Here is a 63,913-nt window from a genome sequence, read left to right as displayed (position 1 = left end):
TGGGTCTGCATCTTTAGTGGTTTTCATCATCTTCTGGCTTGTCATTTTCCCGTTAATGTGAGTTACGTTTTAATGTTCTCTGAACATGGGTGTTACGCGCTATTCGAGCTTCTGGAGAGATGACCCTCCATGCTGAGGGGAGGAAAGGCAGGGAAAAGGACACTACAGGTAGGCTCAAAGATTAATCCAAGTGGAACTGAGGAACCCAAGAAAAAACCCGCAGGGTTTTAACTATATTAATTAATTAACTGTATTAATCTAGAGCCACAGCCTCTGCCCATCTATTCCCACACACTCACTGCCTCTCCTAGGCAGGGACTGTCTCCCACCTGGAGCGCTCTCATGCTGTGATGACATGCTTACATGCAGCCACAGCAGCTGACTTCTCATGAGCTATTGTGGCATTGGAAATGTTTTAGGACTGTCTTTCTCCATCCTCTTAATGCCATCCCCACCACAGTCTGAGGGTAATCCTTCTTCTCCTCTACTCCTGCTCAAGACCTGGTGTGACTCTTCCAGTGTGTAAAAAGTGGCCTCCTTCTGTTGCAAACACTGGGTCCTACAAGAGAATGCAGGTGCAAACTGTACTGGTTAGAATTTCCCAAGATTTTCTTAGCAGACTAAGAAAGGCCTGCTTATAACTCTGTTAAGATAAAATTAATATAGAAAGAATGGCGTAGTAATTTAAGGTGACCCACCATCTATTTGAAATAAAACAAGAAAATCATGAGTACAAGCTAAGGATTCAGAAGGTAGGATACTCAACGTGCTGGAGAGTATCAGCAATGATACCTCCAGAAGCCATGCAGAGGCACTAGTCTTGAAGAAGGGCTTTTGCCTCCACACACCTGACCACACTCCCAGCCCTTTAATTATGATGAAATTGTTCCCTTTTTTTTACCACTGCCAAGTCGCCTGGAAAAGCTGATCCTAGTTAACTTCCCAGAAACTCATTCCACAACACTTGCATTATAGTCTAAGGTTTCTGTTTTCTTTCAAAACCAAACAATTCGTTTATTAAACCCAGAATTTTTAAAATTTGACATGTTATACACACACAGGGACAAGTCTGCATTGCTGTCCTCTGTTCCTGCCCTGGCTCCCTACCACCACTAAAGATGCTGAGTGTTGAATTTTGGTCCTGCTGCCTTTTAGTTTGGATGCCTGTGAGGCTGACTTTGCATAGCAAGTCCCAGATTCTGGTAGTGAAATGGCTCCCTTAGAGAGAAAAGCAATAAAAGCTTGAGGCACCTTTCCTGAGAAAGAAACTAGAATAACCATGACTTCAGTTGTCTCCACTGCAAAAAGTCAAGCCCCAACATCTCAGCCTGGTGTATCATAACATAAGGACAAAGAAGATAACAGATGTCCCAGGTCAGCAGGCGTCCATCTAGATCAGCACCTGTCTGCATCAGCAGCAAGAAGCAGATGTCTAGGAAGGCAAGAGCAGAGCAAATACACACTACATCCCACAGTGTTTCCTAGCTTCCAATATGTCTTAGATTTCATGTCTTAGATAAGTTGCAGAGGAGGACACATACTAGTGTTCATCATTTCTCTCCTGCGCTGAACTGCTCTCTGTTCTGTCTGCTCTCCGTTTCCAAACCAGTGCTTTCCTCCTTTCTGTCCCCGTAACTGATAAGAGATTTCTGTGACTTCTGCCAAAAATAATGCCCTGCCCAACTGCTTATCTGTACAATCAACTCTCCCCTAACTTCAGTTAAAAAATTCATTTATAATCTTATCTAAGTGCCAGTGGGCAGGTCCCCTTATGGTTTAATTTTTGTCCATTGCTTCTCTCCAGACTTATTTTAGGAGAAATGTTGTTAGTTCCTGCTTCTTCTGGGAAGCATTGCAGGTTGCTGATAACCAATCTGTCTGCGAAGACTATTGCATTGTTGCTGATTTTAATACAGAGTTTCTGCAGGTCCTCTGGGACCTGGGACATTCTTTGCGAGAGCTGGGCAGAGTGTGAAGCCTGACGGTGCAGACCTAGCACCGCTCAGCTCTGCCCCGGGGACACATGAGCCAATTAGCTGCCCAGAAAGACACTTGATCCTTCTAAGTCTGAAGATACTTGGCCTCCTTTAGTCTTGTGTCTGCTGATTTGTCTCTCCCTGTCTCTTTCCCACAGCACATACTATTGCTTTGTGACAAAATTTCAGTTTTTCCTCTGGGCCACCACTACTTGAGAGACCATGAGCTCCCTGGTGACTCCTGCATGGCTGCAGGGAAGGGGTTGGAGAACTAGGACTGCCCAACAAACAGCCTGAGCTCTTCTGAAGTCACACATTGGGAGTTGTGTGGACACCTTTGCTCACACAGATCAGAGCAGCAGCTCACTTCTAGTTTGCAGCTGTGTTCTAGTGACATGGGACTATCCACGGTCCTTTCTCCTCACTTCCTAACAGTTTCTCAGTATGCAGTTTGGGAGAATAGGAACCTGTTGGTATGTCCAAAGTGGAGTACGGAAGGAGCAATCAGCTAAGCCTGGTAGATAGCACGCTGCATATTTGCACCTCTCAGTTTTGGGTGCATTCCAAAGGCTTTTGATGCATGCCAGAGTTTGTATAGGGATCATTGGAAGAAACCTTGTCATGAGAGATGCCAGTTCCCTGGCTTGCCTTGCTAACTTAAGCAGATGGCATCTTGGTAGCCTCTGAGCAGATTTGTGAAGGCTTTGGGGATCTGTGGCCAGAAAAAAACCCACAACAGTGTTGGTGTTACGTCTTCAGCTTACCTTGAACTACCCCTTCACTGAAGCTAAATTAAAAGAAAAAACAGGTTTTCTGGAGGAAATGATGGAGCAGACTCTCATCAAGCGTGTAGATGATTGAAAATGAGGAGATCAGTCAATATGCTCACTGGACAAATACGTGCTGACTTTCAGAGCTTCGACAGTAATAAACTGCACAGGAAAATATGCAGAATAACTATATAATAATTAGAATAAATACTAACTAATTTTCAGAAGGTCACATTACAAAAACATTATTAGGGTGACAAAAAAAGGCATTCAAAAGTTAGGTGAAACTGTAACAAAGTCAACCTCTGGCAGTTTACATCAACCTCTCAATAATGCAGGGCCAATTTCAACACTGGATTTAAGGACATGATCACACCTGTTATTTTATTTTAGCTGTCAGGTTAACACACCAGTGCTGTGCAAGAAAACAGGACTAGTCCCCTCTAATATATACCATGATATAGGTTTTACAGCTCATTTAAATTGTATGTCTTTCCTACAGAAAATAAAAGATGCCAGAAGCGACACCGAGGAAAGTGACAGGAGTGAAGCAGAGGATCTGGCAAAACAAAGAGTAATGCAGGTCTTGCTGCAAAACACCAAGAGCTGGGCAGATTCTTAAAAGCAGGGAGGCTGAATGGGACCCTGGGGGGAGAGGCCAGACAGGGTGACAGATGGCTTCACAGTGGTCTGCCTGAGGCATCATCCAATGTCTGGATGGAAGTAATTTCATTATAGTGTTTACAGGCAGTTAAGTCACTTCAGGAGATGTTTTCTTCCCTTCTCCCATTTCGACCATTCTTTTACTACTACTCTATGATTTATCCAGGAAAAAAAAAAAGGCCTGCCAGCCAAAGTCTCACTGTAAACAGGAGAAGAGGGGTTGAACAAGCTGCTGAAGTTATGACACCTAACTGTGGTTATCTCAAAACCTTCCCAAAGGTTCATGAGATAATAAATTACAACTGCTGAAGATTTAACTGACTTGCAGTTTCAGAAGATACTGGCAGTCATTGCCAGCCATGTCATGAAAGGGCTTGAACGTGAAAGATACTAGCTTAAGTAAGCGGCAAATAAGTTTTCAGTTGTATAGTATAAAATGGTCAGGCTTTGGGGAAGGATAAACCATTTCTACAAATAAGTCCTGGCCAACTGATACAGGCTGTGTTTGCTGTATAAATTATACAAAATAGCTCCTGTGTCTAAAAGATTTTGCTAACTGAATGTCTACTCCGGGAGAAGGCTCCTAAAATTGAAAGCAACTGAAATGCTTTCGAATGCACACTTTTCCACCAGAAATTATAATTTAGTCTAAACGGAAACTTCCCATGGGGATATATTCATTTTGTTGAGGTTTCATTTTCAAAATCAGAAAATAAGAGTGTTACAATACTAACATTTTAATGGGATAGTTTAGGGGTTGGGTGACTTTTCACCTTGTAATATATTGTATCTGATGTCATTTTCAGAATTTATAGTAGAACATAAAATTTAAAGTTGATGTGAAAATGGATTACACCTAAACCAAAGAGTCTGTTTCACCTAGATTTCGCATGATACCAAAGTTCTTTAGAATATCAGGTCTTATGTCAGTAAAAAAATCTTCTTAGAAACTTGCTGGAAGTCTGACATCACTGCCAACTCAAAAGCTCAGAAAATGCAGACAGACAAATCTACATGTATTTATGTCTGTAAACAATACACAGAAACCTGAAAACACTGTCTTTAAAACACCTTTTCTACTCAGGCTTTGAGTATGCTTCCAAGGGATCTGACACATTTTACACAAATACTAGGGGAAACTGTTTCTGAAAAATGCAAAGAGGTGGAGAATGAAGGATGGTGCAACTATAAGACACTGCTGTGAAGTACCGTGGTCCATCTCCCACATCTGACCTATGCAAGGCAAAATATAGAAAAAGGCAGGAAAGACGTGCGACAGAAAGGCAGAAGGAACTGAGCCAGCATTCCCTTGAAGGACTTTGACATTCAGATCTGCAGGAAGCAATGCTGAAAGGCAGCCAGCAACCTATCTCTGTGGGACGCCAGCCTTGAGGAGGATTGCCTGTTGCCTAGCTCCGACTAGTTGTACTTTGCTGGGAGTGCAAGACCCTTCATTAGGATACCTGGTGTAAGGGTTTGCCCATGAATTATTTCACCCTGTCCCTGAGGGATGATGCTTTCTTTTAAAGCCCCAAATCATACAGGAGAATCTCAGCTTTTAAAAGATTTATAGAGCCTCCAGGGCACAAGAGTACAAGTGGCCATCAGACTCAAAGAACAGGCCCAGCTTTTCATTGCTGCCAGCTCCATCACAGGGGAAGCACCAATTCTGCTCTCAGCTCATGGAGCTGGCAATGCCGCAGCCTGGCTGGAGTCTGACAGATGGACTAGAGCCGAGCCAGCCTGGATTGAGAGGGCTACACATTTGCAGGCCTAGAGTAGCTCCTGGCACCCTGACGTAGTTCTCAGTGGTAGGATTGCTTTTAACCAACACCTTTGGGTTTTTAAGGCCTCTCCCATTCTCTGGAGATGATAATCATTCAGCTCAGGAACTCTCTTAAGTACATTTTCCTTTCCGTGTTGCTGCATCACATCGAAGAACCAAGAGGTGACAGTAATGCTTGTAGTGCAGCCTCCCAGGTCGCTGCTGTTGCACTCTCCCCCTCTTGTCCAGTCAAGCAGACTCGTGTGGCAGCCATTCTCTCAGCTGCTCCATCCTTGGGAGGCCTGAGCTCCCTTGGAGATCTATCTATCCCCTCCTGCAGCGCTCAGTCCCTAGTCCTGCCCATCAAACCCTCTTCCTCATACGCAGTCTTTAATTAAGGCTACATGCAAGTCCCTGCTCCTTGCACCCTCATTTCAGTGCTTTGGGATGGGGATTTTTATTCTGGGTCCTTACAGCAATGAACCCAAAGGGGACTAGGGAAACTGAAGCAAGACTCAAGTAAGTGCCCCAGTTTGCAAATGGTTATCATCATATTCCTGAATACATAAATCCAGAACAGCCTCTCTCCTTCTGTGGTGTTCTCCAGCCTGGAATAAAGGTAATTTTAGGCATAATTACATAACCTGGGAAACTTGCTTATTTCAGGGTAAAACGATACTGATACTGGGTATGGCTTGACCGCAGTGGTTGGTTGTTGGGTGTTTTTTTTTGCTCTGTCCTACAGCACTAAGAGCTCATACATCTTGCTGAAGATTCCCTTGACACAGATTTATTATTTTACTCCTACAATTTTTCTAACACTGATGCAATGACTTTCCTGCCTCTCCCAGCTGTTCAAAGGACAGAGAGACACAGAGGTTAAAGGTCAGAGCAGCCCTTTATTTAGCATCGACCCCGAGGAGTTTATGTACCATAACAATGCTGACCACTATTTCCAATAACGACCTGCAACCTTTGTGTAGACATAAAGGTTTCACTGGCTTTTGCTTCAAGTTCAGTTGCCAGGTAGAAAAAAAAGACAAAGTTATGAAGGAACAGATCTATTTTCAAAATTAAAAAATTTCACAGACCAAACTTGATGCAATCTAATTCCCATCAGCTGTAAAGCATATGACTTTTTGGATATGCTGGATCTGGCATCGCTCATGCCTATGTATCAAATCTTCGCACAGACACACATCCATGAATAGGAAGGGGGCAAGGGAGTTTGTTATCTATAACCTGGCACATATCAATGTAGGGATCAAAGAGGACTACAATGGGGAGGGCACCGTTCCCCTTCCTCTGTCCAAGGAGATAAATTCGTCCATTCACGGTGCTGCATCCCATGAAGAACTTCTGGGTCAAGCATTCCTCATCCACCTGGGTCCATTCATCTGTCTCCACATCAAATCGAAAAGCTCCCCCTCCTATGGTGTACAGAGCACCATTCAGTGATGTGATGCAGAGGTCATACCTAGGAGGGAAGAAACCCTTGATCAGAATCAATGGCCACTGAAATATTCAGTGTGACCTTGGTCCTCATATCAAGAGTCCCATTTAAACAGAGAATCACAGAAATGTTGCTGGACAGGACTTCTGGATTTCTCCAGTCCAACCTCTTCTTGGAGCAAGACCAAAGCTGTAGAACCTTTCTTCTCCTGCTAGATCCCAGAAGATTATTTCTTACCTTGGAAGCGGGGAGAATGAGATGACATCCCAGCTGTCCGTCTCCGTGTTCAGCCTTTGCACTCCATCATATACATGTCCATTTTCATCCAGGCCACAGACCACATAGATCCTGGTTCCCACACTGACCGCATCTCCTCTCTCCACAGGTTGAGCCATAGGACTCATGCTTTCCCACTCTGACTCCGTCAGAGCCATGCGCTCCACTGCTGGGATTATCCCTTCATCTGTGCTCCCTCCAAGTACATACAGGTAGAGCCCTGCTCCTACTGCACAATGGCTATTGCGGGACTTCTTCATGGCAGGCCCTTCCAGCCAGCTATTGTCCAAGCAATTGTAGATAAGCACCCAATCCACACTATACCACACAAACTCATCTCGGAAATACCCTCCTGTCACAAAAAGGAAGCTCCCTGGAAAGACAGCAGAGAAAGTATCAGTTACATGAAGGCTGAAAATTGCTCCTGCCCCATTTCTTCCTGGGCTGTACCAATGAGGTGCAAGATGAGCAGAGAAAATTACTGCTCTTTGTATCAGTTTGCAGTATTTGATTCCTCATCTACACAGATATGCTGTGTCTACAGGATGCAGTAAGTCCTTCCAAGTCTGCTCCCACTCTTGAACAGAATTATGGAAACTGTTTGGAAAGAACCTCTGGGGATCTCACATCCAAACTCCCACTTGAAATGGGACTATCACCAACACTAAATAAGGGAAGCCATGGTACTGAGCCGTCTTGAAAGTCTCCAAGCATGAAGATTTCACAACATCCATGGGTAAGTTTAACTTAATGGGAACTATAAATCAGAAGTCAACATCTGTCAAAACCACCATGGAAGAGAAGGCCAAAAAAATACACTGCCTACAGTGAAGTCATTAGACTCACTCCACATAGAGCTAATGTAAGGAGTTCAATAGTTTCTGCTGTATGAAAAGAAATATTCAGCGTTGTCTAACATTCTCCCAAGACTAAGGAAAACAAAATCACTCTTTGAACAAATACGAGCACAAATATGAATGAGGTTTTGGCAATGCTGAACAACGCAGTTTTACAGGAGAAGCAGCTGAACTCCCTGCATTTGGGTCTCTCAGCCTCAACTTCTGTTTGCATTTGCTCAGTCCCACTTCTCTGTAAGTTACCTACTGCTGCCACTGCATATTGGGTGAGGTTCCTGCGCTGCAGTGGAGAACAAGCCTGCCAGGTCCCCGTTTTAGGTTGAAAGAGAAATAATTCTTGCTGTTCCTTGTCATGCTTTCCTCCCAGGACATATAAGGTGTCATAGCTCCGACCAGCGTAAGGACACAGTTCTGTATTTTGCCAGCTGGGTGGAGGACAGCTGTCTAACTTCTTTATTATTCTGGAAAAGGTATCCATCTCTCCAGGGTACTTGCTGCGTTTCACCAAGGCATCAAGGAAGGACAAACTCAGGAAAGTGACCCTGACTTCACCCACCAAATCCAGAAAGTCTTCTTCCCTCGTTGCTGGGTCCTCCATTATCCACCTCATAATACTGTCAAAAACCACATCTTCTCGTGAAACAAAGAGGTCATCGCTTTTTATGAGCTGCATCAGCATTTCTTTGGGTAGTGCCTTAAATTCTTCCTGGCACATCACATCCCCCCAGTGAGTGAGAGCCACATTCATAGCAGATGCATACAGCTCCATAAAGGCAAATTGCTGCGAGTAGGTCATCAGGCCCAGGCAGTTGGAAACATCCAGCTCTCTCTCCAGAAATTTCTCACACAACAGTTTCACCCTGTCAAACTGAAAAAAATCAGCTGTTTCCAGTAAGCTGGTCACATTTTCTTGACCTATAAGCACTTGGGCTGTGTGAGTGAACTCAAGCAGTGCCTGAAAAGGCACTGCATCAATCCCTCTTATCACTATGTGGTGTTCACAGCTCTCTCTCGCTCCCCCAAAAAACATGGCTTCAAAATAACGACTGTGTACTGAAAGCACCCTACGGCTGACCTGAAAGAGTCTCTCTCCAACCTCAAGAACTGTGTCTGCAATCATTTCTGTCTGAGGTCCCAGCTCCTCTGGTTCTTGTGCAGGCTCCATGCTTGTTGACTGCCAGGCAGTTAAAATTAACTCAATCCTTATGCAGCCTTTACTCATGTGAGGTCTCTGGAAACATTATCCCCCTAGGTAGTATAAATACAAGATAAGCCAATCTTGTCCTAAAAATAGAGTATGTTTTCTACCCTCCCGCTTTGCTCCTCAGTCTTTCCTGCTGCTTTCACAGCAGCAATAGCAGGAGAGCTGTATAACCAAAAAAACCGCAGATTTAATTGGCATCTACCTTAGCCAGGTAAGATGATAGTGAATTAGCAGAGCTGTTAGCCAAGCAAAGAGCCTGGACTATGAGGAAGAAAGAGGAAAAACAACAACAATCTTCCTAAGCACTGACTAAATATCAAGAAGTTGTAGAAGAACATTGAACCCATTTGGAAAAAAGTATCCATTACAATACTTTACACTTCTGCAGATCAAAAACAGAGGAAAGCTCGACTTCTGGGAAAAACAACTGATTTCCCCAAAGCCACATCCTTCATCAGTTCAAGTTTAGTATCAAATTCCAGATTGCTTGCTGTATTTAGTATATATTTAACTTTATACTTTAGTAAGAGATGGGGGAAGGAATGAGCCCCCATTCAAACCCAGATGGCTGTCACATATTTGGTCATCCTTAATCTCAATGCACTGAACAGATATAGTCATAGTACAAGCAACAGCTCACTGATTCCACACAGTGAATTCCTCAAAGTGTTTAGACCAAGCTATTAGGTGGAGAGATTTGCATAGTGACCTTGAACTAGGGCCCCTTATCCCAAAGAGCCCATCCCAGCAAGACTCAGTCCCATTTCTTGGTGGAGTTCAGCAAGCAGAATAGTGCTATCTGAGCACCTTTTTTCCCTGGAGGTTCTCCCCTGCATTTCTGGAAGAGGCTTCTGCAAAACTGCTGTTACAAATGGATTTATAAACAGTCACATTTAAGAATTAATCCAATAGAAAAGCATATACACATTTAAAATTCAGCTATAGAATCACAGAATGGTTCAGGTTGGAAGGGACCTTTATAGGTCTAGTCCAACCCCCCTACAATGAACAGGGACACCTTCAACTAGATCAGGTTGCCCAGAGCCACATCCAACCTGACCTTGAACATTTCCAGGGATGGGGCATCTATCACCTCTCTGGTCAACCACCCTCATTGTAAAAAAATTTCTTCCTTACATCTAGCCTGAATCTACCCTCTTTTAGTTTAAGAGCATTACCCATTGTCCTACCACAACAGGCCCTGCTAAAAAGTTTGTCCCCCATCATTTTTATATTCTTATTTTCAGGTACTTGACTCCCAAATATAACCCAGAAGTCTGCACTACAGAAAAGGACAGCCATGTATCTTGCAATGAAGACTGAGCAACCTATTAACTGAGCAGGAAATGCTGGAAACATGCCCATTGCCAGAGTTTATGCACTTGACACATGACTTTAGGCAGATCTCTGTACCCTCTGCATCTAGAGCCTGCAATCTACTGAAGAGAGCTTCAGCAGGTCTGTTTCTGACACTACACTCAGAAAACAAGAGAGTGCAGAGATGGTACAGCATGTTATTGGTATCAACCACCAGCAATCTCTCTCCCACCTAAGGGATGGTTCAAGACTCTACTCGGGCTGATGGTGAGCAAATTCTGCTCCAAACACTCTAAATAAGGAGACTCTTTTGAATTGTGCAATTGCATGAAGAACAAGCTTTGTGGTGTTAGAAAAAAAGTTATGTTGGAAGGAGCATGACTCTACAGACAGCTCTGTGAAGCACTCAAAGAGTGAGCTCCTAGGACATTAAAATCCAGAAGCACTGAAGTTTACACAGGCAATATGCCACACAAGACAATTAGTTCCTAGTTTCATAGCCTCCTGGAGAAGTCCGACACACTGAACTGGAATTCCCATCCATTTCAGAGCTGACGCAGGAAAGGTTATGAATGGGAGTATGGTGCTGTTGCCAAGATGAACAGCCAACACAACCTGTCCTTGGCATGTTTTCTTGACAACCTCTAGGAACAAGACTGCTGCTGCCACCAAAACAATTTACTCTGCCACATCCTCCTCATAAAGGGTCCTCAGGAAAAAACAGGTGGCAGAAGCAGGTTACATACAGCTTACAGGCACATAACCTCTACTAGACAGTCTTTAAAATGCCTAACAGAAAAGCACAAGTCCTCAAAAAAGGGACCAGATGCTCTTAATTTCTCATTGATTTCCTGTCTTAGAGTGGAGCACAGCTTCTGATCTGGTCCTTCCCAATTTTGCTGTGTTTACATACCTCCTGAACAAATTTCATTTAGATTTACAGCTGTGGAGAACTGCAATGTCAGCTGTAGAGCACTTTTTCCAGACTAAAAAAAACCCAGACATTCAGGAACAGATTAATTTGTATTTATTCACTCAAAACTCCTCAAATCTTGCTGTTTCTGCAGTATAAAAGAAATAAAAATGTTTACTTACAAATCAAGTTATAACAAGCAGAACCACAAGTAGATAGCTACAATATAAAAATATGCAGTATTTCCAGATACTGCCTACAATTGAACATTAGGATCTTAAATATTCTTCCCCTAAAATTCCAACTATCAAAGAGATACTTCTGTAAGGTTCATGTCACTGAGCCAAGAATCATCCTAGAAGTTAGTCCAGTCCTTCGGTAGAAATATGTGAACCTTCTGATACACAGATCACAGCCCACAAGATCTGAAATAAGTGCTAGAAAAGATCTTAGCAACACAGCTTGTAAAGGTGATGACAAGGTACTATACAAGGAAAGTAGTTTTCCTGCATGCGCTGGAGCAAGCAGGCAAAAGAGACTGAACTCAACAGCGGGGAAGACTACAACACAATGCTTCCCAGCTGAGTACTCACATATCTAAGAGGAAGAAAAACATGTTCTAATGTATTTAGGCTTTAGATTAATTTAGATTAAGTACATTTTTAATGTATTTTAAAATGTAAATAATATAACCAATATTCAGGGCATTCTTTACTAATTTTATGTGGTTGTTTGAAAACTCATAAGATCAAGAGGGTCTCAGACAATAACATGACAATATATTCTCTCCTGTCAGCTCTAAACAATGTAGTTACACACTTATTTGCAGGAGGGGAAAAAAAAAAATCAGAACTTACTTCTTACACACCATGCCCCATCCTCTCATCATTTATGGAAAGCCACAAAAATAAAAGTTGACTGTTCTTTCACACTAACAAATACACATTCAAACTCCTCCCCCAAAACAGGAAGCTTCTCACACACTGATAGTTTTCTCCAATGATTTGCACCCTTGAAGTCTTCAGAGACAATCCAAAGAAAGCATTAGCCATCTTGCTGCTGAATGAAAGGGTTTGGAATAGCTTCCATTCCATCCTGTGGACAAATAAGAACTACAGAAGTCCCTCTGCAGACCACAAGTCCCAGCTGACGTGTGTCTTCTGTTAATTTGTATTGATCATCTGGATCTGAAAAACAGACCAACAGTTACAATGGCAACATAAGGAATAGAAGCCAAATTCCATCAACTTCAAAAGGCACAGACATACGGGTTTTTTCCAGGCATCTCTGCACTGTTTTATTGAACACATGGACTATAAAAGTGATGCAGCAGTAATACATGATGTCTTCCAAGACATTACTGATTTACTAATTTTCAAAAGTAGCACATGCTACAGTGAGCAACAAAGAACTTCGCTTTGTATGCAAAGCAGAACACATGTCTTCTAAAGAATTCAAAGGTCCTTTCATTCATCTAACCAAAAGCATACATACAAGTGATTAAAAAAGCTCCTGACCCTATTTCAAATGCCATTATAGACAAACATTTTGGGATCAATGCAAATCAGAAAAAGACCCTGACTTCAGAATGCACTGGTCTATTCCCAGACCAAGCCAAACAAGGCTGTGGATGGGGACAGAGAAACACTTAACAATAGCCAATTCTACCCTCCTCGAGAAGTCAATATATTTGACAATCATCTTTTAAAGCTACCTTCTGAGAACAAAATTAAAGCTTCAGATGCTTCCTTGTAAGCAGGCAAGAGAATACTCTTCAAAAACACTGACCTATCATATGATAAGTTTTGTTTCAGAGAGAAGAAAGGGAAATGGGAATATTTATCCTTGGATGGGAAAAAGAAAAAAATAATAAGAAAAAAAGCCCTACGGCTCTATTAGATCTAAGAAGCTATAGAAGGCTTTAGTTCCACAGAAATGCAAAGAGTGCATTTAAAGTAGTGTTTAAGACAGTAAGATACTAGTTCTTGCTGAGATGCTTTTCCTCCTTTGAGCAAAACAGCAACCCTCCAGCAGTATAAATAAAGGCAAAGGCAACTGCCTTATCTGAAGGGAGACACACTACTTTATTCAAGCTTTAGAGGACAAAAGCAGCAAATGAGTTATAGAGGAGCTCAAGCAAGGACTACCAAGAATGTTCCAATACAGTGAATATGCTTAATCTAACTTCTGTTATCCCTTTCTTTACAACTTATCATGAATGTGTCTCAGTTTGATGTCAACCCGCAGTTTATGGTTATTCACTCACAGAGCTGTAAGATTTCTGTTAAGAAAATTATTCAGCGGGGGGGAGGGGGGGGTGCAAGCAGAAAAAAGGCTTTACACAGATAGCATATTACTTACCTCGCATATATTCAATGGTACCATCTAGCACAAGGTTCAGAAGAGGGTCAAATCCTTTCAAGACACCACTTGCTATTGAAGACCACACACAAAACAATTATTAGAGACCAAAACCAGGTATACAGCAACACAAGACTTCATGAAGGTCAAGTTCAGTTCTCCAGCTCTGTTCCCTCCTTCAAGCAAGGCTATCAAGCAAATGAGACCAGAGAGATTAAACAGTGCCTTCTTTATCAAAGTGCAAATGCACAAGAACCCCATTTGCTTTGTACCAATTGAAACTTACAAGTTTTTCAAGCAATTCTTCAAAATGCTCTTCAAGACACTAACATTTTTGTTTTCAGGCAATTTCAGAGGCATTTTAAGAAGACTTCAGCATAACAAATAAATACAAGCCACATGACCAAAAAAAAAAGCCACACGACCAAAAAAACAACCCCAAAACCAAATAAATACCCTTAGCAAAGGGATATGGCAAAAAATGAGGCAAGATAAAATTCTGAAGTGTTTTCCTCACAAAACCCATCTTCCGGGTGCCCTCCTAGAATATAATCCCTTTAGCATAAGCACTGCCTTCATAGGAATGCACTGCAGACAGACAAGCACTTTGTCCCAAAAGAGTACAATTCCACAAGACTGGGCACTAAATAAATCACAAGACTACACAGAATGATCTCCCAAGTTGAAAAATACTTGTTGATTACCAGCATTACTATCATTGCTAACAGCCCAAATCAATGAAGAGACTCTTACAATCCCAGGTGTTCTATGAAGATCAGAAAGGAACTTGGCATGAATTTTTTGAGAAGAAAATCTAAACCAATAGATTCAATGGAATTGTCAACTGCCCCAAAACTACAAAAAACCCCAAACCCCCCCAAAACCCACACTTATCAGTAAGGCATCCAAGTAACTTCCAAAACCTCGCAAGCAGCAGGTCCCAGTGGAGTTTTAAAAGACATTTTTAAAAGCAAACCAAGTTTTCTTTGCAAAAGCTTCTGCCGAGCATCTTCCATGCAGCATGCTGTTAACTTTCAGACAAACAAGTAGTCTGCAGGTGGCGCTATCAGCTGCACTGGGATGGATAGCTGTAGATACGGTGAGGGAGCAAGTAAGGGGGAGCAGGGAACAACGATGCAAAACCCTCGAAAGTGATGAAAAGACATGGTGAAATATGTTGAAACAATCAATGAACTCCAGGCACATTTAGTATGTTAAGAGATGAAAGGGATGACAGGTGTACTAATCGTAATGTAGTCAAATGTTATGGCCTAACTGTGGTGATACACCTCAGTTTAGGGTTAAACATGATGCATTGTCCTTTAAGGAGGACCATTACGCAGTAGTTTCACTGTGTAGGCCTGGTTACTTTGTATAAACGATGCAGGCTTTGCCAGCAAGTATACCCTTGAAGAAGGAACTAAACGCTGATGAAAAGGAAACATCCTGCTCCAGAAGGCACCGAAGGCCAGATGATTGCCAAACCAGCATGAACTAGGGGAAAAGTAAAGGCAGCAGGTGGAAGATCAAGACCACCAACTCAACTCAAGACCTAAAAAACTTACCTCCACCCCACCTCCTTGAGCATGTGCTGTAGAATAAAAGAACACTGTACTTTTAACTTGAAGCAGAGAAAAACCTTAGCCCAATAGAAATGGTGGCAGATAAGCAACTACCAATAATGATTTGGGGGAAGGACTTTGGAAACTAAGTGGGTGAATCTAAAACTGTATAAATTGCTTGCTTAACTGCAGGGTATGCTAGCTTTGTGGAATTACCACATAGCACCCATCTTTGCACAAATATTAAATAAATAATGTCTCTCCCGAGTGTGTGATTACTGGCTCATCACACACCAGGTGACAAATCTGCTTTTCGGACAACAGTAACACCCATAAACGTTTCTTTGCTGCTTTAAGTGCACCCTTGCAATGTGAAAAAACAGCCAGAAGAAACAAGACAGTTGAAGACAACTAATAAAAGAAGATGAAAAAAAGGTGCACGGATGAAACAAAGATAAAACTGCAGCCAGGGGATTAATGGAAAAGTTAAAGGAAATAAGCGTCACACCTGTAACTGCAAACAGGAACAAATAAAAGCACCTGCTACTCATCATCTTTCCTTGAAAGCAAGCAACACAGGAGACGAAAGCTGACAAGCAAAGACCGAGTCAAAACACCAAAACGCAAAGTAAGCTTCATGCTGCAGAGGCACATGCCTCATCCCCGGTCCGGGGCCGACCGCCAGCTTACCTTCTCTCCCACCTTGGAATTTCACTCGGATCGTTTTGTCGATGTACTTGGAGAGGTCCAAAATACTCTCCTTCTTCTTCTTCTCCTTGTCCTAAAGGCGAGGAGCAAAGACAATCTGAATTAGAAAGAACCCTCCCCTGCCCCACCCTTCCCCCCGGTTACATATATCCTCCATAACGTTTCTTTTTATTGCGCTGTTTGTAACACGGCCACGGAAACCGCCCCAAGACAGAGCTCCACGCGAAAGAAGAGCATGAGGACAGGCCGACTGGCACGGCAGCGGGCCGGCAGCACAGGACGGCCGGGCCTCTACGGCACCGCCGCGGACACACGCGGCCATAAATCCCCCCCCAGGGGCCGGGCCGGGCCCACCCCTGGGCCGCCAACGATCAGCGAGAGACGCTCCGGGCCCCGCTCGCCTCCTCACATAAGGCCGCGCACCCGCAGAAACCCCGCTTCTCACCGCCATCTTGCCCGCGCCGCCGCCACCTCCGCCGACGCTCGCCATTTCATTCGCCGCTGCCAGAAGTGACGTTCGACCTCGGCGAAGCCCATTAGCAGCTCACGGGCGCGGGGCGGGACTTCCGGGGCGGAGTTGCTAGGTTACCCGGTGCGGAAGGGGTCCGACCCGGCCCCGCTCGGAAACAAAGCGGGCGGCGGCGCAGCTGGACCGGGATGGCGGCGCGGCGGGCCTGGCTCCGCGCCTGGCTGCTCTTATGTTTTCTGCTGCAGGTGAGGGGCTGCACCGGCCCTGGGAGCTCCTTGGGCCCCGCGCCCTGGCGGGGAGCCCTGCCGGGATGGGGGGCAGCAGCCGGGCAGAGAGCGGTGACGGGCAAAGCTGGTCCGAGGGCCCTGGCGGGGTCCGTGATGCTGGTGGCCTCGCCTGGTCGGACGGTGTTTCTCGGTCTGAGAGTCGCCTTTCGTGGCTAGTAGCGGCCCAGAGCAGAACCTGGGCTGCCCGGCAGCTGGAGGAGGGTGCCGCAGCCCTCCCTGGCAGAGTGTTAATGACCAAGTTGCGGCCCGCTTTTTCTGGAGGAAAGAAGACGGCATCATTCGTACCCCAGGCCGCCTCCCCACGTCTATGTTGTGTGTCCTTAGTGATTTAGCAGTATTTATGTATGTTTGGGTTTGTTTGGGGTTTGCGGTCGTTTATTTTTCTTCTTTTTGTAGTTAACAGTGTATTCCCCGCAGTTGGGTCTCTGTCGGGCCAGCAGCCTTCTCCAGGCAGCCCTTCGGGAAGGGTGTGCAGGCCAACAGTTGGGGTTGGGGCTGGGATCTTCACAACAGGGATGGCTCTTGGCTTTGGGTTCATCCAGACTGACAAAAGTCACTCTGAGAAAGCAGTTAGCAGGAAAGAAAGGGGATTTGTGCTGAACCTGACCCCATAGCCTGTCTTGAGTCTTGCATTCTCATTACTTAGAGTAGTAATAAGTTTTGTGGGATACATTTTTAAGGGTGCGACAAACTAGGCATGTATTCCTGATACGGGAGGGAGTGGATTTTTAGGTATTGCATTGCATGGTACATAGCTTTTGTATTTTAAGTTCAGGTGTTTTGTGTTCTGAAAATGTTGAAGTGTCATTTGAAGTTCTTAATGGTTTGTTAGGTAACTTGGAGGGTACTATGTCTTCTTGGGTATTATTGATGTAACGTTTTAATGCGACAGTCTAATTTTTCACTTTTCCCATATCTGTCTCCTTACTGATTCCTTGCCAGTGATCTTCAGTTACAGAATGCTCTGGCTGCCAGTTCTTTTTTATTTCTGCATCATCCCCTTTTTTCTTTTCCTCCATCATATTTTCCTGCATCATCCCTTCTTTATCTCACACATGCCCTGTGCATTTTGGCATCTCTGTTAATGCTTCAAGTGGACTGGTAGTGCCAGTGTAGGCCCCACAAATTAATAAGATATAAGAATGGGTCAAGAACTAGCATGGAGTCAGTTTGAACCATTAGTTGAGAAATGGTGAGCACATCACAGTGTGAAAGGACAGCAGGTGAGATAGTCTGAGTAAGTGGATACTTGGGAGATCTTGGCTTCAGCTCCATGCATCGCAGCATACTTCCCTTGTGTAAGCAAGTCATTTAATATGTCTGTGCAGTGGAACAGTGCTAACACGCTTGAGCAAGCTTTGAACAGGCTGGCCAGAGTGCTGAAACAGTCCTTCTGCTGCAGCAAAAAGTGAATTTACTGTATGCTGTTAATATGTTTCTGTTAGCCAAGCTGGCTCATTTAAAATTTGTTTGGATACCTCGTATTTTGCAATACTTTTACATTTCTTGTACTTGCATTTGTCGGTATGGTACATCATCCTCATCTTGAGGCAGAGAGGAGTGCTCTGATGCACTTGTACTACCGTGTTACACCAGTGACTGATGGATGGGGTTATTCTGGGGAACAAAGCTGGCAGCTCTCATAATGAGCTGTTGTGTGCATTTGCTGTGCACCAGCTGTACTCATTATCAGTGACTTACTCTTGTCCTAGTGCTGTTGGGCTTATTTGGAATATATTTTTATCTCCCTCCTTGAGATAGGATAATAGGATATTCCCCCCGCCCTGGGCAGGGGGAGGTAGTGTCCACATTTGCTTCTAAACTCTGATTTATATAGGGAGAAGGAACAGCTTGGTGTCCTGATTTCAGCTGGGATAGAGTTAATTGTCTTCCTAGTAGCTGGTATAGTGCTATGTTTTTGAGTTAGATATGAGAAGAATATTGATAACACACTGATGTTTTCAGTTGCAGCTAAGTAATGTTTAATCTAAAGTCAAGGATTTTTCAGCTTCTGATGCCCAGCCAGCAAGAAGGCTGGAGGGGTGCAAGAAGTTGGGAGGGCACACAGCCAGGGCAGCTGACCCAAAGTGGCCAATGGGGTATTCCATACCATGTGATGTAACATCTAGTATATAAACTGGGGGCAGTGGGGATCACCACTCGGGGACTAACTGGGCATCGATCGGTGGGTGGTGAGCAATTGCACTGTGCATCATTTGTATATTCCAATCCTTTTATTATTACTGTTGTCATTTTATTAGTATTATCATTATTAGTTTCTTCTTTTCTGTTTTGTTAAACTGTTCTTATCTCAACCCATGAGTTTTACTCCTTTTCCTGATTTTCTCCCTCATCCTGCTGGGTGGGGGGGAAGTGAGTAGGCGGCTGCATGGTGCTTAGTTGCTGGCTGGGGTTAAACCATGACACTTGGCTAGTGAAGTATGGCTCTCCCAAATCTGGGCCCTCATCTGGGAACACCTAAAGAGGGGTGTGTTCTTATAGATCCAAGTACAATCTGCACTTAGACCTTGCTTTGGTATCTGAGTCCTCACTTTTCATTTAACTTCCCTCTCATTCTAACCATTCCTTCATAGCATTGCTACCTCTCAGTTGTCCTTTAACAATAGCAGATATACATGAGCCTTTGTCTAATGAAGAATATAGTAACATGATCTGCAGTGAGCATGTTGGATCTAGCTGGTCTTCACTATACTAGCTTTCAGCAGAATATTGAATTGAGGTGGTACAGAAACTGTATTTAAAATCAGAGTGCTCTATGGTGTAGGTCTGAAGAGTTGAAAAGACTGTCTGAAATCTGGATTAAGGTAGTGGTTGACAATTTAGTCTCATGGAATTGTTGCATTGTGAATATGAAACTCTCTCCACTGTACGGTGCTTGCTGAAGGGATGTTTTCTTTGTGTGCAGTTTTGCTGTCTGCTGTTGATGGTCTCCAAATTGATTGGTGCAGTGCATGGGAAAGAGCATACTCCAGCTCTTGGGAACTCCGCTATGTGTCTTGCATGATATGTGCTGTAAGAGTAGGCATAGCTCATTCATTCCTTCTTCAAGGAACACAGCTCCTGGTGTCTGATAAATCTCCCTGAGATTCAGGTGACCAAATCAGCTGATAGAGCTAATGAAACTGGAAAAAGTGTATGGGGCATCCAGGTGAGTTTTGGGACAGAGGCAGGGAGGAACAAACAAGAATGAGCCACTAGGTTGGCTCAATCACTCACACTGCAGTTTCTTGAAACACAGGTGAGCTGAATTCCTCCTCTCCACCTTCTTTCATCATTTAACTTGCAGGCCCCAGTGCTTGGCTCTAAGCTGCATCAATTCACCAGCACAACAAAAAAAACTCACTTAGCAAAAAAATGGGGAGTGTTCTGTTCTTTTAATGCATTAAATAAACCATGGGTCTGATGAGGTTCAGAGCAAACAAGCATGTTCTTCTAATGCCACAATTAGATTGGCTCAGTTGCCTGTTAAGTTGTACTGCCAGACTTTATGCTTCTGTTGTGTGAAAACCTTTTCCTTGTTTTGCAGCTTTATATAAAACACTTTGCTTTGTGTTAATTGTACAACAGTCTTCATAAAGCTGTGATTCTAGCAGATTTCCAGCTTTGCAGAGGTCTTGCTTGTGACCTGGCACTGTTGTTGAATATGGATGCCTGACTGGTAACAATATTTAAATACAAATACTCTCTCCTTATTCGTATAGGGAAAATAGATAATTCCCTACTGAGCTGGGAGAAGCTACTTCTGCTTTTTGAGGCCTGGAAGCCCATTCCTATTGAAGCTTGTTGTAGTGCTTTCTAAATCTTATGTACTCTAAGAAGCAAGTACCAGAAAACACTTATTGTCACAACAGCTGTTGTTTTTCTGTCAGTGTTTGAAAAAGGCTGGGCTTGATACCCAAACACTTGGAAAACAGCCCTTGGGGATTGTAGCAGCATTGTATAGGATCTGCACAGGAGATTGCATTTTCTCATGGGTTAATCTAGGATATGGAGTGATCTCTAGGAAGTAAGAACCATCATAAATGTTGGCACCATCCCAGTGTATCAGCTGCACTGCTTTGAACTTACTTCTGTTGACATAAAAACAAAACTGGGAGCATCAAAGCCTTATAGTACTGAAACAAGAAACTCTGATGCCTATGGCTCTACTTAGGTGGGAGGATAAGAACAAACTTGTAATGGCTGTTAACAGACTTCAGAACTATGCTTTGATGCTAAGTGATAATTGCTTTGTAAAAATGTTTGTTAATCCACATTCTGTATGTACTTTCTAAAACTCTGTACACCCTCTTTTGCTTTTAGCCCTGCTCATGTTCCATTTAATTCCTCTCATCCTAGATTTTTTACTTGGCTTTTAGCACAAAAACACACATAGCTTCTAAAATGTTTTGAGCACTTCGCATTAGGAACCTTTTACTCCCTTAATATTTCTTTAAAGAACATCTATTAAGTTGCTCAGAAAGCATAATTGTGTATTACTGTCTTCAGTGTGCCATTGGGGATTATTACTGAGTTCCAGTAATGGTTATCTAAATGGAAATGTAGCAATACACCCTATACTTATTCTCTTGTTTTAAAGGTGTATAGAATATATTTTATAAATGTAAAACTTTTAACTGTAGAGGTTGATTGTTTCTCAAATGCGTAAAGCTGTTCAATTACAGGTAGCTAGCTCCTGCAAAACTGCCTGAAGATTTTGGAGGCAGTTGTACACATAATATTCAAAACTGCGCTACTAAATTTTTTTCTTTTAAGCCCAGTCAGATCCTATAACAATAAGCAGGAAACACTTTTGTACTGGTCTTTTTGTCTGTGTTTGGATCTCTGTGGCTTGTTACTCTTGAGAGTAAAATTTAACGTAATAATAATGGATTATTTTTCAATACTTCTTCCTTTTGTTGAAAGGGTTTTAGGTGCTATGGTTGGATAGCTGAGATATGAGTTAAAGTCCACCATGACAAATAGTTGGGGTTTTTGCTAAACACATTTTTTCCTCACCACATATGCACAATAGTGTCTCCCTTCCTCCACAAATAGCTGTCTCTTGTAAACTTGCACTTTGCTGAAGATGCTTTAATCTGCACTGAAATAAACAGTGTAACCTGCCATGCCCAGCACACTTCAGGACAAATGTAATAGATTTTAGAGCACTTAATGAACACTGATGTTATTAAAAAAAAAAAGTAAAAAGTTGCTGCATGAGTTATTGAAGACCAATTATATACAAAAGGGCTGAAAATAAAAATCTCTACCTCCTGTGTATTTTTAGGATGATGTTTCTTTACTGCTTTGCTGACATCTTGCAGTAATATGGCATCATTTATCCTCCAAGTGTGGAGATTGTTTATGTTTAAAGGACGATTCTTTGAAGTGTTCCAAAAAGCATTTTTTTACCCTGAGTGTCTCTTGGGGGTGCAGGGTAACTACTGTGTAGTGGGGTTTGAAGTAAAGAGGGAGAAATGAGAATGATGGATTCTTTTAGTGGATTTTTGAACAAACATGTTAAGACACAACTTCGCTGCTGCCTCCAGTCATCTTTAGCATCTTGTTTCTCAGCTGCTACCTGGAGAAACAAATGTGTAAGATGTATTTGTAAGAGTGTAACTGTATAATTATCAAATCATTTGTCTGTTTAGCTTATGAATGTTAAGCTAGATGTACAGGTCAGTCTGTCACAACTTTCTGTCTAATTCAGTAGCAGTGATGGTTAGGGATATTACCTTGTGTTTCTCGCCAGAGCAAGGTTTCACCAGTTCTGGTAGGCACGAAGTGATTTGCTTGGGGAAGACTAAATCTGAGCAATAGAGCAATTAAACATGTCTTCAGTCAATGCCTTCAGTTTTGTTTAAGAGTGCTGGACAGGAGAAAGAGACAACGAAGAATGGGAAGGAAGGGGTTGGGTCTGTGGGTAGAGGACAGTAAGGGGGATGGTAGAAAGATAAGATAGTTGGGGGTGGTGGTGGTGTTTGGGGGTGGGGGACGGCTATTTGGTTTTTTTTCTGAACCTGCTGCTGTTGGTGGTGCTGAACTGATGGTGTCTGCTCATCCTGTGTCCTGGGGTCACTAATGAATGGGCAGTGTTCCACCAGAAACAAAATATGTGACTAAAGGTGAGAGCCAGGTCAGTTATTGTACGTGTTTCAGATTTTTTTTTTTAAAACAAAGTGCTAAGTGTTAGTAAGGGTTATTGAGAGTTCTCATTAAAATGCCAATAGAATGGAGAAACTTCCCCTTACAATATGAAGCAAATGCTCTTGGAACACAGAAGTGATAATAGGAAGAATCCAGTTACATTAACAATATTTAGTATTCCTAAGCACTGGATTTCCAAATCACTGGGCTAAAATAGCGTTTTGAGAATGCTACATTTAATATGTGGTCAATTTTTTCCTGACTGTCTAATAGCTCATATGAAGCCAAAGTACAGATATAATAAGCATTGTCTTTTTATAGTCTATTAACAGACAGCATGACTGGAGCACAAGTCTTATGAAGAGTGGCTGAGGGAACTGGGGCTGTTTAGTCTAGAAAAGAGGAGGCTGAGGGGAGACCTTATCGCTCTCTACAGCTACCTGAAAGGGGGTTGTAGTGAGGTGGGTGTTGGTCTCTTCTGTCAGGTGGCTGGAGAGAGGACAAGAGGAAATGGCCTCAAGTTGAGCCAAGGGAGATTTAGGTTAGATATTAGGAAAAAATTTTTTACTGAGAGGGTTGTCAAACATTGGAGTGGGCTGCCCAGGGAAGTGGTTGAGTCACCATCCCTGGAGATATTCAAAAAGCAAGTGGACAGGGTACTTCAGGACATGGTTTAGTGGGCATGGTTAATGGTTGGAGTCGATGATCTTGAAGGTCTTTTCCAACCTAAATGATTCTATGATTGAAGTTGCTCTGTAAGAGGACTGTGAGGCTCTGAAGTGATCAGAGCTCTAAAGATCAGAAAGACTCTCCTTTTTCAAAAAAAGCCTTGATCTGGACTTGTATAATTGAATTTGAAGAGGGGGGGAAAAAACCCCCCAAACCAAAACAACCTCAAAAGTTATTTTTTGTCCTGCTTTCTGAGCATTTCTTTTGTATCTGGATTTTTTTTTTATCTGAAGCATTTAAAGCTTTCTGCAGCAGCTGTGCAATGGTCAGATCTTAATCTTAATTGAATAATTGAATTCTTAACGTGGTGGTATTCAAACTTGATCAGATGGGTCACAGAATGCATGTGATCAGGCTTGGTACCGGAGCTGATGTTCAGTATTTTGCATGAAGGAAAGGGTTCTTAAACTTACACTTTTACAACTAGTGGAGATGGTGCCTGACACTACTCCCAAGACAGTGCCTGCAACCCCATTGTTGCTGCCCTGAAGAGCATAGAAGTGTCCCATAGAACTTAATGGTGACTTGGATGATGTTAAAACTAAATTCTGCATGCCTTCTCGTTCTAGCAAGGCAAAGACCGTATTGTTAGAGAGTGAAGCAACACGAGGTACCTATTTGCCACTTAGAAATGGGAAGGAGGATTTGTATCAGAGCCTTTAGACTGCAAGAACAGTAACAGTTTATGATATACTTTGTGTTTCTTCAATCATTTCTGAGGGTGGGGAGGATTTACAGTTATTTTGGTTCAGTTAATATGAGAATTAATTAATTAACTAATTAAAGTTAAATAAAACCACCACTAGTGGTAGGGAAGTTGCCTATACTTCCGCAGTTGCTTTGTTTGTCATCCTGATTTCTGGTTGCCTGGGTGAATATCTACTAGGACTTGGTGTACAAGCAGAAAAGTGCATCAACTCCACAAAAATAGTTACTTTTGCAGGATCTGCGTGTGGTCTTATAGGTGGTTTTGGTCTGGCTTTTTGGGTGGAAGATGAGGATTGTATCTGGTACTCACAAAATTGTGTCGCTATACGCAGAGAAGGAGGGGAAGAAACGTTTAGAAGAACAGAGGTCATAGTGAAGAATAAGAAGATGGGTCAATAACTCTGTAGTAAGGAAGTGTTTGCTAGTATCTGCTTGTGATGACCAGTCACCCTATGTTAGCCCCTAGGTCTTTCAATTTAGCTGGAGGATAGCCTGATAACATCTGACATAACCAAAACAGTGAGGAAATTACTATGTTTGCTATGTAATATTTTGCAGGGATGGGAAGCTGAAAATATTTGTGTTAAAAGGAGCACTTTTTGCAGTTAGATGTGGTTAGAATGCTTAGCTGAATAAACAGACTACTTACAGTGTATCACAATTGAGAAGATGCCTTAAACTGGGGTATTTGGTGCATGTTACTGTGTTTACTTTTCTCTGCAGTCCTTGTTCTCTTTCTCCAAATTCCTACAGTATCTGGCTTGTTACTCCAGTTTCCTGGAGTTCTTCAGGAGAATTGTGATGTTTCCATGATTAAGCCAACTACGATTATTCTTGCCACCATGGGCTGCTCCCAGTGGCAGCTCCCGTAAAAGCTGATGTAGCTCCAAACTGAAGCCAGGCTGCATGTCAACTGGAAATAACTTCTACCACAAGCATGCCTTGATTAGGTGAAGACTTGAGCTTCATGTGGAGTCTATGGGGGTTTTTTTGCACCTTTTGAAGCTTTGAGGAATTAGTAATAGTTTTGAGAGCTTTGAGTGAAGAATGGTAGGCCAGGTTACGTTTGAAAACTTGCCTGTGACTAACTGTGCATGAGGTGCACTCAGAGCTTTGAGTGTAGTGTTCCTAGTTCTTCAGCTCAGGACTGTAGGTAGCCTGGGCTGTACTTGGGTGTAGAATTCAGATGGTCCTTCCACTGCAACTCAGCTCTGTTCCAGAGGCTGACCATCAAGTTAAAGGTGGCCAAAGCTCATGATTCATTATTCAAGTTAAGGGATTTTACCTATAAGCAACTGGAGTGAAACTGTCATGTTCTGCCTCTATGACCTTGTGGGTTAACCCTGGTAGGCAGCTAAGCACTACACAGCTGCTCACTCACTTCCCCTCCCACCCTCAGTGAGACAGGAAAGAAGAAAGGAAGAGTAAAAGCCAGAAAACTTGTGGCTTGGGATAAAAATTGTTTAATAGGCAAATGAGAAGTAGAAGAAGAAAGAAAACAAGACAAGTGATGCAAAAGCAATCACTCACCACCTCCCGCAGGTAGACCAATGCCCAGCCAGCTCCTGAGCAAAAGATGGCTAACCTCCTTAAAAAAACCCCCTCTTTTCACTTGTTGTTGCTGAGCATAGCATTATATGGCATGGAATATCTCTTTGTTTAGTCATCTGCCTGGTTGTGTCCCAACCTCTTGTGCACCCCCCAGTGTGTTCACTGGAGGCACAGAGTGAGAAACAGAGAAAGCCTTGATACCTGCAAACACTGTTCAGCAATAGTTAAAACATTTGTTTTTCAGCATTGTTTTGGTCACAGATCTAAAACACAGCACCATGCCAGCTGCTATGAAGAAAATTAACTGCATCCTAGCCAGACCCAGTACAGGCCTGTCATTATGACTCTTAGATATGTAATCTTCACTACTTGTAGCAAATATAGTTGGGAGTTTTGACAGCAAATATAGTTGTGAGTTTCGACTGCTAGTCACTGAAGCAGTGAAAAGTATATGCAGTATATAGTCTTCAAAAATCTACATGTGCTACCTAGGACATAAAAAGAGAGCTGATGATGCTGTGGGGTCGTGTCAGTTCTACAGCAAAGGTGTCCAAGGCTGAGTTTTGGAGCAGTGTGAATCTGGAATTGATCATTGCTTCAGGCTGTACTTTCAGGAGGTGGTAGGGGCCAGGCCTCTTATTCTAGCTCTCTTATCTGTTCTGCAGTAGTCCAGCTTCTTTCTATTGCTCTGGTTATATACATATATGCACCATTCTACCTGTGTTGTTTGGGGTCGTTGTTGTTCATTTTTTTAAAACACATCCAATAACATTTAGTGAGGCTTCATTTGATTCTTTGACCAGTTGCTGTGTAGGAGGGAATCTGCCTAATGCATCTGAAGCCTCTGTCTGAAGTATGATGGAAATAATAACAAATTCCACTGTACTCCCTGCACAGATACTGAAACTTTGTAGAATCTTTTCTTTTTCTTTAAAAGACAAAGGAGGCTAGTCAACAGCAAGTTATGCCCATCACTTCTGCTATTTCATGTGACCTAAAATTCTCGTAGTGAAATTTTTCTTATGTTTTCAGGTGTATTGTGAGTATGGGATGGTACATGTCCTGTCAGAGAAGGGGAGCAGCAAAGGAAAAGACTACTGTATCCTCTTCAACTCTCAGTGGGCTCATTTGCCACATGATCTGGGTAAAGCTGTAAGTACCTAGCCAAGCAATGACAGAAGAATGTATTCAAAAATGCCTTTGTTACAGGGAAACTTTTAATTTCTAACTTGGATTAGTAGAATTTGAAGCAACTACCTTGCTCTACTTAGAAAATATTTTCTATCTTTTAAGATTACCCTAGGCAGTGCTATGATGGCAATATTCTTTTCCAGGCAGCATGTAGAGGTAATGACTATTTCTGGTTCAAAACAAAAATCTTCCATTTGCGCAACATGATCAATTAAATGAAAATGGCACTCACCTGTGTTTGTAAAGGAGTTTTTGTATGTCAGTATGATACAAAAAGATACCATGTGGCCTTGCTGATATACTGAACTGTGATCTTTAGTGCTTTCTCAGTGGTTCACAGTTCTGTCAAGTGTAAGAATAAGTAGTCACAAACTGTGTCGAGCTTTTGCTGCATTATCCAAAGCTGTATGAGCTGACAGTTGAGTCAATTCTTCACTCTATTCTGTGAGAAAAAGTTACTGTCACTGAACGATGAAATCAGCAAGTACTCTTTGAACGAGCTACTGATAGGGGAAGATGTGGAGTAGCTGACTGATATTCTGTTCATTTTATTCATTGTATTCCTTAATGTACCAGTTGACTGCTGCACAGAATTATTAATGTTCCTTATCAATGTATAATCAACTTTTAATAACCCATGGTAGGTTTATCACAACTGCCGATTGCTCCCTAGATACATAAATAGCTCAGATGCTGCAGCTGCCTTTGCCTTGTGTAGCCCCAGCTAACAAACTCTTGCACTTGACCTGACTCTGTGTAAGGTGAAGTCAGCACATGTACACACTGTATCCCTTTGCTTCAACAGCAGAAGAGAGAACACAGAAGTGCATGAAGCTGGTTTGAGAGGCTTAGGGTCTTGTTTGACTGGATCCAGGCAGGCTTCCCACGGAGTCTCTAGCATTCTAGACTCTAGGATTTGTGAGAGTTGGGGACTGTACTATAGACATCTTGTTTCAACCAGTCTCATAAAAATTCACTGGAGACATATTTCAGTAGCTTTGCAGGAGCTAATGTAATCCAGAAGAGCTTGCTCTGAACTGAAACTAAAGCATTGAACAGGTTCTGATCCGTTTCCCACAGAGCACTTGGGTTGCCCATGCTATGTCCCTTGCCTATCCCTGTTTCCTTCCTCAGATCTCCCTCTGCCTTTCCCTTCTTTCACATTCTCCCTCCTCCTCCTCCTCCCCTCCAGTACTCCAGCAGCACACGATTTATTAACTGAGGTGATGCAGTCCACCAGCCTGAGCTCACTCTGATTGTGTTGTGCTCTGATAGAGCTGATAAGCTTTCCTGAAACCTGGACAACCAGGAAGTGTGTGTAGAGACATTTTACTATCTCTGTAGTAGGAGCCAGGTTGGAGAGGGCACTTTTCTGAATAAGCTCTGAGCTACTGACAGTTTGACCCTTAGCTTTCCCTCCTAAAACAGTAGAGTCAGTTATACAGGTTTCTGATATTGTATCATGTACCTGTGGATTTCTAATACAAAGTGTTAACTTGTGTCAGCTTTTCAGGTTAAAACTTTACCATAACAATTCTCAAACCTAACAGCTCAACTCCTAGCAAGACTGGGGCTGTGACCTGCTTCTGTTAGCACAGTTCACACCAAGAATCAGTTATTTGGTAGGTAATTGCATTTTTCAGGTGACTTGCAAATAAAACTGGGCAAAGATGCTCATTGCTGTTTAGGTTTTGCAAGGAACAATTTGTGATGGTGTTATTTCTAAAACCTTGAAGTGTCTTTGGGCTGTTCATGTGTAAACATACCAGAGTAGGTGTCTTTGGGTCTGAGGAGGGCCAAAACTAAGGAGTTGAGGCAGGCCTGCAACATCTCTGAATTGCAAGCAGTGAGAGAAGCAGCTTAGAATCCAGTATCCAGGTGCTTAGGATCCAAAATCTCAGCTAACTGCATGTGCTTGGTTTCAAAATGGAGTTTATTTTTGTTGCCTGTGCTTTTGTACTTTACCTTAGCCTGTGTTTGTGTTTCTAGCTGTTCATACCCTACATAATCTCAGCCTGCCACTCTGTACCACCCTAGCAATTATAAGACTTTGCTGTACTCTTCCTACATCTTGGATACGTGCATCAGAATAGCAACAGTGCTGAAGAAAACACTGCAAGTGCAGATCATAACCCAAATTTTATTACCAGCAGAATTTTGTACTAAAAGGTGAGGCAAGGCAGGACTCTACGTAATAGAGTGATGCGCTGTTCCAGCTTTCAGGTTTCTCTGAGAATATCACTCCATTACTTGAAAGTTCTCAATTACCCTTTAGATACTCTGTGGTTTCTGCTCTTGACTTCTTTTATAATTTTATTTTATATATATGTATTTAACTATTTTCTTTCTTTTCAGTCACTCTTGCAACTGCAGGATCAGACAGCATCTGTTTTGTGTTCTCCTTCTGATGTACCTGATGGGGGATTTAATAACCAAATCCCCATGGTGATGCGAGGGAATTGCACTTTCTATGAGAAAGTGAGGCTTGCTCAGATAAATGGAGCTCGTGGGCTGCTGATCGTTAGTAGAGAGAGACTGGTAAGTCTTTCTGTCTTTCTGTCTTTCTATATTCCTCTGATGTTAGATATTGTCTTGTCTTCAGTGCTCATTGCTGTTGACTGATGCTCCTCTTTAAAATAAATAATATATATGTGTGTGTGTGTGTTCATGCGTATATGTACATTGCATAGCGGTGTGTGGAAATAATAAATCTGAAGGAAGGATTAATGAAACAGGAGGAAGTGCTCATTTAAGTAGGAAGAGTGCTGTGTAAAGCCCATGTAACTTTCAAGTCAAGGGCTCAGAATTATCCTTATGTCATATGAAATAATGGAATCAAAGAAGGAGGTTAGTTTCTTGACTCATACTACTACCTTCAATGAGATTTAGAGCACAGTTATCTAGTGCTTTAGATTCAGCTGGAGCATCACCAGTGTATGTTTTGTAAAATTAGCAGTTTTGAATACTGTAGTCAATACTAGAGGCACACATCAGTCATAAAACCATGACCCTGATGTGCAAAAGATACTGCTTGAAGTTTGGTTGCTGCATTTTGCTGTTACAGTCTTTAATGACTTATATTTTACTGGAAACAGGCATACATTTTGACTTTGAGTTTTTGCTGTCATTATGTTCCTTTCTAGAATATTTTCTAGAATATTGCAACTTCAACCCTTTTGAAGTAGTAGAAGTATTTGCAGAAATGGATATTCTTACCTGGTCTGAACTGTCTTTCAGGTTCCTCCTGGGGGTAACAGGAGTCAATATGAAGAGATTGATATTCCTGTGGCTCTGCTCAGCTATACTGATATGTTAGATATTGGCAAGGTAAACTTGATACTAAATGCTCCAATTTATATTATCTCCTTTAAATGAGTCACTGCTCAACAGTATTTGAAGTCCATCTTAAGAGCTTTGAATCTGTAGAGAGTTGTATTCATGAAGATTGCATTATTATGTTTTGAAAAAAAAAAAGTGAATCTCTTGGGAGGTTATTTCTCATTTTCAGAATAAAATCAAAATGGAGTCTGGGGCTGGAAATAAATATCACTGATAGTAGAGCCAATAGATGTCTCTTAAGTATTTATAATAAAGTTGGATTCTGAGGTTGCTTAGGGTAAACTAAATAACTGAACCATTGCTAAGATAGCTTTTTGGAAGTTCTTCATAACTTGTACTTACCTCCGCAGAGTTTCGGCAGCTCAGTGAAAGGGGCAATGTATGCACCAAATGAGCCTGTGCTAGACTATAACATGGTGATTATATTTGTCATGGCGGTGGGGACTGTTGCAATTGGAGGCTACTGGGCAGGAAGCAGAGATGTGAAAAAGTGAGTAACTGGAATGCAGTATGTCAGTTTTCTTGTATTTCTCACAGGAAAAAAAAAAATGGTATTTATCTAAAGATCACCTGGTAGCTGTCCTAATGAGATTTAGAGACTGTCTATATAACCAGAATGGAAAAAAGCTGATGTGACATTTGAAAGGCCCTGAGCCTGGTATTGGTTTTGTCACTGTATGAAATTATTAGAGTGTAATTTGCATGTAGCAGTTTAGTGTTTTGCTTTGTCAAAAAGCCAAACATTTGAAAAGTTCAGAAGGAAAATTGGATAGTAATAGGCTTCCTATTTGTGCTTTTGCAAAAATCCACCATAAAAATATATATATAAAAAAAAAGATGTTTTTACTAGTATAGTGCAAATAAACTGAGTAGGTGGCTAACATATACTATGTTTATTATGAATCTTTTATTGAAATGTTATGGTTACTTTTTTGCCAGTAGGTGGAGCTGGGCAGAGGAGGTTGTCTGTGCCACACTTATTTTTAACATTTACTTTACATATACAACCTGACTTTAGGATTTCTTTGGAAGTCAGCAAATTACTCTGCAGTAATTTTCAGGATTCTGTTGGGTTCCTAGTGAATGAAGAATAGTACTCTTGATAAACTAATGCAGTAGTTATTGTTTTATGCATTGTGTTATGTCTGATGTTCATACATCCATGCGAAATGTGGAGTTCCACTGACTTGAGTGGAAATCAATGCAGGCATTGGTGGTGTCATGTTTTCCAACCCCATGTAGTTCTCCCTGAAGATTCAGTGCCCTTTATATACTTTGTTGCAGAAGGAATGGACTGATTATAGCCATGTTACTCTTTCAGGAGGTACATGAAGCACAAACGTGACGATGGGGCAGAGAAACATGATGATGAAACGGTTGATGTGACTCCAATAATGATCTGTGTATTTGTAGTGATGTGCTGCTCAATGCTGGTCCTCCTTTATTTCTTCTATGACCACTTAGGTACTCTTAAAGTTGTATTTGTATTGATACATCTTCAATATCACAAGGCTGCCATAGTTTAAAGAACATTTTTACTGTGAAAATAATTATGAAATGGCTGTATGCTGCCATGTTTCTTCATCCCAACATGATTCAAAGCCCTGTAAGAAAACCCACCAAGTAGATTTCTATACCTGCTTCTAGTGAGGTTGGATTAGGCGATCATAGAGCTTTTCAAATGTTAAAGCCTATTAAGTAGATACAGACTTAATGTCTTCCACCTTTTATTTTTTGTCAAAGGTGTTCTCAAACCTATATTTGTCTTTCTATTATTGTTCAATTTGAAGTTAAGTTATGGGATCCAGGATCAATTTTTTTATCTTTATAAAGTTTATAAGTTTCTACTGATCACTTATCAAATTGATTGACAGAAGAACATGAAAGCCTAATGCACTGGAACTTCAGTCCTCATATTTCTGAGGAAGTTATGAAAGATGCATCCCATCTGTATTAATTCATTTTTGCTGCTAAGTGAGTTCCCTTATAATGCTTATGTATACTCTTAATGAGAAGATAAACACTTCACCATAAATTGCCTTTTTAGGCTTGTGATTTAATGATTTTTAAAATATTAGCACAGAGGTTTTGATTTGTTGAAGAAGCTATTGCATAAAGTACACCTCACTAAAATGAGCTAGAATTAGATACTTAAAGAGCATAAATTTAATTAACAGTCATTTGAAGTCTCCGAATTTAACGTTTACTGGTGAAATGTAAGCCTTGTTTCTCATTCAGGTTTTTTGATTGCCTGTTCTTTATTCAGCCAGGATATGAAAAAAAGCATCTCTTAACTTATCCTACTTGGACTTACTACTTTTTCTTTCTCAGTCTATGTTATCATAGGAATATTCTGCCTGGCTGCCTCAATTGGTCTTTACAGTTGTCTGTCTCCCTTTGTAAGAAGATTCCCTTTGGGAAAGTGTAGGTACGTGGCAAGTTCTAAATCTTTAATAGGCAAAATTAAGTTTTTATAATGTTGGGTAGGTGTGGGATTTACAAGGTGATTTCATACTTAAAAACATTTATAAAGGAGGAGTGTAACTACATAGACAACAGTAGCTTTGTTGTTTTTCATTTTCAGAATCCCAGACAACAACTTGCCTTATTTTCACAAGCGTCCACAGGTCCGGATGTTGCTATTGGCAATATTTTGTATCTCTGTCAGCATAGTCTGGGGAATCTTCAGAAATGAAGATCAGTAAGTGTATGCTTTATTTTCTGTGCTAGAAATGTAATATGCTTTATAGTACAAATAACTGACATCTGTAGAAGCCTAAACTTATCCTGAATTTACAAGTGACAGGAAAGAAACTAGAGACTTGGGCAGAAGTTGTTCCTTATGTACTTCATCTTAGTCTTGTTGGTTTAAGTTACAGAAAACTGTCTCTTGTCAAGCTTGAATTTCTGAGTCCCAGTCCATATTCTGATCTTTGGCTTAAGACAGCTTTTTCAGAAGTGGTATAGAAAGTTGGACACAAGTTGTCTAACTTACTACGTCATGGTCTGCATGTGTGTTTTCTCAGAGAGAGTAAGAGCTGTGAAGCTTGTCAGATCTTTAGTTTCTCTCAGCTGACTGGTATGAGTAAATAATTCCATGTCCAGTATTGCTGCAGTACCTAATTATAGCATGTTCTTATCACTTTAGTTTTTTGTTGTGGTGGTTTGTTTTTGTTTGGGTTTTTTACCACTTACCTCACTCCCAGATGCTCAGGTTTCCCCATGTATGTACATGTGTTCATCTTCTTAGTCCCTCTGTCAAGGATTCTGTGTTGGAACTGAAATGCTGGCTTGTGTTTCTGCTGATGGTACCAAAGATGTCTTGCTTGTGCTTTGGGTGCCTGTTACTGCCTTTGTGGGGTCAGTTTTCTGTGTTAAGTTTGTGGATCATTCACTGGCAGAACTCATAAATCCAGGAAGCATCAACTTTGAAACCTTTTAGAGAAATAAGTGTCAGACTGAGGAGTACAGAAGTACTATAGAGCTATTCCAACCTGGGATATTTAGGAGTAGGAAATCCATTTTCTACCTCAAAGATGGAGTGGACCTGAGCGTCTCCTGCACAAAGCTCCATCAACAAGCGCTCAGGTATTGATCACAACAGCATAATCTCTCATCTGCATCTACACTTCAGCGATTTTGGGGAAGCCTTAGTGTTTCGTATCTCAAATCCTACTACTTTGATCCTAGCAATCGAGAATAAAGCAAAGAGCATTGGTGCTTCTATACCTAACTTGAAAAACACAATCAAGAAATAGCCCCAACTGTAGGCTTCCCTCAGCACACAAGGGTGTACACATACACACAGGCTAAAGGACCCCAGCACTTCCTATTTTGGTACCCACTGACCTCATTCAGCCAGTTTTCAATCCACCTCAGTGTCTGCTTATCTGGCCTACACTTCCTCAGTTTCTCTATGAGGATCTTGTGGAATATTCTCAGTGGGAAAGCCTTACTGAAGTCTAGATAGACAATGTTCCCACTGCTCTTCCCTCATCTACCAAACCAGTCATTTCATTGTAGGAGGTTTTCAGGTTGATCAAGCACAACTTCCCATTTGCGAATCCATGCTGACAGCAATGTTGATTTCAAGCAAGTACTTTTAATAAAGTTTTTTTGTCCCAAGCAGGTCCTTACTGAGGACAAGGCTTGATCTGGCTTTCCTATTGTTTCCTGTGGAAAAAATTGCTCTCCTCTTTCTTTAGGTGGGCTTGGGTTCTGCAAGATGCTTTAGGAATCGCTTTCTGTCTTTACATGTTGAAAACAATTCGCCTGCCTACATTTAAGGTATGAAAGTTAAACAGATCTAGAAAGAGGATGTTTGCCTGTATATAGCTGAACAGAGGAGCCACTTCTAATAGAGTACATTGGCTTGGAAATGCACTTGTGTTCATACGTAGCTTGGAAGAGTGATGCAATGAGTATACTGTAGACCAAGAAGTGGCATGTGATTGTTATGTATGGTGTTTGGTAACTTAAAGTTCTGTAGAGTGTTGACTACTAGTAAATCGCACACCACACACTTGTGGGTTTTGGCGGGGGGGGAGGGGGGTTGGTTTGCGTTTTGGTTTTGGTGGGGTTTTTTGTTGTGGTTTGGGGGGGGGGTTGTTGGGTTTTGTTTTGTTTTCAAATCTGACGCACAACTGATGCATCATTCTGGTGTTTCTTTCAAATCTTCCAGAACTTATTCAGTATCTTAAGGTGAAAATCAGTATCAGTCATTTAGTTGCCCCTTAGGCAGCTCTTCAAACTCTGTTTCAAGTGATCTTCACCTATAAATTTGTTTCCTTGTACAGACTGGCCAAAGTAATGTGGATACTGTTTCAAGCTATGCCTAGCATCCTCCAGAGGAAATACAGATCTTCTTAATATTTCCTAACAAACTGAAACAGCACCATTTCCCGATTTTACATGATAAAAAATTTTAGGGACTAACATGTAATTTTGTGCCCAAGAATTACTTTCTTTTATATGGTGCGTGTGAGACCCGATTCCTCCATCTAAAATATTTAGGAGTTAAGAAAAATACGTGGTGACTTGTTTGTTAGCTTTTGCCTTGCATAGTCTTAAGTTGCTAATTATTAATTCTTTGCTGTTTCCTAATGCAAATGTAAATACCAAGTATATTGTCTCTTCCTTCAGGGTTGTACCTTGCTCCTCCTGGTTCTTTTTGTGTATGATGTATTCTTTGTATTTATCACACCTTTTCTAACAAAGGTAAGTAAAGTACTTCTCTAGAGCCTGCTGGTCACAGAGCAAACTAATGACCTGTTTCTCTGTGTGTTCCTAAATGATCCCAGACCCGGTGAGTGAAGTGCTGACTTGCAAATTTTCCCCTTTTTTCTTTAGACTGGGGAGAGTATAATGGTAGAGGTGGCTGCAGGCCCATCTGATTCTGCCACTCATGAAAAGGTACTGTATGCAGTCTGAAAACATGGCACTAACTTCCAGCTATTACATTTTCAACTTCTCTAAAATTCAAAGACCACAAAGCTGAAATGGGGATGCCAGCCTGAAAAGAATTTAATGTGGAAGTAAGCACTCCTTAGCTCTCTGGAAAACTACACCAAACACGGGGGGCAAGGCAGACTTTTAGTGGTTTGTCACAAGAGCTTTGGTCTTTTATCTTGCTTTAAGAGGGTTTGAGTACAAGGCAGCTCATTAGCTCAGCTTTGCAAAAACATGACCACGTTTGTAAATAGAACTTTTATTGCTAATGAAGCATATCCATTTTTACCTAAAGCGATAAAACTTATATGATCAGTCTGTCTCTTCCCCCTCCTTCCCTGTTTTGATAATTGCTTTATGAAAAGCTGAGGCTATAGGCAAAGGAGAGGAACACAAATTGGAGACAGAAAGAAAACAGAAGTTGGTATAGTTCTGTACTGTTTGACAGGAGCCAGCTGCATGCACAGAGCTGTACAACATGATGTGATTCTTTAATGTACTGTATTAAAGAGAATACATGTTTGCAATGAACTTTGCCATACTGTCCCTCAGTGTTGCAAATTATGTAATAAATAGGAAAGCTTGGGGGGGGGAAGTCTTTAAAATTATTCAAGTCTTTACTCTTTTGAGACTTTCATTGCAACCAGTAGATTGAAATAGAAATGGTTATTTCTTATGCATGTAGCAGTTTACCTAAATTTTTTACGTTCCTGCAGTTGCAACAGGGTACACCAACTCTGCTTTATGTGAGGACTTTGAAATTAATATAGTGTTTTGAGATGTCTGTCATGGGGAGTTGTCTTGGCTGTTTGAGAAAGTATTTCATCACTCCTATCTCAAATACATTTTGTTGTCAGTAATATTCATAAAAGATTTTAAGGATCTATAATATTAAAAAAGATACATTTGCTGTATTTGAAGTCTACAGTTTCAGTACAACAGGAACAAGTTCTGGTAGTTGGTGTCAGTATGTAGAGAAAACAGCTTTTCATAAGGCATGTGTCTCTCTCATTCCAAGCTCCCAATGGTCCTGAAGGTTCCACGACTGAACTCTTCACCGTTGGCTCTGTGTGACAGGCCCTTTTCTCTCCTAGGATTTGGAGACATTTTAGTTCCAGGTATTTTTGTTTAGCATGTTAAGAATTTTACTTGTTGCACACTCATATTAGTTTATTCTGCTTGTACTTCCGCTTCAAGTGGGAAGTTTGATTTGACTACTGTAAAGCTGATAAATTTATACATATATCTTTTTATGGTTTTTTTTTCTGCACTATTCACTTTTTCCATAAGAAATTAAATGCATTAAATTAATCTTACGGTTCAGTTTCACATGCAGTAATGTCAAATGTAGAGAAATCTCAAGAGTTGATTTAGCAACTAATTTTATAGTATAAAACATCTTTAATAGAGGAAATTATTTGTCCATTTGCACATTATTTGAGTACACACGTACCTGACCACTCAAAACTTCATAATTTTGTCAGTCATGCAACATCCAGTGTTTCTACCACACCTTCTCTCAAATTTGACTTTAGATAGTATGTGAAAGTATGCCTGGCACCACTGCAGGTGAAAACAAGTATTCATCTTCTGATTGTCAGATTTCTTCTGAGAAATCATTTGTTTATTTTCTTATATTTTGGGAACTGTGAACTGTGTCATCCCTGTCCGTGTCCCCTCCTCCCTGCAACCTATAATAGGCATAGTTATTAACAATAAATTTCTACTGTCTTTACTAGGAGCTGGAAGGGATGAACTTACTCTTATTCTTGTTGTGAACACTGTATTTTTACAGCTGTTTATTAGGGATGGGATGATGTTTTGTATCTAGGATCTGTGTATTTGTAGATGTTAATTTTATTATTGGAGTGATTCTGTTGTACTGGGCTTGTGTTTTCATGTAACTGTTTTGTAAGCTGTGCAGCCTCCTGAGTGATGCTGTCATAGTACTTGGGCAACCCTGTGTTTAAGTAAATGTTGAGGAAAAAAAAAAAAAATCTTAAGTTTTTAGATAATTTGATGGGTTTGTGTATTTTAATGTGTGAATGGTTGAAAGCATGTTGTAATTGTTCTTTCCTTTCCTAGGCTTACTAGTAGCCTATTGCCATAGATTTGATATTCAGGTGCAGTCGTCCAGAGTCTATTTTGTAGCCTGCACAATAGGTATGTATAAGTGTGACACCTGAACACAATACCTACGGGGGTTGCTCCCTTTAAAAGCGTACCATTAATCTTCTACTACGTAGTTTGGGTGTTTTTATTCTTCTTCTCCTTTTATTATTAAACAAATATTTTAGCTAAGTACTTTTGCGGCTAGATCTTCCATCACCAAGTTATCTGATGTTATTTTCCTGAGCTGTTTTGTCTGCCATATATAAGGGGAGCTTCTTGTTACCATGGCTTGTCTCACTATAACCCTTACATCTATGCTATCTTTATACATGCTTAGCTACTCATTCTGGTTTCTTGATTCATGAATCTTTGAGTTTATTGCATATGAGAATTCAGGTTAGGCATGTCTTCCTTTGACTTTGTTCTTAACTTTTTGTGTATTCTAAAAATCTGTGACCTATGATGCAACAAGTTGCATTATGGTGGCTGTAACACCTCTAAATTAGTTTTCCTTTAGTTTGTAGAATCCACAGAGTTACACGCCATGGACTTAAAAGACAACTGATGAATAGGATCCTACAGATTTCTGTTGGCTTTGTTACAAAGTATTTATGCTAGCAAAGACTTAAGACGCTTGCAGTTAATGTAATGAAAAATTTTCATGAAAATCTGCTTTAGAAATTCTTTTGAAAAAATAGCTGGGTTCTTGGAGACTTACAGCAGGTTTAGAAAGATGCTTTTATTTCAATGTACCAAATCTTACGTAATTTCCTCTCATATATACTTAAATGAAACTGTTGTCTTACCTGGCACTTTCAAAACACATTTACAGAAATTGATAGAAAAATATTGTATCGGTGAAGAGTCAGCAGTGTACTATTGCAGCAATGTACACTAACCACGTACAGGGTTGTGTTAGCAAGACTGAGTCAACAGTATGAGAGAAGTGATTATTCCTCTCAATTTGGCAGTTAAGAATGAGTCTTAACCAGGATCCCTGGTGCAAGACAGACTGACATACGGGAGTAAATCTGGTGGAGGCCATCAAGATGGCTGAGGGCTGGAGCACATGATTTTAGAAGAAGAGAAGGCAAAGAGGACTTTCTGATGTTGTCCACAGCTACCTAATGTGAGGATGCAGAGAAGAAAGACAGACTTTTCTTATGGGTGCACAAGGATAAGATGTGAGGCAATGGACTTAAGTCACAAGAAGAAATATTTCAACTAGATATAAGGAACTCTCAGTAATAAGATAATGTGCCCTGAAAAAAACACTTTGGAAGAATTGTAAAAAGTTATCAAGTATTCTAATCATAGAATTGTTTAGGTTGGAAAAGACCCTTAAGATCATCAAGTCCAACTGTAAAGCTAACACTACCAAGTTGTCACAGACAAGTGTTTTAGATCACTTAAAGAATCACTGTCAAAGGTATTAGCAAAAGTGATTTTAACATAAATTTGTAAAAGTGCAACTTAACAGAATTTGATGGCAAGATTCACTATTACTTACTACATGGAAGAAACATACAAAGGAAAATCAAGTTAGAATCGATTTAGGATGATTTACACAGAAAGCAGGGATGCAAAAAGGTAAGGGAGAGCCTCCCATTGAGTCATGAGGTTCAGAGTGGACCCCTTTGCTTTCTAAACTCCATTTCAGAGAGGAGTCTAGGTGCGGCTGGATCCAGACTTAGTCCCAGACTTGGTTAACAGTTTATGGCTAATGGAATTAGCTACGTGGAGTTCATTAGACATTCATTCAGCATGCTATCAGTCACTTACCGAGGATCTGTTGCACATAAGGGGGTCTCTTAGTCTCAGGTAAGTAATCTCAAACCTTGATGTTAAAGAAGCGCCTTCCATCCAGGAGTCCGATGTTAGTTTGCTCCATAGAACCCTAGGTTTCCTGAAGCAGAGACTCGGGCATCGAATTTTAAAAAAATAAATAATTTTATAGAGTGGTACAGCAGCAGGATCGGCTTGAGCTGGGTGACTCCAGGGTGGGACCTGAACAAAGAAATCCCTGGGCAATTATACCCTTACAGACTATTCACCTGCCCCTCACCCTGCCATTCTTCACACTCCAATAGTGATTCTGGTCTGAGATCTTCTGACCCTTTATTGGATTCCTTCACTGTCTCCAGACAGGCTGTTACCTTGTCAGCTTGCAGGTGCTGTTGACAGTTGTAGCCTCCTTATCTCCTGGTTTGCGCTGGCTCTGGAGACCTTGTTTTGCTTGAGCAGGTACAAGTTCAGTAAGTTCAGCAAATCTCGGTGAAAGTTTACAGCTTGAGGCCTAAGCCTTCAGCAAATCTAGCTACTCATGCTAAGTAAAGCTAAGCAAACAGCATACTAAATAACACAATGTTATACCTCTAAGTGGTTCATTCTATTTTAAAACTTACTTATTTAAGCTAGACTACTACTATCTCTTAACACTGAGAGGTGTCCCTGCTCAAGGGGAGAGTTGCCTGGCATGCAGTCCAGTTGATGTCCAGGGAGAACTCAGCTCATCCAACAATCTGGCATTGGTAAAAGGATCTCATTGCTTTGAGGAGTAAGCCCAAGAGGTGCCTGAACTCAAGGGGAGATCACCACCATGCAGCCATGCTGTCTAGCAGGGAGAGCTCAAAGAAGGCTCACTTAGGCTGTCATATGTATGGGATAAAGCCGTTGGTTGGCTCATAGTCAAATTGCATACCATGGGAGAGGTATGCATGAGACTCCTTGTACCCACAATTTTCTTTGTTCCTCAATAAATGAGGCTTGGAAAAACCAGCTGCTCTTCATGTGTTAATTGCATGATCAGTGCTCGCTGTGTGTCTCTGCTCCTTTTGTGGATTTCCTAGAGGACTTGCCTGGCTATGGCTCAGGCCTTTACCTCCTTTGGAGCCCGCACCAAACTGCTGCTAGTTTGGTTAAGGGGAGGGGGGGCAGGGAGTGCATCTGTCACACAAGTCCCCCACAAAACCATGTCCCTAAGCACCACATCTACATGTCTTTTAAATACCTCCAGGGATGGTGACTCAACCGCTTCCCTGGGCAGCCTGTTCCAATGCTTGATAAACCTTTCAGTGAAGAAATTTTTCCAATCCAGACCTCCCCTGGCACAACTTGAGGCTGTTTCCTCTTGTCCTGTTGCTTGTTACCAAGGAAGAGAGACCGACCCCCACCTCGCTACAACCTCCTTTCAGGTAGTTGTAGAGAGCAATGAGGACTCTCCCAAGCCTCCTTTTCTCCAGGCTAAACAACCCCAGTTCCCTCAGCCGCTTCTCAGAAATCTTGTTCTCTAGACCCTTCACCAGCTTCATTGCTCTTCTTTGGACACTCTCCAGCACCTCGATATCCTTCTTCATCTAGTTCCTGAATAAAAATCAGTTGGTTTTAGCTTCATTGTTCTGAAAGTGTAATTGAAATTAATTACATTATGAGATCCTAGCTGCTTCTGTTTGATGTAACAATTTTTGCAGAATATATGCAGAAATTAAATAGAAAGTAATAACAAATTATAACATACAGCTGGATTGTTGGGTTTTTGCAGGTTTTTTAGGGGTGCTGCAGGATAGTAAGAAACAGCCAAAGCCAAGCCAAACAAGAAGCACATGTTATAATGGTCAAAATAATTTTCTGTATCTGAATTCGTAAATAAGCGGCACGATATTTCACTTGTTTGTTTTGCCTTTCTCAAACTGCTTAAGGTAATGATTTAATTGCACAGTGCGGACTAGGCCGATCACACTACTTTCACAACATGTTATTATAGGTCGAAAGTCTGTAGTATCTCTAAGTAAAGCACTATTCCAAGCTTACATTGTGTATATAATACATTGTGCCTAAAGAGGCATGAAAAAATTCTGGAGATGTTGTTTTACATACTACTTGAAAAAAGTTCCTGTTAGAATGCTCATCTAGCTAATTATTTAGTTGTTCTTGAGCAGAGCTGTATCTGAATAACTGGGTTTTGCTCGTTTTGTTTCCTTCCAGCATATGGCATAGGCCTTCTTGTGACCTTTGTTGCCTTGGCATTGATGCAGATGGGCCAGCCCGCTCTCCTCTACTTGGTGCCCTGTACTCTTCTCACAAGCTTTGCTGTGGCTCTTTGGAGAAAGGAGCTTGCAATGTTCTGGACGGGCAGCGGCTTTGCGGTGAATACCAGTTTGATATGAGTGTCTTCAAGAAATACTAATATTATAAAAACCTAACTAGAATTAAAGTTGAGTAAAATATTGCAGTATTATCAAACAAAACCAAAGATTTTTTTTTTTGCTTGTTTGCTTTTTTACATACTTTTTTGCCTCAGTAACATTTTCTTTTTTAATGTCTATGGCCACTTAAACTGGCTAATGAAAAGTAAAGTAGACCTTGTCTATCCTTCTTGATTCTGCCATAATTTTACTCTTTTGATCTCTGTTGAAAGTATTATTATTTATTATGGGTAAAATATTAAAATAGTATATAAAATGTAATGTTTTATAGTATTACATAAAATATATCCTCAAAAATATTTTTCTTCGTATTTTTTCAATAGCCTACAGCTTACGAGTTAGAAATCTAGCTCAATATCGTAAATTATCACTTTGTTTCACTGTGGTAGAAGTGAAATTAATTTGATTCCAAAAGGAGTAATTTCTATCGTGATGCATGATTATAGATTTGAATAATTACTTGAAGGGCAAATCTATCAAGCTAGAGGTTCCCCGTGAGTTTTGTTATTCAACTATTTGTGATAACCTTCACAACTTTCCCCTAGAGAACTGAATTTAATTGTTGGAAAAATATTTGAGGTCATCTGAAATGTGATGGAAAAGTTGCCAGTTGTTGTACAGTGATAGTAAAGGTGGGCAAAACCAGAGAATGATGAAGTGCCAAAGTGCTGTTTGCCTGTTGCTGTGTAATCAGCAGAGCGCATCTAAAATCGACAAGGAACAATCAGGCAGAAAGCAATTAAACACATTTCTGGAAGAAAAATCCCCTTGTGTACTATAAAACACAAAGACAGGATGTATGCACGTGTCCCGTACTGGAGAAGAATATAGAGATGGTGGACCTTTAATCTTCATCTTGCATGACCATCACTCCTAATAACTGGACATGGTAGTTCTTGCTTTCCATCATTCTGACTGTGATCTTCTATTTACAGAAAGACCTACCTCAGCCTCCCTTGGTGATAGCTCCTGTCAACTGCCCTGAGCTTCCCAAAGATAGCAATGTACCAGCCTCTCAAGACACAGAGCAAATGACCAATCCTACCCTCCATGTGAAGGAGCTGCACAGCCCCACCTCAGCTGCAGAGGAGCTGGCTGATACTGGCACAAAAATGGACCAGTCAGAGATTTCGGTCACACAGAGCGAGGAACCAGCTGCTCAGAATAAGGATGACCTTGAAAGCAAATGCCTAAATGGAGAGCAAAAACAGCTGGAATAAATGACATGATAAGAACTCCTTATTTTCCCTCACAAACATATCCATATAAAACCAGTATGTATTTAGGACTGGTTTAGTAGTGTTTGCATTCACTGAGGAACCTCACTGGGAGTCTGATCATCAAATCCAACAATGAATGTTCTGCCTCCAGCTTTGGTACAGCTATACACTTCAAACATCTTTCTGAAATATGGTGCTCTACAAGGGTTCTGATGTATGGATTTCAATGATCATTTTAATAGTGAATGCCTTTGACCATTCCATTTTCATTTTACCGGGGTAGTATTAAGAGTGTTTATTTACACAGTACTCTGTGCTTGTGTGGCTATTTTGCTGCTTTAGCATAGTGTAGGTTAATGTGGAGGAAAAGCATTGAACAAGTCTGCTACAATGCTTAGTTGAGAGAAACATCATAGGTTTTTTTAGCACTTTCCCTATTGTCACCTTTTACTTTACTTTTCCCTACTTGTCAAAGCCATTGATACAAGGGAATGCTTTAGTATAAACTGACATTCAGGAAACGCAGAGAATGGTTAAATTACCAGCCTCTGAAAGGATTTATACTACCGTGGTGCATTAAATGCATCTCTTAACTTTTTTGTCTTTGTTTTTACTTTCAGGTACCTGGGTTGGCTACTAGTCTAGTTTAAAAGGCAGGATGAACGGAGCTACAGGAAGCTTTCTAAGCACTCATATGAACTCTAGGGGCTGTCTTTGAAGATAAACAGTGTTTGTCACAGAACACTGTCTGGAAGCAAAAGCATATTAAGAATGTTTAATGTTTTAGAAATAAAATACAAGCCAAATAAGTAAGAAAATAGGTAGTAGCACTATGCTAAGCTTAATAGGCAGTATTTTCATTGGGAAAATGTTAAAGTAAAGCAGTAAAAGTTCATATGTTTGTGGTTTTGAGCTTCTACTTGTTATTCGTTTAAGGAATATAATTGTGATTTCTAATTCTGAAGAAAGTAATCTGCTGTTTTCATTCCCAAGGGAGCACATATGGTGCTATAGTCAGTTGTGGTTTAAAGCTACTTGCTGCTCAGTAACTAATCAACTGCCTCAGTCATGTTTTGTCTTTGTCACAAGAGGAGCCAAAGCATGGCCTGTCAGGTTCTGGAACGAGGCTGTGATCTAGTCTGTTATTTTGCACCTCTTGCTACATGACATTGTGAAGGACTAAATGTATGAATTTAAAACTCTTTGGGTTGCAGCTGGTCTTACTTAGTATTCCTGAAATTGTGTGTTTTCCTGTATAACACGATTGAGTCTTTTATGCATCAACTTTAGTACACATAGAGGGATGATGTGATTTGCATATTATTTATTCCATCTAAGAACATTTGGTTTTATCGAAGTTGTCTGTTTTATACTTAAATGACAATCCCAGAAAGCCTCAAACACTTCCCATTAAAACTGAAATAGAAAATGGAAGTATTCTAGGATCCTAGAATATGGTTCCAAATTGCATGGAAGAAATACTCTTAAGAGTATTTGAGAGCCCGAAATGTCATTTACAAAAGTATCATCACAGTGACGCGATCAGAGGCAATGCTTTTAAATTAAGAGTCTCCAGTTGGCATGTTGAGTTGAATTCTGAAGCTCTCTCTTTTAATGTCTGTCTGTTTCTTAAATTTCAGGCATTGTCTTTTTGGCTAGGTCTTCCAAAAGTTTGCCCTGTGCTTTTTGGATGATAACTTCTGTTTTAATCTGTTTCACATTGTGTGGATAGTATTCTTTCTCTAGAATGTGAAAGGCTTTCTGTAAAACCACACTATGGCTTCAGAGTTTTACCAGCTTCTGCTTAAAGCCTCAAGCACTGTCTGGTAAGTTGATTTAATGGTGAGTTTCTTGAAAGGCTTCCTGAGTCCAAAGGCCTGCCCTACCTTTAATTTACAAATCACCCTAATGGAAGATAGTACTAAGAGAACCGTTTTTCAACCTCCTCTTTAATGGACTATGTTACTTTCGCCAGCAGTAATCGGAACCAATTATTACTAATAAAAAGCAACAGAGACATTTTATTGAAAACTTCAGCCAGCTGGATTATGCCTTAATTTAAGCCATTGTATAAGTACGTATATTAAATTAAGAAAACAATCTTGTGTTTAAATAATGAACTTGACAAATAGCAAGAAAACAAGTTTGGAGACTGACTCAAAGTTCTATGGTTTTTTGCCTTGATTGTCCTTCAGTCATAATGTTATTTAGAATAGCTTTGTATATACTTAAAAGCCAGTAGCTTTCTGATGATGAAGCATTAAGTTTTATCATCTACTTGAAAGTGTATTTTAACATTTGTTCTCATGTTGTGGGTTAGGAAACAGTTTATTTCTCAAATTGTTTATAACTCAATTAAAATGAAAGAATTCATAACACTTAACTTGTAGGCATTTAACAGTTGCTTTGCTCACACTGTATTCTAGATAGGTCTGCTTGGAGCACGTGCTTCACCTTATGTTTCTGGAGGCTGTCCATCTATTTTTAAGTATGGTGTGGTTTGGTTTTGTGTGGGTTTTTTTCTCCAAACTACAAAGATCAATGCAGGAAAAAAAACCAATAGCTACTCAATGCAATATCTTCGGTTAAAGTATGTAAACTGGCAATGAGTTATATACTTTGACTATTCCAGTACTGTACAAATCAGGTGACCCTGGTGCACCAGTTTGGCTGTGACTGTTTGGACCCTGATCTTGGGCAGTTCAATCACTTCCATCAAAAACCAAGGCTCTGGCTTTTTGTCTTGCAAAAACCTCCCTGACCAGCTTAATGTAAAACTTAATGTTGTATAGGAAAATGTGAAGATATGTTCAGTGTAGCTGACTCTGATTTTATCTGATGATTGCAGATACACATCCCACACTAAACTTGAGTTAAAATGCTCAAAGTAATGAAAGTAATGTTAAAAGTGATGTTGATGTGCTTCTTGTTTACATGTTTCACATAGTAAGCCATTAGCTAACTATCTAAAAAAACAATAATAAGGATTCTATTTCTGAAAAATTGTATATGTTCAGGGGAAGCAGTTGTTTTAGTAAAAAAAAAAACCAACAAAACCAAACAAAACCAAAAATCAAAACAACAATAACCAACCCCACTAAAAAAAAAAAAAAAAATTTAAAAACACAACCCAAAAAACTCTTTGGATCACAGTAGTGAGGATCAGATTCTTTTGGGGGTCTGAAATTACTAAATATCAGTGTGTTGGACCAAGTGTTTGGTTTTGAGTGTGTCCTCCTGAAGGGCTGCACAAATGCAGCTGAAGGTAGAATGCAACCTGAAAGACTTTAAGTGTGATGAGTAAGGGAGAAGTATCCCAAACCCTGTTTTAATTTTGGGGATGTTTTTTTTCTTGTCACAAATGAAGAGCATTTTAAATGAAATATATAAAAAAGAAACAGAAAAAAAAATTCAAAAATATATTCTGTTTTTACCAGTGGCAGTAAAAAAGAGCACATCCACATATGTAAGAATTATACTTGTGAAAATATTTAATGTTTTCTCTAAGCTTGGACAAATGCCAGAAGACAGAAAATCTGCAGCACAGCATATTTTCCAATAGGTTTATTAACATGTCTAATAGAAAGCTTCATTTAGAAAACTGTTGATTTCTTTTTTTTTCCTCCTTCTTTTATATTGACCATACCAAATTTCTTGAACTCTTTATGGGATGTCTTGATCTCAGATAATCAGTCAAGCTTTTCCTTTAGAAGCTGTTCTTTTCTTACAGTAGCCCTCAGTATGCCTTTTGCTAAGAATGCCTTGTGAGTCTTGATGTTCTCCTATAGATTCTTGCTTTGAAAGCTCTTTCAAAACACAATACTTTGGTCCATATATATGCTTAGTATCTCCAGGATATCTCACCCTACAGTTTGTAGAACTTTTCCTGGCTAGGCAATTAAAAAAAAAAAAAAAGCGTTCAGTAACAGTGTTGCCTTGAAGTAAATTCTTACATGCTGCTATTTTTGTGCAAGATCCTGCAGTTTTGTTCTTGTCTTCTCTTTAGCCCCATGTTTGGGTAGTGCATATTCTGGTCTCTTGCACTACGCTGGCTGTTTAGGATGTAAAGCCCTGTAATATTTCTTTTTAATGGCAACTTTGTGGAGTATCAATTAACAAAGCAGTCTTTTGTATATGCTTTCATTGTTTGACATGTTATTTGTAGTACATTCATGGGTAAATAAGCTGGCTAAGCAGTAATGTGCAACTAGTGCATATTGACACTTGACACGCATCACATTGACACAAGTAAGTGCTTGAAATATAGACATACCAGCAGATCCAAATATTTGTCCAAAGCCTGCAGAGATGGTGCCTGTTTCCATGACAAATATAATCTCTGACGTTTTAAAATAAAATCTGTAAGGGCTGCATCTTCAGGAAAATGAGGACATTATTATTAGAGTCCAGAAGAGAACAGGAACTATGATCAGAGGTCCAGAAAACATCAGCAACAAGGCAAGATTAATCTTCAGGTATTTTATCTAGAGTGTGGCTTCCCAGCTGGCTGGCAGGACATGAAGCACAGACTTGCACTACCAAGCTCTTTGCCTTTTCAGTTTAGGCTCTGTGCCAATGGTGCTAGGTAGGATGGAGAGGGAAAGGATAAGAAAAAAAGTGAAGGTGGCTCAGAAAGCACGAGGAGACACTGAAAAAGAATGCCAGTGGAAGAATTTACTCCAGAGACGTCCAAAACAACTACTACAAGGAAAAGACCTAAGGGCATATATGACAAATATCCAAAAATCTGAAATGCTACTGCAAAGTGGAAAAACAAACAATTTTTTTTTTCTTTTTCAAGTAGGGGTGGCATTAGAATTAATAGACTTAAATTAGAGTAAGGGAATTTTGGGGCTGGTGGTAGAAAAATCTCTAAGAATGGCTAACAACTTAAGTGGTTAGCCATGGGAAGCATATGTAAACCTCTATGGGGCAGGGCTATTTCCAATGTTTACTATTGCTGAGCTCATCTTGTTCTCTTGTTCTGAGAGTAAAGAATTTAACCACATAGACAAGAGCCGTGTCATTCCACTTGCGTTGGGGGCCACTGAACAAGCCCTGGCCCGCTTTAGTCCTCATGTAGTCTGAGGATCAGGCTTTTTATAATTTAATGCCATCATAGCATGAACTTTATCACATAGCAGTCATTTTGAGTGCTGTAATGGAGTTTTGCAAGCATTGTGACTGACAATTCAGATCTTGTATTACAAAGACTTTTGGTTTTGTTTTGCTAATTTAAAGACGATAAATCCTCTGGAAAGAAACAACATCAAAGCACACGTTAAATAGATGCAGTGCTCTTTCTACTGCTCTTTCTATTTTTTTTAAATGTACATTTAATTTGTTGAATTGCATTGAATGTTTCTGGCACCCTGGAACATTTTTGGACAGGACAGCCTTGTGTGCTACCAGAAGCTTTCTTTGGCACTGGCACAAGAGTATTGTCTCTTCGCTGATCCTCTGTATCTTCTGCATTTATCAATTATGTGCTCTTCTGTGAGTGTTTCACCTTTACCTTTTCCTCTTCCAGTTTTGCAGGTAAATATTCAAATTATGTGGAGTAAAGATGAGGTTTTGCCATTTGTAGGTTAGTGATAGATGATAAATAATGTGCTTAAATTGGATTTTCTTCAGTTGGGAACTAGTATATTGTGCACAGTCATCTATAAATTCAGGAACTAGTAGAGGACTTAACTTCATGTGATGCAGTGACTCAGTTTCAGTTCTGTTTTCCCAGCAGCTGTTGGGAATATTGCAACTGTTGGTCCTGTTGTTGATCTGCTGGTAGGCAAGGGTTACAAGTGCACATGCTCCTGGCATAATTTGGAGCCACCTTCATTTGCTGAAGGTGGCATTACAGTTTATCAAGTTTCTCACAATATTTTCCTGCATGTTAGCATGCAAGTTTAGATCCAGATGGCAAATTTCATCCAGGTGTTTATCTCTGAGAAATCTTTGAGATGATCTGTGGGCTGGAAATTTTAGGCTGAGGACTGCTTACTGCTGATGCACATGCACTGTATGTTGTGAACTTTCTTTGGGTGTATAATGTCAATGTTGGTTAGCTGTCAATACGCAGAGACATGGTCTCAAAGTAAACAAGCTCATCCTAGCTCCTAAAAAAAATTAGTGACTTGAGCTGGTAGGGTGCCTTGCAGTAGCAGATAAACAACACCTGATTGTCATGAACTGCTGAAAATTTCCAGTACTGAGGCTGTGCTGCTCTTTATGAACAGCAATACCTTGTTCAGTCTGTGCAGTTAGTTCAGTGGTCCTTCCAGGGGACCAGCCCTTCAGTTTTGGATTGTACACAAGAGTCATAGCTGATACTGTTGCCTATCCAGTAACTTTTTCCTTAAGCTCTGGAAGTTTGTTGAGGCTAGATATAGCTCTTTTCATCTTAAAGGTATAGCTGTAGTCAGGAAAATGCCATAAACCTGCCACTTCTCCATTGTGGATCCAAGCTTTAAATGGCTGGGATGGTAGGAAGCTGGTGATGTTTGGGGAGGAGCATGATCCTTGGCATGCATTTTCCACAGCAATAAACCAGTACATTTCTTTTTTATTATTATTCTGCTCTGACTGTTCCATTTCACATTGAACAAAAACTTCAGAACAGTGGTTCAGGTTTAGCTTGCCAAAAAAACCCGCAGTGGTGCAGTTCAATATGGTTTGGGTCAGAATCTGGTTTTTTCATAGCTGGCAGAAGAGACTTAAAAAAATTGAGTGTGTCACAGATGTTACCACAGACTCTAACATGGCAGCAAGCCTGTGTGAGGAACGTAGCCTCATTTCTCTCCAATTGCCAGTTAATGGCAATGGTCTGCATGTGCTGGTGTGAACATGTATTGCCTGTTTGTCTTCAACTCATGCTTTGTCACTTGTCCTCTCTGACAACCTTTTGATGCTCAAACTTTCACAGAGCCAGCACAGGCTGTGGGAGAGCAAAAAGAAATCTCTGTTTCATAGTGCACTCTAGCACTGTCTGAAAAGTGTGCAACTGGGAACTGGTTACCATAGCCCAGCCTGATGCCTGGATTGTGTGTTGCATTCATCACAGGGTGGGTGTCACTTTTTAACACTAAAAAGTAATCTTTTTGATCCTAGAAGTCACTGACAGTAAATATGAGCTCCAGTACTTTCAGTCTGGCAACATATGAAAGCAAAACCTAACTGTTTAAAGAAAAATAGTATTTACAGCCCTGATCATGGCTGGTCTGCTCATTATTTTTAACCATGCTCCTTCAGTTTCTCCATCCAGTGCTGGAGGAACTGGGGCTCTCATAACATCTTAGCAATGTGCAATTCCCGTTTGAATGATGCTAGCGTTACTTTACTAAAACTGAATTAGTGGTGCTTTGAACATGGATCAGATATGAGGTTGGAGGCAAAAATTTAGAGTGATATAAAGAGGATTTATGAGATGAGAGTAAGATACCTATTTGCTTAATGCTAGTTTCTTGGATGCTTGATAGTAGCTGCTTTCAGTGAGGAAGTTTATTCTTGGGAGGTAACATTATAAGTAGAACAGTTTTAAATATCTGATGTCTGTGGAAGGACTTTGAAATGTTCAAATAATAGTATATAGGCTAGTGTTATGGAGAGTGCAAACTCTAAAGGTTGTTAATTTTAGCGCTTGCAAATGCATACGTTTAACTCTGCATATGTACACGTGAGGAATAAAATTTAAGCTCATTTCATATGGTGCTGAAGGAAGGATTTTCTTGTGATCCAAAACCTATGATATATTTTTGCTATTAAGATCTTCTATACAGTTTGGCCCCTTAATTAAAAAAAAAAAAAAAAAAAAAAAAACAAAAAAAACAACCCAAAAAAACAACAAAAAAAAAAAAAAACCAAAAAACCCAACCCAAACATCAACACACAACCAAACCACCAAAAGACAACAACTCAAAAAAAACAGCTAAGAAAGTTGGCCTGTGTAGGAAGACTTGTGTGAAAACTCAGTTCAAGTATTTTTCCTGCACAGGGGCTACTATTGCCAAACAAACTGAAGCTGTGGAAATGAAGTGCAGCTGGGATGTAAAGAATGAGGGATTTAGTTCTCTGTAAGGACGTAGTTAGTCATCAACATCTGTGTCGGGGATGCTGATAAAATGAACATCCTCTCCTGATTTTTATCTTGCATTTCATTTACCTTGTCAGTTAGTCAGTTAATCACATACACTATTAGTTTTCATAGTTCTAGTTCACTGGATTGCTGAATTGTAGAAACCCTTGTGTGAAGAGGGTAACGCTCCTCTCACACAGACTGTAGAAGGTGTAGTATTTGCTAGGTGATGACTTGCAAAATTGGTGCATGGTATCTACAAGGATAGATAAATCAGTGATTTTGTGACTTTTATCTATGATATAAGTATCTTATATCTATGGTACAAGCAAGATTTTTTTTGTTGTTATTTTTTGCAAGTAAATAACAAAGAACTGAATATATCACCTTACTTGCATCTTCCTGTGCTCACAATAGGATAGAGCCATTGCAAAGACCAAGAGAAAAAGCAATGTCATTTCCAAGTAGTAAAAGACCTTTTTGGTAAACATTTCTGTTTTTCCAAAACTGTAGGTCTTATTGTAATACGTGCATCAGATTTTCAATTCAGTCTGGGTGGGTTCTTTCCACCCTATGTCTATATAGCTCTTCATGGTTTTGATATCAGCCCTCCCCTGACTGAATTACAGTCTTGTATCCAATTGCACAGCATATCATAATATATATATTTTTATATTTGTAAATACGTTGTAATACATAGCATTTCCAGTGACCAAATGTAGATTTGCTTCTTCCTTCTGTGATGTAATATGGGAAAAATCCTACTTCAAAATTAACTGTGGGGGGAACAGAATCTTAGGACAAGAGATGAGAAATATCCCAAGAGTTTCTGCAGAGTGAATTTTCCATGGAGTAATTAAGCCTATTTAAGGCATACATAGATATATTGAAACAAAACAAAATTGAAAATCACCGGTCAACTGAAATTGCAGTGGGTTTTTTTTCTTTTTTGAAAGCAAAACAGAACACTGGAATTTACTTTCTTTTAACCTGTTTTAGTTCAAAGCTGTAAAAGTTTTCTAAAACTGTAAAATAAAGATACTTAATTTTTGAACGGAATTTTGCTATTTTGTATCACCTTTACATTCGAAATCCAGTTATTTACTTCTTTTTATTGTTTCCACCAGGATGCGATAGAATATCTTTTGTGATTTAAAAGATCGCTGTGCACAGCTTCCATCTTGGGCTGGATTCCACTCAAAATTCTTAAAACTTGCCCATGGCTTTTCAAGTTTTAGGTTAATGCACAAGACTCGGTACAAGAAACAGTGTTTCACATCACGAAGCAGTCCATGCAAGTCATCTCTTTTCACTGCTTTTATAACCCTGATGTGATGGATGTAACAAATCTGTTGCATGTTGTAGTGCTATTGCTTGGGAAGGAAGGTGGTTACTAACAGTCCCTCTATTTAAAAAATAGTAAATTTCTATTGAATTACAGGAGAAGTCACAGATGTATCAGAGAATGGTACAAACTCAAAACAGGTATGTTTCCACTCTGTGGTTTTGTGCCCATGGTTTTCAGTATGCCCTGCATATCACTTTTAGATATGCAGATACAGCCAGGAAGACAAAAATTGAGAAATTTCTTGTGTTGCCTGGCTTTAAAAAAAAAAAAAAAAAAAAAAAAAAAGTTGCAGCAGTGAGACAGCCTTTCTCTTTGGGCTGTTGCTGGGGAATCAAGAGACAGCTACTTCCATTCAAACAAAGAGGGTTCAAAACCAGAAAGACTGGTTTTGTGTTAAATAAAGGGTAGTAAATAGTAAAATACAGTCTGGCCACAAAGCTCATCCTAAGGTCTTCTAAACCTTATCCTATATTAGTTGAAACAGTAACTAGTATTCTAGATTTAAACATACACCTGTGTAGTAGAACAAAATTAGCATAATGAACAAGTTGTGTGACTTCTATATTACTATATCCATTGCACAGACATGGACACAGTATTTGTTTTAAAACAAAACAAAAAACCCAACCCAAACCTAAATTACTGGTCTTGGCACAGACTAATGCTCTAATGGGGGGGAATTTAAATCAGGTGAGACCATAAAGTGCTGTTCTGCTGAATTCTTACAGTAGAGCTTGGCCCATGGATCTACCACTAGTACCGCACCTGTGTGATCTATCACTATTGATTATCTTAATTACATTCAAAGCATCTCCCAACTATCTCACATATTTACTGAAGATCTGTCCTACGTGACCATTTCTGCATCTACAGGAACAACTATTTACAAGCATCTTACCTATGTACAACTTGCTCAGTTTTGCAGCAAGAAGCCCCTGGCAGAGTCTTTGGAAGGGAAGGCTGGATTCTCCACCCAGGATGATGGCTCATTAAGCACAGGAATTGGTCTATGCACAGGTACTGCCTGAAGGTTGTCTTCAGGGCACACCGAAATTCCCACCTGGAGACCTCCTGCACCAATCCCTCAAATACTTTCTTGTGAAGATTTTCAGTCAATTGCCTAGTTTCAGGTCAGTTCCTTGTCTCAAATTAGTTCATTATCTCACCTGTGCAGATGATGAAGTGGGGAGTTCCTGGACCACCTAGGGACTTGATGACTTAGCTGCACTGGCTGTGCACACAGGGACAACCCTGATCCCAGCTATACCACAACTGAAAGACACGCTTGAGTTGTATACTCACAGCTCACGTGTAACAAGTTCCATAGCTCTTGCCACGTATCCCAAATTATTTTAATTATTTTTTTCTGTTTTAGAAGGGAATGAAGATTGCATATCGTACATATCAGATAAGAGAGAGCTTTTCACTCACCATAATGAACTGCAGCAGCCCAGATTTCCAGCATTCACAGGCCCAGTGCTGTTGTGTAGTAGGAGGTGGAAGAAAGTTACTGGAACAGAAAAATAGCGATGATGAGTGAAAATACAAAGCTCTGAACTTTAGCCTTTAAGCATAATATTAGGTATGAATCTGTGGTATTTTTCTTTTTGTGGGAACTGTATTCAGGCAAATACAGTATTTTGAATTTTGATCTCGGGCTTTTCTGTTTAAATACAATTCTCATATTCATGGGTTGTCAGTCTCCACATTCCTTCTCTTCGGTATCACCTCCAAGACAGACTTGACTCTCTACATCACCTTTGCATACTGCTTTCAGTAAAAGAGTTCCCTGGAGAGAGCTGCAGCTTTGGGATGAGGTGTGCTATGGGTCTCCAGTAGCTCCTAGAAATCATCCTGTTCCCAGCAGCTGCTCCTGAGCAAGTCCAAAAAAAACCCTGGCTCTAGCCCAGGGGAACCTTCCAATCTTCTGAGATATTTTTAAAGGACTGCTTTTTTCACTTTCACCTCACTGGTTAACTGCAGTGGAGCAGAAGCAGTAATCTACTGTTATATCTTATTTTTGGGTTGATGCATCAGATCAGGACAGCTGTCACTAGTTCGTGCATAAAAGGTTTCCATAAAAAATCTAGATGCTTTAGGGAAATAAAAGTTAGGAGGGCAAATGGCCTCCCAGGTATCTATCAAAAGGTGCTTATGGTCTTTAGCCTCATCACGGTCAAGTATGTATGCGTCCTCCGCTAGTGCATAGCCATTTAGTCCAGCTGTTCAAATGTTCCATGTTTTCCTCTGTGTGGGGCAGGGGAAATCCTCTTTTCCCTGGAGGATACAAGGAAACGCCACCTGAGCAGCAAGCCTTGGCCTCGTGCCTTTTCCTAGATCTGTTTGCCTCCCAACATGGGGATGGACTAGTAAGGCAGAGAGCATTAAGGAGCTGCACGGACTGTCTGCCATGGGGTTAGCCCATCCCAGGGGCAGAATTTTTGTCTTGTTGAACTTCAGGAGGTTTCTTTTGTCCTGCCTACTGCACTCTATTTCCTTATTACTGTCACGTTAGCCATAGGCAGTAGCTCTTTAAAGCTGGCAAAAAGATCCACAGTACCTACTACAGTGACTAGGGTGATAGTCCTATTCCAAGTGGGAAGTTGGTTTAGAGACCTCCAGAAGTCCATATTGAGAGTATATTTATTTTGTACCTTACCTAGGATGGAGGTTAGCAAAGGGACACAAAGCTGTGGCCATTACAGAGTTGTTCAGTAGCTGCCATACACTAAAAACCATTCTATAAAAGTTCAAATAACTTTCATTAATAAGAAGTAAACAAGTCAATCAGTATTTCTATAATATTTCTGTGGAAAAAAAGAGGGGGAACTTCTAGCAGGAAAAAGCTGTATAAAGATCAGGTTTTTTGTATTTATAAAAATCACTACTGCAGAACTGGATTTTATGGAAAAAAAATGTTTTTCTTCTCAAATTTCCTCATAAAGTTATATATATTTCTTCCTTTCCTATACTCTTTTCTATTTGGATTGGTTTATTGCTCTGAAATCAAGATTTTAAATGAAATTAAATCAACAGATACTTTTGTTGTTCCCTTCAGGTCTAAGAAATGTCTCTTCCCAGTGCAGAAAAAGAACATGAAAAAAGGAAATCTGCACGGAAAATGTGGCTTGGGGCTGGTGCTGCAGAGTGTGTGATGCCCATCCTTGATGTATCAGAATGGGGTTCTGATGGTAAAATAACTCTTAATTTCTGATAAGTTGCCATAAGCTGTTATTTTTCTGTCCCTGTTCCATTTCTTAGCTGTTGTATCACAGGAAGAGAACCAGCAGACACAACCATTAAATCTCACCTTCGTTTTTCCCATGCCCTCAGTAAAAAGCCTTTCCCAGGAAGCAGAATGAAACAAATGATTTTTGAAATCCTTTCATATAAAGCCCTCCTTGCTGTGTACTTTGCACCCAGAAATTTTTAGCCATTGAAATAATTATGTATCCTGTGCAAAGCATTTCTCAGCACTCCAACGTGTAATGTGGCAAACCAGCTAAATACTGTTAAAGGTGTTTAAATCCTCCTGGTGCATCATGATGTTTTCCCAATTGTTGTGTTGAATTTTGAGTATTATGTTGCTTTAGTGCAGTGTTTATTTTATCTGTACACTGTAATAGTGTGTGCAGCAAACCTGCAATGAGCAGAGTGGACCCAACTGCCCCCGTTGAGTTTGGTGAGTTTGAGGCAATCACATTCATAGTGATTGCCTTCTCGTTTAATGTTTGTGTGTTTGTTCCTAGCCCCTTCGGGAGTGCAGAGACTGCTACTGCTACTCCTCATTTTTAACCTATTCTACCACTAATGCACCTACTAGATTTTGCTGGTTTCTTCTCTTAGTGCAGCCATATCTCCCCTCCTCCCCTTATTGCTTTTGGGGTCTGGTCAGGCAGTTTTGTCTTCCCCAGACCCACAAAGATATGTGCAGGTTGTTCTTTATCTGCTGAACTTTTAGGAGCATATCAGTCTTCTGCTCAGCTCTTTCACGGAGATGTACGTACGGTACATGCAGTCTGTTGGTAAGGACAGGAGCTATTTGTGGCATTCACTGGCTCGCTTACAGCCAAAAGTTTTTATATTCAGAGACTGCTGCATTTTCCTGGTTCTTTCAACCTGCAGGAGGAATTTTAACCAGCCAAGTCTTCATTACTGGTGCTCAGGAGGAAACCTGAAACAGTTTTCAGTGGTTGCTGCTCGGTTTGGAGAGATCTATGGGATAGCAGATGTTAGGAATGAAAGAATAAGCTCTTATCAAAACCAACTTCAGAGAAGTCTCTAAGATCATTTTATAATTTAAAAATCTTGCATTCTTTCCTTGCTTTGCTCTTTAAACACACTAACTGCTAAAGTTTGCCATTAATGTTGAAGCTACTTGGGATCAGAATTGGCCATTGGGTGAAAGCTGACTGTCAAGCAGCAGGCAAAAAATCAGATTAAAGCAAAACGAGTTCTCAGTTTTTCATGTGTTTTTCGTCTTTTCGAGATGGCGGAAGGCTCATTTGTGGGCTCAAACATCAACTCCAGCACAAAGAACCCTCCCTGTCCAGTTTTGGCCTCTGCTGTAGGGGGGTGTGATGCTAGATAATCCCTGCCTGTCCCTGTGCAGCAGTTAGGCCATTTTCCTCACGCGGATATTGTTATGATGATAAACAGAGGATGGACTGTAAGGGCTATGGGTGTCTGACTGAGAAAACGAGCGGGTTTTTTTGTAAAAGTGCTTCACTTGACTGTTTTCTGTGTGCATGGGACAGTGCTTGTTAACCGCTCACCCACACGGTTTTACCGGGGTGGGGGGTTGGCTGACAAGTTCTGGTGAGTGGAGTGAATTCAGTGCAGCTGGCACGAATCACCAGCACTTCAGGCAGCAGTTTTGCTTTCTGTCCTGCTGGCGGAACGCTCCTGAAGTGAACGGGAGTTGTAGTGAACTGCAGAAACTGTTCTCCGGGCTGGGGAGAGGCAAAGAGCTGGCGCATCTCTGCTCCGGTTTCCAACGCAGGCAGCTGGGGGGGGGGGAAAGTGCTTAAACCCAACGCCCAGTGAAGAAACAAACCAGCTTTTCAGGGTGAATGGTTTCTGCTTCTCAGGCTGTGCCTTTAAGCTCCGTATGCAAACTCCCCGTGTGCCTCCCCCCCCCCGCCTCCCGCGGCCGGTGTGGCCGGACAGTCCCTGCGGGAAGCGAACTCGCAGGAGGCACTGCTCCGCGGGGGGAGAAGATTTCTAGGGAAAAACACCTTGGTGGCAACGGGAAAAGCAAATCAGGTGAGTTCCTGCTCTTTCTTAACAGTCCTTTTCATTTCCTTCAAGGAGTCGGGCTCTCTTGGCTCGGGTGGGAAGAGAAAAACCTGCAGCTGCTCTGATAACTGCACCCACCCGTGGTCCCACCATCACCACCACGGGTGTTTCTTGCCCCCCTCGTGGTCCCACGCCTGCACAAAGCACCCGACCCCAATTTCCAGCGAGGCAAACGCGGGCAGCGCAGGCACAGCCATCCATCCCTCCTGCGGTCCGCCCTGGGGCTCGGGCAATCCCTCCTCCTCCTCCTCCTCCTCCTCCTCCTCCTCCTCCTCGCTTTTCCAGCAGGATTTGCTGCCTGCACTCGATTTCCAGCCAAGTGGGAATTTGAAAATGGTCCTCCCGGCTGAATTTCCCCTCCCTGCTTGGGGAAATTCCTCTTGCTTTGCTGGCTCTAAGGAAACTGCTTGTTTATGAATTTATTGCCTGTTAGAGGAAACATCTAAGCTTTTATTTCAACTAATAGATGCAAATAACTTCAGGGCTTCCTTTTTAGTCCCTTATGGCTAAATAATTTCCCGTATGTGATCCTGGAGAGCTTTTTAAGTGTTTTTCGATTCCATGTGACTCTAAAAATGGTTCGAGGGAGGTCGGGAGCACTTTGCACAAATGAATTGGTGATGCTGGAGGGGATTTGTTCTCCTCCTCAGACCAAAGGTACCAACACTGGCCACAGAAATGGGCTCCCCATTGAATGTCTGTGGAAGTTCGACACTTCTGCCAGTTGTGCCCTGCAGGTTATATTTCTGTAGGACACTTCATCTTTTGTCTGTTAACCAGCGTATCTTCAGTTACACCAAATGTGTGATCTAATGGATGAGCCTTGGTGGAAAGTGATCTCTGGACCCTCTTCTCTGAAAGTACTGGTTAAGGACAAATGTCTTAGTTTCTTTAACTTTCTGGAAACCAAAGGCAGAGAATCGTCTACATTATTTAAACATTATAGCAAATTATGAAATATTCTAGAAAGAAAGTTGAGGGTACTTCATGGGAAATAAAAAGCGCAGCTTTAGCAATAATGCAGACCTAAATGCTAAAATAAGCAATATTATCACTGTATGAAATATGCTAGTGGCACAGCCATGGCTGTGAGCAGTTTTGACCTTGGCATGAGACAAATCTTGTGGCAACCTCCATGGGCCTGGAATAGCAGCACCATTTGAGCCAAAGGAAACGTTTCTGCAGCTGGATGGTGCTTTGTTCCCACAAATGAAGGAAAGGGCTTGAGAGTGCTGTCACGCTGCTTTGCACCCACTTGTCTTCCAGTCCTGAGGCTGCCCTGCAGAGATTTCAGGCGTATCGCCCTGTATCCCGCTCAAGGGAGGTCCCAAGCAAGGTGCCAAGCAAGGCAGCACAGGGCAGTGCAGGATTTGAGCAGTCGGTGTGTGCCAGCATCCTGTGGCCTGTGCTTGGGGATGGTCTCCTCCGGCAGGAGGGGCTGACCGAAGCTGTACATGGTCACACAGCCTCAGCACTTGAGTTTAGCAGACGACACTATCCCGTGTCGAGTTTTATTCTGCAGCCTCTGAAGTCAATGACAAAAATCCCATTGACTCGGATGCTGTGATTTCTCTGCTTGACTGGTATCTTTCATCACTGGCTGGTTTCTCTATGTGAATTCTTCCTTTGAGGGAGCATGCATTGCAGATGACTGGTTTCAGGGTAGCATGGGGGTTTTGTGCCCGTGAACGTTAATGCCTACCTGGCAAACTGTAATAATGGCTCAAGCTAGGTACAAAAAAATGTAATTTACACATTGCTTCTAATGTATATAAGCTGGTAAGAAAGAATAAAATGTGATTATCTGCAAAATGAAGACACCTACTTTAGCCCCTGTTCCTACAAGAACCTCTGGTCCCAGTATGTCCACCAACTTCATCAGGACCAAGATTTCTCCCACAGCCTTTGCAATGGGCCAGACAGTGTCCAAGGGAGGAGGAGGATTGTCACTAGAGGAAATGCCAGAGTTAAGCATGTGAGTTTTTCTTGGCCATTCATGAGCTGAAAAGTATCAAATTATATAGCGCTCCTATTGTGAAAAGTAACTGGACAAAAATTGCACTTCCTTGCTTACTGGATACTCCCCATGTGTATTCAGTATTTACTATCTGTACTGAGTTGTCAAGCCAGCACAGCTGGGGGGAAGGAAGGCAGCCTTTATTTACTGTGTAATCCATGGCTAGAAGTTTAAAAAGTAATTGCAGGTACAAATCTGCCCCGTACTCTGTTACCAAAGGGAGAGCTTGGAGCTGAGTGTTTCCAAGGTGGAAATGATGTTAGAGCCTTTGTTACCGGCGATAATACAAGCACCAGGGAGCTCAGCCTGTCTGTCATGTCCCAGCTGAGACTGCAGAGCTGGCAGGCAGGGAGAGGATCTTCTTACTTGTAAATTGAGAGACATTTGAAATCCAAGAGGGAAAATAAACAAGGCCTGCACAATGTCATTGGGCTTGCTGAGAGCAGGACTACAGCTGAAGCAGATGAACCTCCAAGAGGAGTGCTGCAAGGGAGCAGGCATTCAGGATCGGTTACTGAACTGAATGGCAGGGGCTGGGAACACCCGGAACAGATTTGTTCACTTGCAGGCTGCTTGTGCCCTGGAGGCTGACAGTGCTGGGGGCTCTTTGCTCACTTACCTCAATAGGAAAGATGTGCCCTCAGCCCAGGGTCTGCAGCCTCTTAGGTGACAGTGTTTCTTTCTGTTTGGAAGTAGGGTATAGCCTTTCAAATGCAGCACAACCCCACTAACCGTTAACCTACGGAGAGGCGGGGGACCTGCACAGCTCCACATGTCCAGTTACAGAAGTTGGACATGAGTTAAAGCAAAAGGATTAGAGAAATACAGTCTTGAGTGGTTCAAGGAACCAGTCTGGTGGCAGGAGATGCTCATGCCACCTGAAACAAAAAGGCCATGTTAGACAAACCTGGCTTGACTGTGTCTGCTGATGATGTGGGCGGTTTGTCTTGCTTATGAAGGTACCGTCTGCTCCAGCTGATGTGACGCTGTCCTTTCTTTATGTGTTCTACCAGCTGGCTGCTGTTTCAGCATAGGCTTTTTTTCATGGCATATCATCATGTCATCAGAAGATTTAAGGGAAGACATATGGGCTCACTAGGAAGCAAGTTTTATTCCAATACTCCCTTCCTTCTCTGGAGCCCCACTCACGGTGCAGCCCTGGGGTGCCCTCAAGCCATAAGGGGGAACTGGCACACGGTTCTTGGCCTTTCCAGGCTGACACGTCCTGGCATTGCACCACCACCCAACAGATACCTCTGGTTATAAACCCACTCCCTGAGGAAAATATTCTACCGTCCATCAGTAGCTGCTGCCACAAATTGCTGAGCCCCACTTGCATACAATTAAATTCCCAACTGTAAGGAAAAAATCACAAGGCTTGAGCCCATTTTAACTAAGATATTTGAGTTTTGCTGTTCTCGCCACCAGGCTCTGCCAGCAGACCTGTTTGCACACCCATATCTCTTCATCTCGTCTGGTCATGCTTCTGCTTTCACTTACCGCAAGTGACCATTTTCTCTCTTCTGTTCAAGCTCATGTTTGGTGGCTCGGATGTGGTTTGTGGTTCTGGTGCCTGTGATTTGAATGGTGAACCCACTAAGTGAGGCACGTTGGAGTCTACTTTTTTCATTTTGGGCTTTCTCCCTCTGGAGAAAGCCGATTCTGCTTCTGCTGCATTCCTCCTCTGAAGTGCCACGAGTCTTATCTCGGGGATAAAACCATTAGTCCTTCACTCACCTTTGACCAAATGCTCATTACTTCCTGAGGTTGCAGGTGGATCTGCTGCTGAGCTTGTTGTCTGCCTTGAGCAAGTCGCATATTTTTCATACCAATGCCAGCATTTTGCAAAGGCTCTGTCTGGGTAAGGACTTACAGGCATGACCTTAGACCACGAGGCAGTTTTACAACACTTATGTCTGAAGGCTCAGCAGACACTGTATTGCTGTGCTGAGAGCCAGACTACCTTGTAGTGGTACCAACTTAATGTGGGATAAAGCAAATGTTTTATTAATGCTTGGTTATTCAAATGGTTGCTGCATATCGGCTGTCCTTTATAATCATAGTGTTGGAGAAAACCATTGAAACGTGCTAGAATACAGAAAGGCAGCACAAAGGCTCCAGAGCAGCCTGAACTCTGCCATCTGGGGACATTGGGGTTTTCTCGCATTTGTTATCTGTAAATGAAGTTGACTTTTGAAGACACAGGTACCACTGTTTCTTCCCTGTGTTTCTTTCCCTGTTTCTTTCCTCTGGTCAACAGATCAGAGGAGAGGCTTGGCTCCTGTCCTCATGGTGGAGGGCTGCTGCTAGGGGCTGGCAGACTGGGAACAGGAGAAGCTGCAGAAGAGCAGGAGGGAGCCTGGGGCAAAGCAGTGTGAGACAGGGGTGTGTGCATTCCTGTTCTGAAGGGAGAGAGACTAAGCATGAAGAGCTGGAGAGGGCTGGGAAGGCAGAAGGGAAGGCCTCAGGAGGTGAAAACAGGAAGGGAAAGACACAGCAGAAGCAAAGGAAGAGAAATACCAAGTAGTGGAAGACAAGAGACTGGGGAACATGGAGGTAAACGAAATAAAAACAAGCCCTTTTGCTGGGTAGCCACCAGCAGAGTGCTGCGAGGTCACCATCGCTCTTCAATCTCAGTTGCCGTCATGTTTTGCAAGAAGCCAGTTTCTACCTAAAAACAGGAACCACCACAATCTGTGCTGAACAGTTGTGTGCTCTGGACCAGTTTTACAAATGTGCATGCCACGGGGCTCACCAGACTGAAAGAGAGACCCCTGCCACGGGGAGGCTGTGATCTGTGCCCAACGGATGGACAGACACCCAGGATCTCCCTCCTGTGGCCCTGCCTTGTCCCCTCATTGCTCCTGCACGTGATGTGCCCCTGACGTGCTGCACGAGTGCTCACACATGTGCTCACACATGCACACGCGTGCTCACACACACACACGTGCTACTTCCTTGTCCTCCTTGACGAGAAGAGCGGGTGTTAATGACAGTTTGGCCAATTAAAAGAAATATTATGGATAAATGGATATTTGTACCATTCCACTTTACATTTTGAAATTTCCCTATCTGAGCCAGTTGAGAAATAAAATACCTCTTCCAAGGAAATCCGATGGAATGACACAAGGCTGCCCTGGAGCAAAATCCAGACTCCCATGGAGAAAACAAACCGAGCTGCCAGGAAGCAGAGGAGCAGAGATGGTGGCCATCTCCCAGGAATCTCAGCAGATCCTTAGGGACAGCCAGAGATGGTTATTTTCACAGGACAGCTCTTGTTGACTTTCTTTGTAGCACATCTAACCTGCCTTCTCTGCTAAAATGGAGCAGTGAGAAGAAACCCCACTAAGATAGGACTAGAAATACTCTTAGATCACCAAGTTCCCCTCCCAACCTGCTATCAGAGGCATCATGTTTTACAACCGCTTACAATTTATAATCTGACAAAAAAACCATAAATGTGCTTTTTCTTCTCAACACTCGTACCAGAAACTCATGCTCCTCTGACAGTTAATACTCTCCTAATTTCTGCCCCCACCAACAAAATTTACTTTTCACTCATCTGATTTTATGCAACGATGTTTTTCAATGTATATAGGTCCTTGCTACTCATCTCCATTATGTATTTATAGATGGTCCTTATATTCTTTCACTAAAAAAAAATCCAATCTCTATTTTGCTCTTGCAAGATGGGCCTTTCATTTACATGTGGATTTAATTCATTTTTAACTTGCACCACTCACACCAAAAGAAAATAAACTTTCCTTATGCTAAAAGGGAGAGCAAAGAAGACAAGTTTTGATTGTTTTGGGAAGTAGAAGGCTTCTTTGTCTGTCTCTAAATACTCTGTTTTTTCCAGTTCAAATGCCAGTGCAATCAATAATATTAACTTCTTTCTAGGGTCCCAGGTATCTGTTATTCTAGTATGACTTTTTATATGCA

At 41.2% G+C, this 63,913-nt stretch overlaps 3 protein-coding genes across 6 annotated transcripts; 1 reads left to right on the top strand and 2 right to left on the bottom strand.

Moving 5' to 3' along the window:
- Positions 1-6,077: 6,077 nt before the first annotated feature.
- Positions 6,078-9,916, bottom strand: LOC104840080 (kelch-like protein 24). The gene is made up of 3 exons (XM_010580786.1): positions 8,004-9,916; positions 6,865-7,276; positions 6,078-6,651 (listed from the first exon to the last, which is right to left on the bottom strand). The coding sequence occupies exons 1-3, from the start codon at positions 8,980-8,982 to the stop codon at positions 6,345-6,347; spliced, it is 1,698 nt and encodes a 565-aa protein (XP_010579088.1). The 5' UTR covers positions 8,983-9,916; the 3' UTR covers positions 6,078-6,344.
- On the bottom strand, positions 8,559-16,336 carry LSM7 (LSM7 homolog, U6 small nuclear RNA associated (S. cerevisiae)). 3 transcript variants are annotated; one of them, XR_775222.1, is made up of 5 exons: positions 16,271-16,336; positions 15,808-15,898; positions 13,556-13,627; positions 12,179-12,381; positions 8,559-8,628 (listed from the first exon to the last, which is right to left on the bottom strand). XR_775222.1 is itself a non-coding variant. In XM_010580796.1 (4 exons), the coding sequence occupies exons 1-4, from the start codon at positions 16,313-16,315 to the stop codon at positions 12,239-12,241; spliced, it is 351 nt and encodes a 116-aa protein (XP_010579098.1). In that variant the 5' UTR covers positions 16,316-16,336; the 3' UTR covers positions 10,821-12,238. The 3 variants fall into 3 exon arrangements, 2 of the variants coding, with proteins under 2 accessions (XP_010579098.1, XP_010579113.1); XM_010580796.1 differs by lacking the exon at positions 8,559-8,628 and having other exon boundaries at positions 10,821-12,381; XM_010580811.1 differs by lacking the exon at positions 8,559-8,628 and having other exon boundaries at positions 10,821-12,381; positions 15,808-15,892; positions 16,271-16,297.
- Positions 16,337-16,384: 48 nt separating this feature from the next.
- SPPL2B (signal peptide peptidase like 2B) lies at positions 16,385-43,830 on the top strand. 2 transcript variants are annotated; one of them, XM_010580762.1, is made up of 15 exons: positions 16,385-16,539; positions 26,755-26,874; positions 29,269-29,451; positions 30,151-30,240; positions 30,603-30,742; positions 31,574-31,716; positions 32,584-32,680; positions 32,837-32,953; positions 34,458-34,539; positions 35,395-35,469; positions 35,602-35,664; positions 36,719-36,818; positions 37,786-37,863; positions 41,797-41,957; positions 42,953-43,830. In XM_010580762.1, exons 1-15 carry the CDS (start codon positions 16,483-16,485, stop codon positions 43,235-43,237), a joined length of 1,791 nt encoding a protein of 596 aa, XP_010579064.1. In that variant the 5' UTR covers positions 16,385-16,482; the 3' UTR covers positions 43,238-43,830. The 2 variants fall into 2 exon arrangements, with proteins under 2 accessions (XP_010579064.1, XP_010579073.1); XM_010580771.1 differs by having other exon boundaries at positions 41,797-42,025; positions 42,953-43,247.
- Positions 43,831-63,913: the final 20,083 nt, after the last annotated feature.

This window comes from Haliaeetus leucocephalus, unplaced genomic scaffold (assembly GCF_000737465.1).
Source record: "Haliaeetus leucocephalus isolate CR32 unplaced genomic scaffold, Haliaeetus_leucocephalus-4.0 Scaffold76, whole genome shotgun sequence".
Classification (NCBI taxonomy): domain Eukaryota; kingdom Metazoa; phylum Chordata; class Aves; order Accipitriformes; family Accipitridae; genus Haliaeetus; species Haliaeetus leucocephalus.
The sequence above is the reverse complement of the archived record's forward strand: the minus strand, read 5'-3'. Positions and strand labels throughout refer to the sequence as shown.

Excerpts from the sequence above, each read along its gene's own strand:
- LOC104840080 (XM_010580786.1), bottom strand. The coding sequence starts at position 8,982 with ATGAGTAAAGGCTGCATAAGGATTGAGTTAATTTTAACTGCCTGGCAG. Across the intron at positions 7,277-8,003 it reads ATATGCAGTGGCAGCAGTAG|GGAGCTTCCTTTTTGTGACA; the intron begins GTAACTTACAGA and ends CTGTCTTTCCAG. Across the intron at positions 6,652-6,864 it reads TCATTCTCCCCGCTTCCAAG|GTATGACCTCTGCATCACAT; the intron begins GTAAGAAATAAT and ends CTTCCCTCCTAG.
- LSM7 (XM_010580796.1), bottom strand. The coding sequence starts at position 16,315 with ATGGCGAGCGTCGGCGGAGGTGGCGGCGGCGCGGGCAAGATGGCG. Across the intron at positions 15,899-16,270 it reads GCGGCGCGGGCAAGATGGCG|GACAAGGAGAAGAAGAAGAA; the intron begins GTGAGAAGCGGG and ends CCTCGCCTTTAG. Across the intron at positions 13,628-15,807 it reads ATTCCAAGGTGGGAGAGAAG|CAAGTGGTGTCTTGAAAGGA; the intron begins GTAAGCTGGCGG and ends GGTCTTCAATAG.
- SPPL2B (XM_010580762.1), top strand. The coding sequence starts at position 16,483 with ATGGCGGCGCGGCGGGCCTGGCTCCGCGCCTGGCTGCTCTTATGTTTT. Across the intron at positions 30,241-30,602 it reads ATATGTTAGATATTGGCAAG|AGTTTCGGCAGCTCAGTGAA; the intron begins GTAAACTTGATA and ends TTACCTCCGCAG. Across the intron at positions 41,958-42,952 it reads GGACGGGCAGCGGCTTTGCG|AAAGACCTACCTCAGCCTCC; the intron begins GTGAATACCAGT and ends TTCTATTTACAG.